Genomic DNA, 72,089 nt, shown 5'->3' on the forward strand with positions numbered 1-72,089 from the left:
TCTATAATCGAAATCTGCATAACTGTTTAATTGATTCAGGGGCTTCATCTAATATTATGCCAGCTTCAGTTTGTTCTAAACTGAACATAGAACCCAGAAGTCCGCAATTCATATTGTACAGTTAGACAGAACCAAAGTGCAGGTTATAGGAGAAATTAATTCCGTGACTATCAGGTTGTCTGCTGATCCCAGAATAGTACAGAGAATAGATATTTTGATTGCTGACATACCTGAATTCTATGGTTTAATTTTGAGCAGAGATTGGTTTGAGAAACTGCATGGATACATTTCCACGGATTGGTCACATATGTGGCTCCCCTATAAGGGTAAGCCAAATCAAATAAGGATCGACCGTGAGAAACACATGACTCACACAGTAACCGATTTCGAACAAGAAAACCAGCCTGTGGCCTTCAACAACAACATTTTGGGAAATTATTCCTCAGAATCATTCTTTGGCAACTTTGTTGCCCAACCTTCCCCTTTTTTAGTTAACCATTGTACATCTCAAGTAGAAAAATTTTTCACAAACCAATTTATCCAAATGCTTCAACGAAAATCAAAAAGATGTAAATATTTTGTTGATTCTCCTTTATTTTGGTCTTTGTATTTTGATGGCTCTAAGTCCAGTGAGGGATCAGGAGCAGGTTGCATCTTGGTTAGTCCGCAAGGCGAAAAAACAATGCTATCCTGTCGATTAGAATTTGAATGCACCAATAACACGGCGAATACGAAGCTCTAGTGCAGGGACTATATAAGGCAATTGACCTTAAAGTCCAATATATAAAAGTATTCGGTGATAGTGAGATCATTGTTAAACAGGTAAGAAATACAATTCATTGCCTTTCAAGCCACCTTAAGCATTATCAATCGCTAGTGCAAGATCTTACTTTGCATTCTCAGCATTCAACATTTCTTCAATTCCAAGATCACAAAACTCGGCAGCTGATTTACTAGCCAACGTAGCTTCCAAACTCCTCCCTTCCGAAGACTACAACCTTGATAGATTTTCTATAGAATTAATTTTTAGACCTTCAGTTCCCGATAACATCACTAACTGGAGGGTTTTCAACCATGACGAGGACATCTTGCAATTCTTAACCTCTGAAAAGTCTTATGACAATCAAATCATTGAAGAGCATGACCATGATTCTCAAATGAAAGAAACATCTCAAGATAACGCGATTCCTAAGCCTGTAGTAAAGCTCGAAGACCTTTATGACATTAAAGATAGGTTCAAACCTGTAATTAATGCAAAACTCCAAAGCTCTACTCTTAGGTTTGAATCAATCAATTTGGGAACAGATCAAGCTCCTCAAAATATCAACTTAGGACTAGGACTTTCTATAGAAGAAAAGGAAGCATTCATCAAACTCTTAAGGAAAAACAAGCAAGTTTTTGCTTGGAAGTATGACGACCTCAAGACATATGATACATCTATCATACAACATACTATTCCTATGCTTCCCGATCAAAAACCTATCCAGCAGAAGTTAAGAAAAATACACCGAATTTGGAGGAGCCAAATAAAGTCGGAACTTAATAAGCTCCTAAAAGCTAAGATTATCTTCCCTGTCCGACACTCAAACTGGGTCTCCAATATGGTCCCAGTCAGGAAGAAAAACGCGACATTCGAATCTGTATTGATTTCAGAAACTTGAATAAGGCAAGCTTGAAAGATAATTTCCCACTGCCTACCATGGAACAAATCCCCAATCGGTAGCAGGATCTGAATTAATGTCCTTTCTCGACGGTTTCTCAGGATATAATCAAGTGTTGGTCCATCCTGATGACCAACTAAAGACTACATTCAGGACAAATGGGGAACTTATGCATATCAAAAGATGCCTTTTGGACTCATAAATGCAGGAGCGACATTCCAAAGAGCCATGGATACAGCCTTTAGAGGGTTAATTAATCGGACAGTAGTCGTCTACCTCGATGATATTACTGTGTATTCTAAAAAGAGATATAACCACTTGCATGATTTAAAACAGATTTTTCAACGATGCAAACATATGGTATCTCTCTCAACCCGAAAAAGTCTTTCTTTGCTCTCAACCAAGGTAAGCTTCTAGGGTTTATTGTATCTAAAGATGGCATTTATGTAGATCCTGATCGAATTAAGGAAATTTCTGAAATTCCTTTTCCGCACAACAAAAAATCGATGCAGTCGTTTCTAGGGCAGATTATTTCGTTTAAACGATTCGTTCCAGATTTTTCACAGATTGTACTACCACTACAAACGATGATTAAAAAGAATTCAACCTTCAGATGGGGAATAGAGGAAAAGCAAGCTTTTAATGATATTAAGCAATCAATAATCAATGTCCCAGCTCTGAATACTCCAAATCTTTCTAATCATTTTATATTATATACCATTGCATCCGACTTATCTTACGCAGCAGTGCTCACCCAGTTGAATGATGACAATTTGGAAGCGCCCATCTCGTTCTTCAGTTCAAACTTTCAAGGCGCCGAATTAAACTATTCCGATATTGAGAAACAAGCTTTTGCTGTCTTTAAAGCAGTCAAACATTATCGACCCTTTCTTTTAAAAACCCATACTAAAGTGATAGTTCCTTTCTCAGCAGTTAGGCAACTATTAATCCAAAAGGAATTGGGAGAAAAGAGGGCAAATTGGGTCGCAGCTCTCCAAGAATATGATCTAGAAATAAAGCCAGCAAAGTTTGTTAAAGGTCAAGGTTTTTGCAGGATATTAGCAGGAGCATCAAACATTCCGGAATCAAGTGATACAGAGCAAACCCAAGAAGTTAATCAGCTAAGTATTCCTGATTCCGAATCTCAATATGCAGATCTGATCTTTTATTTAAAGAATGGTTATGCACCTACCAATTTGTCCTACAAAAACAAAAGAGCCATTAGATTGAAAGCTAAGAGTTTTTCAATTATTGGCGATGTGCTCTTCAGAAGAAACTATGATTCTGTCCTATTAAGATGCCTTGAGAAACCTGAAGCTCAAAAGGTTTTGCAGGAGCTACACGACGGACCAGCAGGAGGACATTTCGGAGCTGATACAACAGCTCATAAAATCATTCATGCTGGATACTATTGGCCTACTTTGTTTAAGGACGCTCACGAATATGTAAGGAAATGCATCAAATGCCAAACTGCCAGTGGAAGACAACAAAAACCAGCTTTCCCTTTGCAACCAATCAACATTGAACAGCCTTTTGAACAATGGGGATTGGACATCATTGGAGAAATTCATCCTTCTTCTTCCAAGCAGCACAAATATATTCTTACAGCAACTGATTACTTTACAAAGTGGGTAGAAGCAGTTCCGTTAAAAACAACAAACTCTGAGGCGATCATTGAATTTATAGATCAGTTCATCATTACCAGGTTTGGTGTTCCAAACGCTCTCGTCTTTGATAATGCTTCTTACTTCTCAGGTAATGCAATGATTGATTTCGCTATCAAAAGGGGATTTAAATTAAAGTATTCTGCTAATTACTATCCTCAGGGTAATGGCCTAGCAGAATCAACTAATAAAAACCTAATCAAAATCATTAAGCGAACAATCGAAGAGAATCATAAGAATTGGCATAAATCCTTGGTATTTGCATTATGGGCTGATAGGATAACACAGAAAGCTTCCATAGGGACCTCTCCGTTTAATCTTGTCTATGGAAAAGAAGCAATCGTACCAACCAATCTTCTTTTTCCATCTCTAGCCCTAGTGCAATTTATTGACGAAACTCCTTCTTCCTCTATCCAGTTTAGATATGATCAAATTCTTAAACTTGAAGAAGAAAGGGAAAAAGCCAAGGTTACACACGCTAAACATCAGCAAGTCATTAAAGCAGCTTTTGATCTGGCCTCATCTAGTCCTAAACAATTCCAAGTCGGAGATCTAGTCCTGAAATGGGACAAAGCCCATGAAGACAAAGGTAAACATTCCAAATTTCAAAAAATGTGGCTCGACCATTTCAGATCTGTGAAAAAGTAGGCCATTCCACTTTTATACTGCAAAATCTATCAGGGGTGAGGGATTCTCTCCCTGTCAATGGTCTGATCTTGAAGAAATTTTTTAATTGAGGAGGTAACCCCTTCTCTATGTAGTTTGATAGTTTTTATATAGTTTGTAGGATTTGTAGAAATAAGGATGTGGGACATCTTCCATTGACCTTTCGCTGTAATTAAAAGTTGTCTCGCCACTACACTATTAATATTTACTTTTAGATAATAGCGTCTTAAACTAAGAAAGATCATTTCTAGGAAATTAGACATCTTTTTATTCTGAACATCACAGTCTAACTTTTGTAAACTTCACTCTGAACGAAGTTCTATGAGTCATCTTGAGTTTTCAAAATAAGTCTCCAAAGGTTATCTATATTAAAAGAGGGCTAATCCATCTTCAGCATCTTTAACTCTTAAACCTGTCATCCGTTTACTCTTAAGAAGATAGTTGTTCATCCCATTCACTAAAAGTTTATGATTTCTCAGAGTGTAATTCTAAAATATAAAAGATCAAAGATAAGAGGTCTTATTACAAGCCTGCTTACCATGTTCATAGGAAAATAATTTAACTGACATTACCAAAACTGCATACCAAACAGGGTAATGGCTTGAAATTTCAAGACAAGGGGTCTCATCACGAGCCAGCTTGTTCAGTTTGATTACTACCCGTGAATGGCATTGTCGTTATCTGGCCACCAAACCAGGACAATGGCTTTTATCTTAAGCAAAGAAGAAAGTGAAATTCAAAAAATACAAAAATATCTTTTGAATTCATTCTGTTTAGTCACACTCTTAAGTGAATGGAACAATGGACAATGACATGGTTAAAAGGTAACCCTGCCGAGACTATGAATGTTTGCTGGCAGCAGAGGCTCTACCTGTGACAGAGGAGTTTATTTTAAAAAGCTGATATGGAGAAGTTTTCTATTTTACTTTTATGAACCAATAAGGACTTGTTTCAAAACTCAAAGTGTGTTTATAAAAAGAGGAAGTCAAATGAAGAAACCTGTTTTATTCAGAATCAATAGACATCTAGTTATATTAGAAATTTCCTTTCTTTATAAAGATTCTATTTGAAAAGGTGTAAGTATATTTATTAGTCCAGAGATAACTGGTTCTACCAGCGAATCGCCAATTGTTGTGCCCTACAACAACCCCCCATTTCATAACATTTTTATCACAAACAATTAACATATGAAATGGGTCCTTTTTAAAAATTTTAATTGGCATTAATGAATTTGTTCGAAAAAGGTATGATAATCAAATGAATTTGTTAACAAAAGCCTTTTTGAACAAATAATAAGCAATTTTTGGTTAAGTCCGAAAAGGCAATCGCAAGACCGTTTGCTACCTTGGTTCTTTCCGATGCGATATCGCTATCGGCCATCGGCGATAGCCAATGCACACACAGAAAAAGCACACATCTTTTCCCCGATGCGATATCGCTATCGGTAGTCGGCAGAATCCCATACATCTTCATAAGACGTTCAGATCTTTTTCCCGATGCGATGTGATATCGCTATCGGTAGTCGGTAAATCAATTGATATGCATTTAGGGATTATGTTCGCACGCTAATATGATACAATGTCGCAATCGGCATTCGCCAAGATCTCTCCCAAATGATAATGTCACTCACACTCCCGATGCGATGCGATGACGCTTAATGATGACCAGAACTCCTAAAAAAAAAAGGGTGATTATTTCAAAGCATTAAAGTTATATTTAAATCCGATTTGACAAAAGCACAAATTTCAAAATGCCGTTAAGTAAAGGGATAAGGTAATGCATGCGTATTTAAAGCTTTGCCCCTTCGAATTAACGAGCAATTACGATTAGACCTTTGAAGAAATCTATTGCACGCTTTAAGGGGTCATTCGGTTTAATAACTTAAGTAATGGTCATTTATGGAGCTGCAGGCCGTAAAATCACCATCATTGCATCTGCGGTGCCCTCTCAAATCATTAGATCCGCAGCCACTTTTAGAATTAATCTCACCACGCTTCAAGTTATATATCTATCCCGTTATGGATCGTCATTGTTATTTCTTTGTTACGATTTCTCTTGCATTTGTGTAGAATTCAACCGAGAGAAGTCTGAATATGATGGGAAAGAAGTTCAAAAAGGTGGCAGGTTCTACTCCGACACCTGTCTCAGGCCAAGCTGCTATGGTTTCAAAGAAAGGCTTAATCTCAGATACTACATGCACTGGTCTTCCTGGTACTACATGGCAAGGTACATACAATTTGCTAGAAGCAGAACAACCAGAAAAGACAGTAACGGAGGCTAGTGTGGATGAACTAAGAAAGTCTGAGGCAACTCTTAAAGATTTGGCTGACTCCTTTCTGCACAGAATAGCAGCCAGAGAACAAGTCTTGCCTTATACTGATGTGGTACGTTGGGCAATTGAAGAAATTACTCTCACTGATAGAACCTTCCATACTAAGGATGGAAGGATTTTCGGTTCCTTCAAGCCTGATGACTTGAGACGGATGTATCATTTGCCTCAACCCGAGCTAGTCTATAATAGAGCCTTTTTGGAGAAATTCGCGAAGGAGAATGAATCGCCATCCGAACCTCTCCGAGAGTGGAGGCAGAATCCAACTAAACACAAGCATGATATGTCGGGTAAGTACTCCAATGCTTCTTTGGCTTCACCTTATTGCTACGCCGGGATTATGATGTGTAGATTGTGGGGATTTCATGACTCTGCAAATATTCATATTGATATGGTTCCTTTAATGGAAGCGGCCGTCAATAGTATAATCATGGATTGGGCCACTATTTTGTCTGATAAATTGGTCATAGCTATTCGTGAGTTTAGGGCCAAAACCAGAGTCACTGAGAGAAAAATCCCACCCTTCTATTACTCTGCTTACATTATGGATACCCTTTGTTTTAATTCTGAGTTTCCTGTCCTTGGTTGGAGATGGACAACCCATGACCCAACACCCATTCACTTGTACCATCGGAAATTGTGGAAACCCTCCCACAAAGACCATCTGTATCAAATTTGCAATGTTTTTATGGTTCCCGTTCACTATTCTATTTTTGACAGACCTATCCCTAGAATTTCCTATGAAGCTTCTTTTGATCTCCCAGCCGTAGCCCATTGGTTCGGCGCGAAGAGCATTTTACCTATATTAGAGTTTTTGGAAGCAAGGCTAGGCCACATGTCCTCCCCCTGTACGTCCCAGATAAACTGTTAGCCCGGGAAATCTCCTACCAGATTATGTCTGAGAGTGTCACACAAACTCTCAAGGAGGAGAAGAAGAGAGGATGGCCCTCTTTTCCTTTAAGAATTGGAGTTTATACGCTGCTGAATTATAAACATGCAGAAAAGGAAGCAGCAAAACTCCAATTGATATCCCTGGCTTCTATTCCAAACAGACTTTATGATCCAAAAAAGACTGCTTTCATTGCCTTGGAACAGGCCAAGCTGTCAAAGGTTGTTCATCAAGAAGACCAGTTTGACGACCTGTTCATGAGTGCCGATTCAATAAGCCAAGTCAGACAACTCGCTTCACTGAGATATGAAGATGTGGAGTTAACTGAATTTAATAAACTTAGAAAGCAAAGGTTGCAAACTTTGCCTCTAGATTTATTATCCACAACCCCAACATCTTCCTCAAGCGAGTCTGGTCAGCAGCAAATACACCTATCTCCTGTTACAACTAAAGAATATGATAGACAACAGGAGGAAAGGCAACAACAAGCTGCAAAAAGAGAAGAGAGAGAAAGCAAAGAAAGAAATGGAAGATAGGCAGAAAAGGGAAGAGGAGAACAGAAAGAAGAAGGAAAAGGAGGAACAGCAGCAAAGAGCACAGGAGGAGCAACAGCGGAAGGCATTGGAGGAACAGCAGAGGATTGAACGGGAGAAAGAACAAAGTAAAGCTCAAACAGAACAAAGTGAGCAAATCTCTACTGATCCTGAATTAAAGAATGGAACCAATTCGATTCCATCATAAGTGGTAAGGAAGCCTCCAAAGACTCAGACGCCTCTAAGACTCCCAATACTACTTCTTCTCCGGTTCTAGAGGGAACCAGCGGCTCACCCATGGTACAGAATGTAGAGGTAATCACTCAAGACCCATCCGATCAAATTGATCTTCAGGTGGAGGAAATTCCTCCTCTAGACATTTTCTACAGCCCAAAGCATAGAGCCGTTGTAAGGCGCTCGAGGAAAAGGCGAAGGCTTGATCAACCTTCTATTTTGCCTGAGCAAACAATCACGGGCAATGTGGTCTGGAAGGGAGAATTGGATCCCTCTGAAGATCTGACAAAGCTATCGCAATTTGCGGGAGCTTATTCAGCGGCAACTATTGACAAAGCATCCGAAGTAAGTCTTCTTTTGAAGACTAAAGAGCATGAGATATACGCATTACAAGCAGAAGTGATAGAGGCAAGGAATAAGGCAGCACAGGCAGAGGAACAATTGCTGGCCCAACAACAAGAGAATCATTTGTTAACCCAGCAAATTGAACAACTGAGGATAGACCAAAGTGACATTCAGAAAGCAAAAGAATTGTCAGAGGCATTATCCCAGTTGAAGGCATCGAATGAGCTGATGATACAAGCTAAAGACGAGCAAATAATTCAGCTATCAGCTCAGCTTGAAGGTATTAAGAGCGCCAAGAGTATCAATGATTTCAGAGCAGAGGCAACTCGAATAAACAGCGCACTGATATCTCAAATCAGGATCTTATGCCAACAACTTGTTGAAGCTGAATCACTGTGTGAAACATCTACAGCAGTGTGTGAACAAATCGAGAAAGCCAGAAGTAAGTTGGATCAGGCTGAAGACGATATAACAGAGTATATTGAATGGCAAGACACTCCAGAAGGGCAAGCCGCAAATTTCTCCCGAATCTGTGTAACATACAAGGACATACTCTTCATGGAATGGAACACACAGATGATGAAAGCAGAAAGAGCAGCCTCCAGATGCAAAATGATTGCCAGTAACATGATCAATCTAGTCAATGATACATTGTATCTGGCAAACATGATTTCACAATGCACACCTGGAAACATAACAACGGCAAATATGCTGGAGCTCAGGAATTACCCTGATCTGGAGAAACAAGGGCGGTTAATTACTGGAGTAAATACCTTGACCGCCGATGCATACTGGCTTTTCCTGATTAAACCACATTCTCAAAGGTCGGCTCTTAATTGTCTAACAGATGCTCTCCGATACCTGATTGCCGATATTCGAGATGCCACATATGATGCACAGCTGACTTCACGCCTCAATACTCCACCAGAAGTAGAGCCAATGCTGGCGATATGTCAGCAAAGGAGTAAAGGCAAAGAGACCTCTGACTGAAACATCGCCGCCGACTGCCGAATCACCAAAATACAAAATGATATTTGTTAATGCCGATTTAGTTGTTTTTCAGTTTTAGATATTTAGATATTTTAGATTAGCATAGTATTTATAGACCCTTTCATTGTTTTGGAAAGGGTCGTAAAATTTTGTAAAAGACTTAAAGGCTGAAGTTTGCACTATTGTGCTTCAGTCTATATTCTTTTTGAAACTCGACCACTGGTTCTTAATTTTACTTGGAAGGCTGTTTTAAGTAAATTGTGCACTATTGTCGTTTGCTTGGAATGCTTTCTGGTCTGAAGGAAGAACCGCGACATAGCGATTAATATATTGGATTGATCAAACAGCTTGCATGGTACTATTATCTGTATCTGTTCTCTTTTCTATTATATGAATTGCTGTGTTATTACTTTTGCTATTGTTGATTACATGTATGCAATATAACAGCAAGTCTGCATTTCATATCACTATTGAATGTTTTGTGATTTGTTATCTCTTTTAATCATGCGCGTAACAATGATATAAATGACTGAGTACAGTAATTCGCTATTATCGCTCTGCATAACTACTTATGCAGAGCAATCTTAAATGATTTAAACATTTATGCTTATTGTTAGTGTCATCTATATGCCTGCCAGTAAGCCTAAATTATCAAACGCTGTATTCAAATGAATCGATAAGTCCCGGGATTAGCTTATAGTTATTATATTTCTTTTGTAGTTTAGTTATTTATTTATTATCACCTTACATCGTAAATCATTCATCCATCCCGTTTACTTATAATCTTTGGGAAACTGGTCCCATTATCCCCAGTCGGAGCCACTATTCCAAACGGAAAAGGAGCTGCACTAAGTTCCGGACCGGGTGGTTTCCCCGATGTTGTTGCAACGAATTTCGGGGCATCAACATTTTTGGCGCTAGAAGGAGGGCCATCGACTGTGAATGGCAAGTAGGTCCAAATCTGCAAACCATTCTAAGAGTAATTCTCCCTCCAAATCCTCTTCCCCTTCTCAATCACATGCTGGTTCTCCGGCACACAATCGAGAAAAAGAGGAATCAACCACCACTGCTCATACCCATCATATTTCAGAACATTTAAGTCTTGAATCCCCTGAAGTTCAGTCTCTTATCCATAAACTTCAGAGCTTCTCGATTTCACCTCAGAAATCTGAAGTATCACAAAGCAGTGTGACCTCGCAGTTAAACTTATCCCATCCACTTACCAGACTTCAGAGCGAAAAACTCGGTATCGAACCTACTGAGTTCCCTTTACCGAAAAGGAAAAAGGCTAAGAAGATTACTGAAGTATCTGATAGTGAAGATCTTTCTTCCATATCTTCCATCTCAATTCCTCCTCTGCGAAGTCAACCATCCACTCCTCCGTTACACATTGTTGTTCATCAGGGAATAAGTACTACAGCATCTCAAGCTACTCTCTCTCCAACAACTTCTTCTCCTCAGTCATCTGGAATACCAATAGTAGTAACAACTATTATCGCCAGCATAATGGCAGATCCATGGACTACGCCAGGTGCAGTCAATATGCCCGGACCATTACATGATCTACCTGATGCTCCCGAAAAATGGTTGCCTAAATTTAATCCAGATAACGGAACACAAGCTGAAGAACATATTAACAATTTCATGTTAGCAGTTAACTTAAAAGGAGTGACAGAACAAGATGTTGTTGTCAGACTTTTCCCTTATACCCTGCAAGGATCGGCAGGATCCTGGTACTTCTCTTTACCTTCTGGTTCTATTACCAGCTGGACCACATGCCAAGAGCAGTTCCTTACCAAATATGGAGATGACAGGTCTCTGGCGACTTTAATAAACGACCTCTCCAATTTGAGAATAGAGCATAGGGAACCAATAAAGGAGTTTAATGCTCGATTCAACAAACTCCTAAATAAAATCCCCACCGCTTCGAAACCAAGTGAACAAATTAGGAGCGAATGGTACATTACTGCCCTCCCTTCCAATATAGCTATTTTTGTTGACAGGGCTGGCAAACCTACCTTAGCTGAAAACATGAAGGAAGCACTTGCAGTTGAAAAGCGTATTAATGCTCTAGAGAAGAAAGCTGCCTTGGAGGATAGAAAATCCAAAAAAGTTTCATTTAAAGAAGATTCTAAGAAAAAGACCCCAAAGGACCCATACGACATGGAAGGTTTACAAAAGGTCCTTAAAACATTGTCTAATGAAATGGTTGAAATTAAAAAACAGGTGGCCGAAACTTCGAACAAAAGACCATTTAGAACTTTCAAGAAAACTGAAACAAAGCCACCCAATGTTATATCTAATGCAGACTCTGAACAGGAAGAAGAAGAAGAGGAATCAACCTCTCAAACGGATGATGAAGAAGAAGTAGTTGAGTGTCACGGCATGTGGGATTTCATACTCCCAAATTCTGACACCGAGAATCAAGAAGAAGCTTTTCCTGTTACTACAAGAAGTAAAATCGCTTCTGAACCTACTCAAACAACTACAAAAAAGAGGAGTGCAGGTGCTGCCACACCAAAAGAAAAAGTTCTTCCAAAGAAGTCTCCGGTAGCAGCCCCTCAAAACCAGCCTCCAATTTCTAACTCTCCTTCAACATCCAAGACACTAGTGGTATCTGACTCCATGGAGTATAATATTGTTGATGATATGAAAAAGACTAAGGCAAACATAACCATGTTTGAACTAAGTAAGTTAAAACATCAGCAGAAATTGCTCCTAAGAGAATTTAACGCTGTCCCCTCTTCTCCTCTTCCCAGTTCAAAAGCTGCTAATGATTCAGGACAACCCCCTCCAGATATGGTCGAAGCTACCGATTCGGTTCTGATCGGAGATAGATCCAATTCTCATACCCCACCTTTCTTGCTCACCTATGAAATCTATAATCGAAATCTGCATAACTGTTTAATTGATTCAGGGGCTTCATCTAATATTATGCCAGCTTCAGTTTGTTCTAAACTGAACATAGAACCCCAGAAGTCCGCAATTCATATTGTACAGTTAGACAGAACCAAAGTGCAGGTTATAGGAGAAATTAATTCCGTGACTATCAGGTTGTCTGCTGATCCCAAAATAGTACAGAGAATAGATATTTTGATTGCTGACATACCTGAATTCTATGGTTTAATTTTGAGCAGAGATTGGTTGAGAAACTGCATGGATACATTTCCACGGATTGGTCACATATGTGGCTCCCCTATAAGGGTAAGCCAAATCAAATAAGGATCGACCGTGAGAAACACATGACTCACACAGTAACCGATTTCGAACAAGAAAACCAGCCTGTGGCCTTCAACAACAACATTTTGGGAAATTATTCCTCAGAATCATTCTTTGGCAACTTTGTTGCCCAACCTTCCCCTTTTTTAGTTAACCATTGTACATCTCAAGTAGAAAATTTTTCACAAACCAATTTATCCAAATGCTTCAACGAAAATCAAAAAGATGTAAATATTTTTTGTTGATTCTCCTTTATTTTGGTCTTTGTATTTTGATGGCTCTAAGTCCAGTGAGGGATCAGGAGCAGGTTGCATCTTGGTTAGTCCGCAAGGCGAAAAAACAATGCTATCCTGTCGATTAGAATTTGAATGCACCAATAACACGGCCGAATACGAAGCTCTAGTGCAGGGACTATATAAGGCAATTGACCTTAAAGTCCAATATATAAAAGTATTCGGTGATAGTGAGATCATTGTTAAACAGGTAAGAAATACAATTCATTGCCTTTCAAGCCACCTTAAGCATTATCAATCGCTAGTGCAAGATCTTACTTTGCATTTCTCAGCATTCAACATTTCTTCAATTCCAAGATCACAAAACTCGGCAGCTGATTTACTAACCAACGTAGCTTCCAAACTCCTCCCTTCCGAAGACTACAGCCTTGATAGATTTTCTATAGAATTAATTTTTAGACCTTCAGTTCCCGATAACATCACTAACTGGAGGGTTTTCAACCATGACGAGGACATCTTGCAATTCTTAACCTCTGAAAAGTCTTATGACAATCAAATCATTGAAGAACATGACCATGATTCTCAAATGAAAGAAAAATCTCAAGATAACGCGATTCCTAAGCCTGTAGTAAAGCTCGAAGACCTTTATGACATTAAAGATAGGTTCAAACCTGTAATTAATGCAAAACTCCAAAGCTCTACTCTTAGGTTTGAATCAATCAATTTGGGAACAGATCAAGCTCCTCAAAATATCAACTTAGGACTAGGACTTTCTATAGAAGAAAAGGAAGCATTCATCAAACTCTTAAGGAAAAACAAGCAAGTTTTTGCTTGGAAGTATGACGACCTCAAGACATATGATACATCTATCATACAACATACTATTCCTATGCTTCCCGATCAAAAACCTATCCAGCAGAAGTTAAGAAAAATACACCCGAATTTGGAGGGCCAAATAAAGTCGGAACTTAATAAGCTCCTAAAAGCTAAGATTATCTTCCCTGTCCGACACTCAAACTGGGTCTCCAATATGGTCCCAGTCAGGAAGAAAAACGACGACATTCGAATCTGTATTGATTTCAGAAACTTGAATAAGGCAAGCTTGAAAGATAATTTCCCACTGCCTACCATGGAACAAATCCTCCAATCGGTAGCAGGATCTGAATTAATGTCCTTTCTCGACGGTTTCTCAGGATATAATCAAGTGTTGGTCCATCCTGATGACCAATTAAAGACTACATTCAGGACAAAATGGGGAACTTATGCATATCAAAAGATGCCTTTTGGACTCATAAATGCAGGAGCGACATTCCAAAGAGCCATGGATACAGCCTTTAGAGGGTTAATTAATCGGACAGTAGTCGTCTACCTCGATGATATTACTGTGTATTCTAAAAAGAGATATAACCACTTGCATGATTTAAAACAGATTTTTCAACGATGCAAAACATATGGTATCTCTCTCAACCCGAAAAAGTCTTTCTTTGCTCTCAACCAAGGTAAGCTTCTAGGGTTTATTGTATCTAAAGATGGCATTTATGTAGATCCTGATCGAATTAAGGAAATTTCTGAAATTCCTTTTCCGCACAACAAAAAATCGATGCAGTCGTTTCTAGGGCAGATTAATTTCGTTAAACGATTCGTTCCAGATTTTTCACAGATTGTACTACCACTACAAACGATGATTAAAAAGAATTCAACCTTCAGATGGGGAATAGAGGAAAAGCAAGCTTTTAATGATATTAAGCAATCAATAATCAATGTCCCAGCTCTGAATACTCCAAATCTTTCTAATCATTTTATATTATATACCATTGCATCCGACTTATCTTACGCAGCAGTGCTCACCCAGTTGAATGATGACAATTTGGAAGCGCCCATCTCGTTCTTCAGTTCAAACTTTCAAGGCGCCGAATTAAACTATTCCGATATTGAGAAACAAGCTTTTGCTGTCTTTAAAGCAGTCAAACATTATCGACCCTTTCTTTTAAAAACCCATACTAAAGTGATAGTTCCTTTCTCAGCAGTTAGGCAACTATTAATCCAAAAGGAATTGGGAGAAAAGAGGGCAAATTGGGTCGCAGCTCTCCAAGAATATGATCTAGAAATAAAGCCAGCAAAGTTTGTTAAAGGTCAAGGTTTTTGCAGGATATTAGCAGGAGCATCAAACATTCCGGAATCAAGTGATACAGAGCAAACCCAAGAAGTTAATCAGCTAAGTATTCCTGATTCCGAATCTCAATATGCAGATCTGATCTTTTATTTAAAGAATGGTTATGCACCTACCAATTTGTCCTACAAAAACAAAAGAGCCATTAGATTGAAAGCTAAGAGTTTTTCAATTATTGGCGATGTGCTCTTCAGAAGAAACTATGATTCTGTCCTATTAAGATGCCTTGAGAAACCTGAAGCTCAAAAGGTTTTGCAGGAGCTACACGACGGACCAGCAGGAGGACATTTCGGAGCTGATACAACAGCTCATAAAATCATTCATGCTGGATACTATTGGCCTACTTTGTTTAAGGACGCTCACGAATATGTAAGGAAATGCATCAAATGCCAAACTGCCAGTGGAAGACAACAAAAACCAGCTTTCCCTTTGCAACCAATCAACATTGAACAGCCTTTTGAACAATGGGGATTGGACATCATTGGAGAAATTCATCCTTCTTCTTCCAAGCAGCACAAATATATTCTTACAGCAACTGATTACTTTACAAAGTGGGTAGAAGCAGTTCCGTTAAAAACAACAAACTCTGAGGCGATCATTGAATTTATAGATCAGTTCATCATTACCAGGTTTGGTGTTCCAAACGCTCTCGTCTTTGATAATGCTTCTTACTTCTCAGGTAATGCAATGATTGATTTCGCTATCAAAAGGGGATTTAAATTAAAGTATTCTGCTAATTACTATCCTCAGGGTAATGGCCTAGCAGAATCAACTAATAAAAACCTAATCAAAATCATTAAGCGAACAATCGAAGAGAATCATAAGAATTGGCATAAATCCTTGGTATTTGCATTATGGGCTGATAGGATAACACAGAAAGCTTCCATAGGGACCTCTCCGTTTAATCTTGTCTATGGAAAAGAAGCAATCGTACCAACCAATCTTCTTTTTCCATCTCTAGCCCTAGTGCAATTTATTGACGAAACTCCTTCTTCCTCTATCCAGTTTAGATATGATCAAATTCTTAAACTTGAAGAAGAAAGGGAAAAAGCCAAGGTTACACACGCTAAACATCAGCAAGTCATTAAAGCAGCTTTTGATCTGGCCTCATCTAGTCCTAAACAATTCCAAGTCGGAGATCTAGTCCTGAAATGGGACAAAGCCCATGAAGACAAAGGTAAACATTCCAAATTTCAAAAAATGTGGCTCGAACCATTTCAGATCTGTGAAAAAGTAGGCCATTCCACTTTTATACTGCAAAATCTATCAGGGGTGAGGGATTCTCTCCCTGTCAATGGTCTGATCTTGAAGAAATTTTTTAATTGAGGAGGTAACCCCTTCTCTATGTAGTTTGATAGTTTTTATATAGTTTGTAGGATTTGTAGAAATAAGGATGTGGGACATCTTCCATTAACCTTTCGCTGTAATTAAAATTTGTCTCGCCACTACACTATTAATATTCACTTTTAGATAATAGTGTCTTAAACTAAGAAAGATCATTTCTAGGAAATTAGACATCTTTTTATTCTGAACATCACAGTCTAACTTTTGTAAACTTCACTCTGAACGAAGTTCTATGAGTCATCTTGAGTTTTCAAAATAAGTCTCCAAAGGTTATCTATATTAAAAGAGGGGCTAATCCATCTTCAGCATCTTTAACTCTTAAACCTGTCATCCGTTTACTCTTAAGAAGATAGTTGTTCATCCCATTCACTAAAAGTTTATGATTTCTCAGAGTGTAATTCTAAAATATAAAAGATCAAAGATAAGAGGTCTTATTACAAGCCTGCTTACCATGTTCATAGGAAAATAATTTAACTGACATTACCAAAACTGCATACCAAACAGGGTAATGGCTTGAAATTTCAAGACAAGGGGTCTCATCACGAGCCAGCTTGTTCAGTTTGATTACTACCCGTGAATGGCATTGTCGTTATCTGGCCACCAAACCAGGACAATGGCTTTTATCTTAAGCAAAGAAGAAAGTGAAATTCAAAAAATACAAAAATATCTTTTGAATTCATTCTGTTTAGTCACACTCTTAAGTGAATGGAACAATGGACAATGACATGGTTAAAAGGTAACCCTGCCGAGACTATGAATGTTTGCTGGCAGCAGAGGCTCTACCTGTGACAGAGGAGTTTATTTTAAAAAGCTGATATGGAGAAGTTTTCTATTTTACTTTTATGAACCAATAAGGACTCGTTTCAAAACTCAAAGTGTGTTTATAAAAAGAGGAAGTCAAATGAAGAAACCTGTTTTATTCAGAATCAATAGACATCTAGTTATATTAGAAATTTCCTTTCTTTATAAAGATTCTATTTGAAAAGGTGTAAGTATATTTATTAGTCCAGAGATAACTGGTTCTACCAGCGAATCGCCAATTGTTGTGCCCTACAACAACCCCCCATTTCATAATATTTTTATCACAAACAATTAACATATGAAATGGGTCCCTTTTTTAAATTTTAATTGGCATTAATGAATTTGTTCGAAAAAGGTATGATAATCAAATGAATTTGTTAACAAAAGCCTTTTTGAACAAATAATAAGCAATTTTTGGTTAAGACCGAAAAGGCAATCGCAAGACCGTTTGCTACCTTGGTTCTTTCCGATGCGATATCGCTATCGGCCATCGGCGATAGCCAATGCACACACAGAAAAAGCACACATCTTTTCCCCGATGCGATATCGCTATCGGTAGTCGGCAGAATCCCATACATCTTCATAAGACGTTCAGATCTTTTTCCCGATGCGATGTGATATCGCTATCGGTAGTCGGTAAATCAATTGATATGCATTTAGGGATTATGTTCGCACGCTAATATGATACAATGTCGCAATCGGCATTCGCCAAGATCTCTCCCAAATGATAATGTCACTCACACTCCCGATGCGATGCGATGACGCTTAATGATGACCAGAACTCCTAAAAAAATAAAAGGGTGATTATTTCAAAGCATTAAAGTTATATTTAAATCCGATTTGACAAAAGCACAAATTTCAAAATGCCGTTAAGTAAAGGGATAAGGTAATGCATGCGTATTTAAAGCTTTGCCCCTTCGAATTAACGAGCAATTACGATTAGACCTTTGAAGAAATCTATTGCACGCTTTAAGGGGTCATTCGGTTTAATAACTTAAGTAATGGTCATTTATGGAGCTGCAGGCCGTAAAATCACCATCATTGCATCTGCGGTGCCCTCTCAAATCATTTGATCCATAGCCACTTTTAGAATTAATCTCACCAAGCTTCAAGTTATATATCTATCCCGTTATGGATCGTCATTGTTATTTCTTTGTTACGATTTCTCTTGCATTTGTGTAGAATTCAACCGAGAGAAGTCTGAATATGATGGGAAAGAAGTTCAAAAAGGTGGCAGGTTCTACTCCGACACCTGTCTCAGGCCAAGCTGCTATGGTTTCAAAGAAAGGCTTAATCTCAGATACTACATGCACTGGTCTTCCTGGTACTACATGGCAAGGTACATACAATTTGCTAGAAGCAGAACAACCAGAAAAGACAGTAACGGAGGCTAGTGTGGATGAACTAAGAAAGTCTGAGGCAACTCTTAAAGATTTGGCTGACTCCTTTCTGCACAGAATAGCAGCCAGAGAACAAGTCTTGCCTTATACTGATGTGGTACGTTGGGCAATTGAAGAAATTACTCTCACTGATAGAACCTTCCATACTAAGGATGGAAGGATTTTCGGTTCCTTCAAGCCTGATGACTTGAGACGGATGTATCATTTGCCTCAACCCGAGCTAGTCTATAATAGAGCCTTTTTGGAGAAATTCGCGAAGGAGAATGAATCGCCATCCGAACCTCTCCGAGAGTGGAGACAGAATCCAACTAAACACAAGCATGATATGTCGGGTAAGTACTCCAATGCTTCTTTGGCTTCACCTTATTGCTACGCCGGGATTATGATGTGTAGATTGTGGGGATTTCATGACTCTGCAAATATTCATATTGATATGGTTCCTTTAATGGAAGCGGCCGTCAATAGTATAATCATGGATTGGGCCACTATTTTGTCTGATAAATTGGTCATAGCTATTCGTGAGTTTAGGGCCAAAACCAGAGTCACTGAGAGAAAAATCCCACCCTTCTATTACTCTACTTACATTATGGATACCCTTTGTTTTAATTCTGAGTTTCCTGTCCTTGGTTGGAGATGGACAACCCATGACCCAACACCCATTCACTTGTACCATCGGAAATTGTGGAAACCCTCCCACAAAGACCATCTGTATCAAATTTGCAATGGTTTTATGGTTCCCATTCACTATTCTATTTTTGACAGACCTATCCCTAGAATTTCCTATGAAGCTTCTTTTGATCTCCCAGCCGTAGCCCATTGGTTCGGCGAAGAGCATTTTACCTATATTAGAGTTTTTGGAAGCAAGGCTAGGCCACATGTCCTCCCCCTGTACGTCCCAGATAAACTGTTAGCCCGGGAAATCTCCTACCAGATTATGTCTGAGAGTGTCACACAAACTCTCAAGGAGGAGAAGAAGAGAGGATGGCCCTCTTTTCCTTTAAGAATTGGAGTTTATACGCTGCTGAATTATAAACACGCAGAAAAGGAAGCAGCAAAACTCCAATTGATATCCCTGGCTTCTATTCCAAACAGACTTTATGATCCAAAAAAGACTGCTTTCGTTGCCTTGGAACAAGCCAAGCTGTCAAAGGTTGTTCATCAAGAAGACCAGTTTGACGACCTGTTCATGAGTGCCGATTCAATAAGCCAAGTCAGACAACTCGCTTCACTAAGATATGAAGATGTAGAGTTAACTGAATTTAATAAACTTAGAAAGCAAAGGTTGCAAACTTTGCCTCTAGATTTATTATCTACAACCCCAACATCTTCCTCAAGCGAGTCTGGTCAGCAGCAAATACACCTATCTCCTGTTACAACTAAAGAATATGATAGACAACAAGAGGAAAGGCAAAACAAGCTGCAAAAAGAGAAGAAGAAGAGAAAGCAAAGAAAGAACTGGAAGATAGGCAGAAAAGGGAATTGGAGGAACAACAGCAAAGAGCACAGGAGGAGCAACAGCGGAAGGCATTGGAGGAACAGCAGAGGATTGAACGGGAGAAAGAACAAAGTAAAGCTCAAACAGAACAAAGTGAGCAAGTCTCTACTGTTCCTGAATTAATTAAAGAATGGAACCAATTCGATTCCATCATAAGTGGTAAGGAAGCCTCCAAAGACTCAGACGGCTCTAAGACTCCCAATATTACTTCTTCTCTGGTTCTAGAGGGAACCAGCGGCTCACCCATGGTACAGAATGTAGAGGTAATCACTCAAGACCCATCCGATCAAATTGATCTTCAGGTGGAGGAAATTCCTCCTCTAGACATTTTCTACAGCCCAAAGCATAGAGCCGTTGTAAGGCGCTCGAGGAAAAGGCGAAGGCTTGATCAACCTTCTATTTTGCCTGAGCAAACAATCACGGGCAATGTGGTCTGGAAGGGAGAATTGGATCCCTCTGAAGATCTGACAAAGCTATCGCAATTTGCGGGAGCTTATTCAGCGGCAACTATTGACAAAGCATCCGAAGTAAGTCTTCTTTTGAAGACTAAAGAGCATGAGATATACGCATTACAAGCAGAAGTGATAGAGGCAAGGAATAAGGCAGCACAGGCAGAGGAACAATTGCTGGCCCAACAACAAGAGAATCATTTGTTAACCCAGCAAATTGAACAACTGAGGATAGACCAAAGTGACATTCAGAAAGCAAAAGAATTGTCAGAGGCATTATCCCAGTTGAAGGCATCGAATGAGCTGATGATACAAGCTAAAGACGAGCAAATAATTCAGCTGTCAGCTCAGCTTGAAGGTATTAAGAGCGCCAAGAGTATCAATGATTTCAGAGCAGAGGCAACTCGAATAAACAGCGCACTGATATCTCAAATCAGGATCTTATGCCAACAACTTGTTGAAGCTGAATCACTGTGTGAAACATCTACAGCAGTGTGTGAAGAAATCGAGAAAGCCAGAAGTAAGTTGGATCAGGCTGAAGACGATATAACAGAGTATATTGAATGGCAAGACACTCCAGAAGGGCAAGCCGCAAATTTCTCCCGAATCTGTGTAACATACAAGGACATACTCTTCATCGAATGGAACACACAGAGGATGAAAGCAGAAAGAGCAGCCTCCAGATGCAAAATGATTGCCAGTAACATGATCAATCTAGTCAATGATACATTGTATCTGGCAAACATGATTTCACAATGCACACCTGGAAACATAACAACGGCAAATATGCTGGAGCTCAGGAATTACCCTGATCTGGAGAAACAAGGGCGGTTAATTACTGGAGTAAATACCTTGACCGCCGATGCATACTGGCTTTTCCTGATTAAACCACACTCTCAAAGGTCGGCTCTTAATTGTCTAACAGATGCTCTCCGATACCTGATTGCCGATATTCGAGATGCCACATATGATGCACAGCTGACTTCACGCCTCAATACTCCACCAGAAGTAGAGCCAATGCTGGCGATATGTCAGCAAAGGAGTAAAGGCAAAGAGACCTCTGACTGAAACATCGCCGCCGACTGCCGAATCACCAAAATACAAAATGATATTTGTTAATGCCGATTTAGTTGTTTTTCAGTTTTAGATATTTAGATATTTTAGATTAGCATAGTATTTATAGACCCTTTCATTGTTTTGGAGAGGGTCGTAAAATTTTGTAAAAGACTTAAAGGCTGAAGTTTGCACTATTGTGCTTCAGTCTATATTCTTTTTGAAACTCGACCACTGGTTCTTAATTTTACTTGGAAGGCTGTTTTAAGTAAATTGTGCACTATTGTCGTTTGCTTGGAATGCTTTCTGGTCTGAAGGAAGAACCGCGACATAGCGATTAATATATTGGATTGATCAAACAGCTTGCATGGTACTATTATCTGTATCTGTTCTCTTTTCTATTATATGAATTGCTGTGTTATTACTTTTGCTATTGTTGATTACATGTATGCAATATAACAGCAAGTATGCATTTCATATCACTATTGAATGTTTTGTGATTTGTTATCTCTTTTAATCATGCGCGTAACAATGATATAAATGACTGAGTACAGTAATTCGCTATTATCGCTCTGCATAACTACTTATGCAGAGCAATCTTAAATGATTTAAACATTTATGCTTATTGTTAGTGTCATCTATATGCCTGCCAGTAAGCCTAAATTATCAAACGCTGTATTCAAATGAATCGATAAGTCCCGGGATTAGCTTATAGTTATTATACTTCTTTTGTAGTTTAGTTATTTATTTATTATCACCTCATATCGTAAATCATTCATCCATCCCGTTTACTTATAATCTTTGGGAAACTGGTCCCATTATCCCCAGTTGGAGCCACTATTCCAAACGGAAAAGGAGCTGCACTAAGTTCCGGACCGGGTGGTTTCCCCGATGTTGTTGCAACGAATTTCGGGGCATCAATAGGAACTTACCCTATAAATTCCTACATGGTATCAGAGCTATTTGAGGGCCGCATCCATTGGTGATCCAAATCTAAAGCCAATACAACTGCATCCGACTGTTGTTTCCTAGATCTACTGTTTCTGACTACTTTCGTGCTGAGAGGATTGCTCTGTTGTGTTAGGAGCATTTGTTCCAGTGAGGAACCCCTTTCGTTTCACGCGAAAAGGTTTCTGGTAGCCCTAGCTACGTCATTTTTAAGATCTGGAGGTGTACAATCTTTATCTGCAGTTCTAGCTATTCATCTCTCTGTTTATTTCAGTTTATTTAGCTCTCTGTTTTTTATTACCGGATCTATACCTTTCATTGTTACGTATGCTCTTTGCCCCGTGACTCTGTGCAATCTGGGCAAATCAAAATAGAAAGGAAGGATTTTTCTCATGCGTATGCTCTTTTTCGCCGCGCCTTAGTGTGATCTTGGAAAATCAGAAACATTGAGGAAATATTTAGTTTTCGGCTAAAGCTAACTTCAAGCCGTAAGGATTTTTTTTTTTTTGTATGTCTGTGTTGGATTTTGTGGTTTTTGTTTTGTAGGCAAAAAATAGTTTTTTTAGGTAAGAGCGCACCTCAAAGCTTCAGTGACTTAAAAAAAAAAAAAGCATTCCTCTTTTCCAAAATTTACTAACTTTTTAAACTAGCTCACTTGGTTGAAAGTTACTTTATGAGAATAGAGGTCTTGAGTTCAAATCTTTCTTTTTGTTGAATTATTTTTTCAAAAAACACATGTAACTTATGTTTTAAAGTTACTTTATGTAAAAGTGTTACCACCCATTATAAAAAGTGAGTCACTTATAATACTAAAGTCTCTTTATCTTTTATTTAATTTACAATTTAGTGGGTAGCTCATAAAGTACCATTGTAAAAGTGCCTTTCACTTATTTATAAAAGTGAGTCACATAATTTTTTTTAAGTGAGCTAATTAGATTAAGGTTGGAAAGGGGAGAGATTTTTTTTAAATATAACATTATCATTCATTTCCGCACATTCACGCACTTCATCGGTATCTTCAACAACTTTTCTTCAAAAAGCCATAACTTCTTCATCCTGAAGCCGTTTTTAGAGCCATTTTTTTTGAATCAGCCTAACTTTTCGAGATCTTTCCATTGGAACACTTAGTTTTAGCATCTACAGTTTTAGTTTCTGTTAAAATGGAAAGTCCATGTCAAGTTATTCTTGATAGCACCAACTACTTCCAATGATGGTTCTACATTGTGGATTTACTTAGAAGTAAAGGTCTTTACAGAATAGCCTCAGGCCAAAAGACCAAACCTGAAGATGAAGATAAGGCAGCCAAATGGGAAAATAGGCAAGATCAAGCATGTGGGTTGATAGAGATGTCTATTTCTCCAGACCTTAGATTCCATATCGCAGAACTTGATACTCCTAATGAAGCAATGAAATAACTCAGTAAAGTTTTTGGAATTAAAAATGAAATTAGAGCCCATCAACTCGAAAATGAGTCGCTTACATTGGACCCAATAATTTTTCTTCATTGAAGATTTTTTGTCCAAATTCAAGACCCTTAGACTTCTCTTGGAAGGTGTTAAGGTTAAGAAAGAAGTTGGTAGTCTTATCTATTCCATTCTTACTAAGTTGGGACCAGCTTACTCTGTGTTTGTTTCCACCTTCCATTCTACTAGAGAAGCCTTTATTTCTCAAGGACAAGACTACAAGTCCCCCTCTTTTGATGCCTTTTATGATTCTTTAATAAGAGAACAAGAAAATCTCTTATATCTTGGTCTTCTTAATCTTGGAAACTCTTCTAAGAAAGCCTTAGCCTCCCAACAGCAACCAAATTCAAAGAATACTAAGAAGCAGTATCCTAAAAAGAATGGTCCTAACCCAAACAAGGGTCCTAAGCAATGTTAGTCTCAAAATGAAAAATCATTTCAACAAAATGATAAGGCAAATAAAAACAAAGGGAAGAAGACTGATAAACATTGACACTTTTGTAATCGAGATGGCCACTTAGAATTCAAATTCTTTAAGAAGATGGAAGCTTTGGAAGCAACAATAAAGAAACATAACATCCATTTGGAGCACTCTTCAACTTCAACTTCATCTTTAGGAATAACACTTTTTGCATGTGGTTGTTAAGCATCTCGGTCTGGTTATACACTAAATGTATCTTCTTCTTCTCATCCTCATGAGTGGCTCATTGATTTTGGAGCTTCTTATGATATGGCAAAAAACAAAGCCATGTTTTCTTCTTTAAATGACCGTAACACCAAAAACATATATGTTGGTGATGATAGATCTCTTAGTGTTGTAGGGACTGGAACTGTTCATCTAGACAATGGTCAATTTAATGATGTATTATGTGTTCTAACCTTGTCCTGCAACCTTCTATCTGTATATAAGATAACTCATTTAGGTGAAGGTAAAATCGTTGAATTTTCACCTCACGATGTTGTAATTAAGGACCTAAGAGATCCTAGACAAATTTTAGCTTTTGACATTGCTGATGATTCTATAAGGTTGTATACGCTTAACAACTTTGGGTCATCAAATCTTCCCTTGGTATTTTTTGCTCATAATGATGAAGTGAGTAAACTTTGGCATGAGCGATTTGGTCACTTAAACTATCGCTCCCTTCAGAATATATGTAAAGAAAATATGGTGACAGGTCTTCCAATGGTATCTTGTAGGGATGGTGTTTGTTCCGAATGTGTACTTGGAAAACATCATTGGGATAGATTTGAAAAATGTGCCTCTTGGCACGCCTTAGCCCCTTTACAACTTGTGCATAGTGATTTATGTGGTTCACTTCCAGTTGTTTCATTCTCTGGCTACAAGTATTTCTTAACTTTCATTGATGATTTCTCCAGACGCACTTGGGTATACTTCTTAAAACTCAAGAGTGAAGTATTTAACATGTTCCTGGCCTTTAAGGTCTTTGTTGAAAAACAATCTGGACATCAAATTCTTAAGCCAAGATCTGATAATAGTGTAGAATATGTTAACAATAAATTCATCAACTTTTGCACTGAGAATGGAATTCAAATGCAACATACTATTACATATACTCCACAACAAAATGGTGTAGCTGAAAGGAAGAATCACACCTTAAAAGAAATGGCTAATTGTATGCTTCAATCTAAAGGACTTAGTCTTAATTTTTGGGCAGAAGTAATTAACTGTGCAAATTACATAGTAAATCGCACTCCTACTAAGGTTTTAAAGAATATCACTCCAGAAGAAGCATGGAGCTCAATTAAACTAGATGCAAGTCACTTTCGTGTTTTTGGAAGTGAAGCATGGGCCCATATTCCAAATGAAAAACATAAATATTTAGAACTTAAGAGTGAAAAAGTATTTTTGTTGGATATTCTAAAGATGTTAAAGGATATAGACTTGTTACACTTAAGTCCAAAAATGCTATCATTAGAAGAGATGTAAAGTTTGCTGAAAATATATCGGCCTACGAGCCTAGTTCGGCGGATTTGCCACCTCTCTCTATCCCTTCTACTTCTGAAAATATTTCTTCTTCAGATGATGACAGCAAGGATGACAATCCTCCCCCACCTTCTCAGGATCCTCCTTCAGCTCCTCATCTTCCAAAATGGGTCTGTGCAACTCGCGATGCAGTAGGTGCTCTTGCCGGTGATCCTACAGATCAACGACGTACACGTTCTCAGTTTGATAGAGCCTCTTCTTTACTGGCTCAAGCTTCATCGAATTATGATCCTGACACCTTTGCAGAAGCTTCAGGCCCTCCAGATTGGGATGCATCTATGAATGAATAATATCAGATATCATTTTTTTGGGATTCAACTGCGTTAAGTAAGTCATTCAAACGTATGACCATTTCCATGAGAGGTAGTCGTAACTGACTAATTTCTCATGATTTTTGAATAGTTCACTTAGCACTCATTGCATCGGGTGATGCTCACAGGGGTGAAGAAGTGGGATTGAAACTAGTGAAATGTGGAGAACGAATCACATAGCATCAATCATCACTTCCGGGGCTTGCACCCGGTAACCAGGACTTCCCAGGGGGTCACCCATCCCAGAACTCCTCTGGCTCAAGCGCGCTTAACTGTGGAGTTTTTCCCCACAATCAAGCCCACTTAGCTTGCTACCCCATTTGCAAAACCTTAGCAAGTATTGTGCCTCATGAACCATTCAAGTAGAGATCCCTTGACTCTTTTTGAATTTAAGTATGGGGGATTTACGCAGTGCGTTATATTAGATATCATTTTTTTGGGATTCAACTGCGTTAAGTAAGTCATTCAAACGTATGACCATTTCCATGAGAGGTAGTCGTAACTGACTAATTTCTCATGATTTTTGAATAGTTCACTTAGCACTCATTGCCAATAATGAATAATATCGTTCATTATTGGCAAATGATACATGGGATCTTGTTCCTCTTGCAAAGGGACGAAAACTTGTTAGAAGCAAATGGGTTTACAGAACCAAGTATGGACCAGATGGAAAATTTGATAAACATAAAGCTCGTCTTGTTTCTAAGGGTTTTTCACAAGTTGAAGGCATTGACTATACTTAAACCTTCTCCCCTGTTGCAAAAATGAACTATATCAGCCTTGTTCTTTCCCTTGCTGCCTCTTTCAAATGAGAAGTTGTTATAGACAATTTTGTGCCTTACAGCAACAAGCATGAATTGTCAATAATCCAAGGGATCCAAAGTTCCCTAAACATGATGTTCCTACCCCTAGAGGAACAAGGTCAGCAAACCAACAGCTCTCAGATCAGTTCTCCACCTGAAAACACTCAAAAACAAGCAATCCTGAAATCAAAGCAGGTGCTCCACTAGGCTTCTGCGCTGAAACACAACTCCTCCATGGTGTACCTGCGTTGCAAAGCAGGTAGAACAAAGGCCACCTGCGTTGAGCGAGTTTGGACATGTGGCACACTGAGTCATTGCTCTGGAATCTTCCAAAAATGACACTTGGATCAGGGATTTCGCCTTGTGATGAGTCAGAGGCTCTGTTTCTCCAAGTGGAAGCAATGTTCTCCAAGTGGACTCAAGAACTGAAGATCAACTAAAGATTAACTGAAGAGAGAGAGGACACAAGGCAGCTACACATCAGTTGCAAGCTGACTCATCCTTTCTCAATTCATCTATATATTGAGCTCTCTCCTATGAGCTCAGGAGGCTGGAATTTTGTGCAAAGTAATGATATGCTGTTGGTTTCACTATTGAGTTATTGGGTGATTGTTTGAGAGAGGTGAAGAAGAGAAATTCTTTCTGCTGGGAGGTGTTGCTGGGTTGGAGCCTTCAATGGTTGTAATACTCTCAGAACCTTTACTTCTTCATTAATAAAAGCTATTGAGGTTCTTCTATGTGCTCTTGTTTCAATGATATATTGTGATGATTGCATGTTTGGTTTACACTAATCCATGAACCAGTTATGATTGCATGCCTCTTGTAGTTTCCTTCTTTGTTGTTTTGCAGGATCTCATTGTAGCTGGGCAAGCAAAAGAACAAGGAGCTAGGAGCAAGCGGCCAAAGAGAGGAGTTTGGATTCGACATTAAGCGCAAGGCAACGGTTAGTGCATTTCTCCATTCTCTTTTGCTTTCATAAAGAAGTAAACCTTAAGTAGTTTGTTTTACAGTTGTTGCTAAGGAACTATCACCCTTAGAGTGGGATAGGGTCATCCGAGTCGGATACTTTTCCCTACAACAAATTGGCGAATCCACTGGGGATCGTATCCGTTTGATTGTGTTTGTAGTATTTTGCTATTCATTTCCTGAACAAAAGAGTACCAAATCGAAAAGCTTTTGACTATATCAAAAGCGAAGTAGAGGGCAGCTACTCTAGCTCATTTCTGAGCAAGTTCATGATTTGAAGAGCTGATCTACAAGGATCCTTGTAAGCTCTTATTGATAGCTTTGCACCTTCCTAATCATCCCTTTGAGTGTGCTTGACTGATTGCTTCTGATTTGAGCAAAAACCGTGCATTTTTGAGAAAATTATGACCCGGAAACTGTGAAAACGCAATTCTCGTTTTCCAAAGCAGGTAGTACACAGGCTACCTGCTTTGCAACGCAGGTCCCGAAGGGGCTACCTGCGCTGAGAGCCAGTTTGGCTGTGCAGAGCCTGCGTTGGCCCAAATTTGCCTAGTGCATTTGGGGTTTCCTCCTTTCTCTTGCCTGTTTTCACTTAGTTTTGCTGCTAGGTGTCAGTCTTGTGCCTGTTTTGAAACCAATATTACTTGCCATCATTCTGCCTCTGTTATATAACGAAATTGTACTTGTTCTTTGTATTTCTTACTCATTTACAATTTCCCATAACGAAAAGTAAACTAGTCATGCTTTTGGCCTTTTAGATCTGAACCTGTGTTAGGCATTTTGCTGGTCTAAAGAGTTAGCTTGTTTGCTGTCCATAGCTGATTAGTCATTTTACTTTCGTTAGTATGGTTTGATTTCATGTATTTCCAGTGATTAAGCAAGTGAATCTTAAGGTGTCTTTTGATTTTGGACAAACTTGTTTACTTTCGCTTTAAATCGAAATCAAAGTTATATAACCACTTTCTTTTTGTAATCCATCCACATTAAGAAAGGGAAAAGAAAATACATGCATTGTGCATTTTGCATTTGACTGTGTGCTTGACGATTTAGGAAAGATTTGCATTTTAGTGTGTGCTCTATGATCTGTGTGAAAAGATTTGCCTTTCTTTTCCCTCAGTAGTTAAGGTTTTCAAAGTTGAAAGATTGAAAAGTTTGCTTCTCATCTTAGACTGCATTCAGGAATTTGTTATATACATCTCGTGGTGATCCTTAAAGACAAACTGCTAAGCAAGATCAACATTAAAATAAATCCAATTTACATAACAACGCTTTGTAACATAACGCAAACACATAGAGGTCTAGGTAGAGACGTGTTCTGGCGTCGTTAAACATAGTGACTGTCGATCTCTACGAAGGTGGGTGATTCCTCCTGAGAGTCGGTGGCACTAATACGGACTTGTGCTCCCACGTACCGTCGAGTATATATTGGGAGATCCCTATAGGCAATTATCCTTTATCCATAGGAAGCCGTGTCGGCCGCCCTACTGACCGCGATGCAGTGAACACAGCATTCACGAAGATCGACCACCCGTACCGTAAAACGTATTCTGTGGTTTCGCGAAAAGTTTGGCACACCCTCTGCCTAGAACTCTAGAGCAGTTTCTTTTGGCCTTTTTCAAACTCTATAACTGAAAAAGTCCATCCGAGCATTTGTCACTTCGGGCTCGTTAAAACATCGAAGGCGACTAGAGTCATCTTTAGCTTTTTCTCGACTCTTAAAACATGAAAAAGCAAGTTTGTGTCTAAAAGCGTCGTTAATAAAATTTATTTTAAGCGGAACATAGTCACCTGTTATTCCGACGTTGATCTTTCAGTTGAAAAGTATGGAGCCCACCAACCAAGGAAACAACCTTGGTGGAAGTCCAAATCCCTTCTCCTCTTGGGGAGATGTTGGTGCGCCTCATATGGCAAAATTGTCACTTCCAGGATTGACAATTGGCCTACCTGTATGGCTCTTTTCAACTAATGTAGTCCAGATCGCCACTAATCCTGAGCAGTCGAATCAACAGTCAGAACAGTCTAGAGCTACCCACCAGCCTTCCACTTCTTACAATTCTTCCTCTGATCCTTCATCTTCACAAGGAAGAGCCGGAAAAAGTCAGCCTCCCATGGAGAAGAAGGAAAAGAAGAAGAGAGAAAAGAAGCAGAAGGGGCCTATGGCGAAGGCGACTGGGGGCAAGCAAAAGACAGCTGACAAAAACCCACACACTGCACCGACCGGGCCTAAATCGCCATGTGTCATTTGCAAAGGGGCCCACTTCCATCGTGATTGTCCTTGTATTCCCCGGATACTAAGGGACTGGTCCCCAAGGTTGCACAATCCGGTAGCATCAACCTCTGGTAGTCATGTTGATTGCAGTCCGTCAACTAGCGAGAGTGAAGGACGAAGAGGGAGACCAAGATCACCCTGTATATTGTGTGAAGGCGATCACGCCATCCACAAATGTCCATTCTTAGATGAGGCAAAGAGAGTTTTGGAAGATCGTCCGGTTTCACCGTTACGACTTCCTCCTGGATACCAAAAACTCGCGCCTAATCCCTCGGTAGTTGAAAATCCAGCTGACCCGCTCAAGTGGTCAGCTGAAGTGTCGGTCATTGAAAATGAACCTACTGAATCCAGAACAGACGAAAGTCTAAAGGTCGAAACGGCAGTCGACCCCGTTCTTCCTTCGGAGGTTTCATCCTCCAATGACCCCGTCATTGAAGACCCATCTTCAAATGACACCCTCACTGAAGAGGATAAGGATGACACCGTCCATATTCTTTTCATCAACACAGACTCTGATGAGCATCAGGGCAATGCGCCCATTCCTTTATCGCAGGAAGGAACATCGTCAGGGTCGTATCCGGCCGTATATTCGGTCCCACCACCAAGCAACCTAGTTGTATCCTTTGATTGGAATCAACTAGGCAGACCCCGGTTACCAGCCAGTATCCCATTCAGAATCATAGTCCAAATCTACAGAATGGTGATGGCTGGAACTATCATTGATGAAGGGGCATCTGTGAGTATCCTTTCCTCTGTTGCTTGGAAAGCACTGGGTTGCCCGACGCTTTTACCTGAGATGAGAAATCTATCAGGTTTTGATAAAGGAACCAGTCACCCGTTAGGGATTCTCCCCAATGTTCCAGTTACATTGAAAGGGAAGACAGTTCATATGAACATCATGGTCGTCCAGGGACCCTTGGCATATAACTTACTCCTTGGACGAGACTATATATATTGCATGGAGGCAATAGTGTCCTCACTCTTTAGAGTCATGTGTTTTCCGCACGAAGGAAGAATGGTCCAGCTCGTAGACCAACTTTCATTTCCAGGATCACGCATTGCAAATAGTCAAATACCATCCCTTCACGGTTTATTCACTCAAGGAATGCCACCGCCCCCGGTTCTACTTCCCGATGAATGCGAGTAATTCGAGAAGAAAAGAATGGGGACCCAGGGGGCATGCACCCTGGCCTGCCTCGGGCAGAGAAAACCTTAGGTATAAAGTTAATTTCCGCAGAAGAATGGACTAGTCCGTACCCCGTCCAAAAAAGGAAGAGAGGGTTGTTCTAGGATAAAATTCTTTTGTCAAAGTTATGTTGAAGCGGAAGAATCGCTCCCTTTGTCTAAAGAGGTGGGCTCTCCTAAGGAGGGGATCTATTTGTGGCAGCAAGAAGGCACCATCTTTGAATGTCAAGCCTCACCCATTAAAACAATATGTTTTAAAAGAGAAGTAGGGGCAGTCTTCAAAGAAAGAGAGGAAATTGCTGCAACAAGTAGTCACCATCCTTAGTAACCTAATGATAGACATCGCCGAAAAGAGAGTTTAGTTTGCGGCAGCGAACAAAACCATTTTTCGGATAATAAGTAAGAGGACGAACCTAGAAATTATACTTTATACCTGGGGGCATGCGAACCTTTTGGAATGCAAGCACGGGACGACTATTTATTTTTAAAATTTTTAGGTCCTCCCTTTAAACCTGTAGGTCTAACCCGTTAAACTCGTAGGATTAGCCGTTTCCAGCTTGCATAAAGAAAGGATGTGGGGCAAAAGTCAAAACTTGCCAAATAGGAGCATAGCTTCGTGAGATAAAGCTCCTTAAAAAAAATAGCTATCTCACCTGAGGCATTTCTTGTATTATGACTGGTATAATCGAGCAGTTTTGTACAGAGTTCATGCTCGTTAAAAAATAAACACAAGTTGTGAGCAATCTTTCCCTACAGTTCAAGCTCATCCAGAAAAAATGAACCGGTAAACAACCTTGAGAAATGCAACCTTTGACAGCCATATTAAAAGCCCTTGGTCGTGTTTATATGCCATCACCTCCATCCGTTCATTTGGCCAATCGTTCATCTCCATATGTTTGTTTACCCATTTTGAGGAACAGCTGCGAAGAGTGATTTCACTTAGCCATCCTTGTGACACTGCCGTGATTGGAAAATTCCAACCTGTACCTGGAATCTGCTGCTATCCCTGTTTATCACTCGTTCCTCAAAAGACGAGTCTTCTTTGAGCTCTTTTCACTGACTCATAAAATATGAAAAGTTTGCCGAGTTTTGGCCTTCCAGCTCGTTAAAGCGACCGGAAGAGCTATCCCTCCTCTAGATTTTAATCTTTTTGGACCTGAGGGATTATTGCACAAAAAGATCGAGCGCTTGTTTTGTTCGGCTCGTTAAAGCAATCGAAAATTCATCCCTTCTGTATTGTTTTATACTTTTTCGGACTTAAGGGATTAGATGACGAAAAAGGAATTTTGGAGTTGACTTTATGTACCTTTTCAGACTCTCAAAAAATGAAAAGGACCGAGTTATCCTTGTCGTTAGACTCGTTAAATTCATTAAATAGCGACAAACTTGTCTTTAGACGAGAACGAGTTTCCCTATCGCTAGGCTCGTTAAAACATAGCGATGGGCTTGCCCGAAGGGCAGGTTATAGAACAAGCATATGTTATCCTCCTCAAGCTTGACAAAAATAAAGAGGTACTGGTCAGGAATGACTGGGGAAAAATTGGGAGAACCTCACAGCATTAATGGTAGCAAGTCGCTCTTGAACATGACACTTTGTCCTCCGTATCACATCGGGTTGGGTTGTTTCATTCACCGGTCTCATAACCATGGTCTTCGCCACACCATCCACAATTGGGGTAATGCTACCGATCCATCACATCAGTGTCGTTATATGTTCAAGAGATGTGGTTCTGCAAAGAGTCAACCGTGTCCCATCCACTGCCATACATTATCCTTCATCCACTTCATGACCGCCACCCTGAATCATACATCACAGTTTGTTTTCACCTCATCACAATCACTAGCTCCGTTCCGTGTCACTGATGTGGGATTCATTAAGGCCCTCCTTTGACGGATCGCTCCTTGTCGACATCAGCTCACTATCCAAGGAGTTGATCTAGGAACACCCCCCTCAGTACTTTGAAGCTTGCATGCCTCAATGGCAAGTTTCTCACTTCCGGCGACAGGTATACATCAATGACCTTCGACCAGAAGATTTTGCATGGTGGTCGACGCCAAGTCCTTTATTCCCACCATGTGGATTGTACTGCCGTACCTTGAGGGTCATCATCCTTATCGGTGACTCCTCTCGCGCTTGTTAACGGTTTACATCATTGACCGGTAATCAAGCGATGTCTTTCCATGTTCGACTTCAAGAAATTCTCACATGGATCGACTTGTACATCGAGTGAAGATCGGAAGAGATTGAAGACCCCGGATCTAGTTTCATCCATCCGGGCTGCGATATATATATTCAGGACATAAAGACATTTGATATGTACACCATTACAGCAGATGATCATCCTTCTCAAAGGATGATAATTTCAGCAGAGAATTATCAGTCTACAATCAGACGATCGTCTGTTCTATGTACCAAAATGTATTTATAAAGCTGAGCATGGGAATGCCCGCCTCAGCTAGATCATGAAAAATGTATGAAAAATAATGTATTGTATTGTATCTTATTACAGGACACTTCTCAGCAGATTGAATGAACTTCGGATCCTCTCAATAAAGCATTTCACCCGATAAACGACCTCATACTTTAGGGGGCATCTGTTATAGACAATTTTGTGCCTTACAACAACAAGCATGAATTGTCAATAATCCAAGGGATCCAAAGTTCCCTAAACATGATGTTCCTACCCCTAGAGGAACAAGGTCAGCAAACCAACAGCTCTCAGATCAGTTCTCCACCCGAAAACACTCAAAAACAAGCAATCCTGAAATCAAAGCAGGTGCTCCACTAGGCTTCTGCGCTGAAACACAACTCCTCCATGGTGTACCTGCGTTGCAAAGCAGGTAGAACAAAGGCCACCTGCGTTGAGCGAGTTTGGACATGTGGCACACTGAGTCATTGCTCTGGAATCTTCCAAAAATGACACTTGGATCAGGGATTTCGCCTTGTGATGAGTCAGAGGCTCTGTTTCTCCAAGTGGAAGCAAGGTTCTCCAAGTGGACTCAAGAACTGAAGATCAACTAAAGATTAACTGAAGAGAGAGAGGACACAAGGCAGCTACACATCAGTTGCAAGCTGACTCATCCTTTCTCAATTCATCTATATATTGAGCTCTCTCCTATGAGCTCAGGAGGCTGGAATTTTGTGCAAAGTAATGATATGCTGTTGGTTTCACTATTGAGTTATTGGGTGATTGTTTGAGAGAGGTGAAGAAGAGAAATTCATTCTGCTGGGAGGTGTTGCTGGGTTGGAGCCTTCAATGGTTGTAATACTCTCAGAACCTTTACTTCTTCATTAATAAAAGCTATTGAGGTTCTTCTATGTGCTCTTGTTTCAATGATATATTGTGATGATTGCATGTTTGGTTTACACTAATCCATGAACCAGTTATGATTGCATGCCTCTTGTAGTTTCCTTCTTTGTTGTTTTGCAGGATCTCATTGTAGCTGGGCAAGCAAAAGAACAAGGAGCTAGGAGCAAGCGGCCAAAGAGAGGAGTTTGGATTCGACATTAAGCGCAAGGAAACGGTTAGTGCATTTCTCCATTCTCTTTTGCTTTCATAAAGAAGTAAACCTTAAGTAGTTTGTTTTACAGTTGTTGCTAAGGAACTATCACCCTTAGAGTGGGATAGGGTCATCCGAGTCGGATACTTTTCCCTACAACAGAAGTCCATCAGATGGATGTTAAATCTGCCTTCTTGCATGGGGAATTGCATGAAGAAATCTATATGGAACAACCTACTGGCTTTATACAAACAAACTCCAGCCTTGTATGTCAGCTTAAGAAATCCCTTTATGGTCTCAAGCAAGCCACTTGGGCTTGGTATGCCAAAATGGATAGCTTTCTTTTAGAAACTGGCTTTTCTAGGTGTCATTCTGACAATACTGTCTACACCAAGAAAGTGGGCAAGTCTCTTATCATTATTGTTCTTTATGTTTATGATCTTATCCTTATTGGTAGTGATCCCAACCTTATAAACCATGTGAATTCCAACCTTAAAAAGAAGTTTTAAATGACAGACTTAGGACATTTGCATTATTTTCTTGGTCTTCAAGTCTTGCAATCCAAGGAAGGTATTTTCCTATCCCAGTCCAAGTATGTCTGTGATCTTCTACGCCATTTCCACATGGAAGACTGTAAGCTAGACCCTTCTCCCTTTCTGTCTGGAGCCAAACTTTCAATCACTTGTACTTCCCCTGAAGTTGATGCTACCTTATACCATCAACTTGTAGGAAAACTTTTGTATCTGACTCGTACTCGTCCTGACCTTTCCTTTGTTGTTGGCCTTATTTTTCGGTTTATGCAAAACCCACATGAAAGTCATTGGAAAGCAGTGAAAAGAATACTTCATTATGTTCAAGGTACAATTTAGTTTGGGATTCATTATAGTGCAGAAGCATCTCCTCAATTGGTTTGTTTCACTGATTTTGATTGGGCTGGTGACCCTGATGATCGGAAGTCTACTACAGGTTATTTGTTCACTCTTGGTTCATGACCTATTACATGGGCTTGCAAGAAACAAAGTGCCATTTCTCTTTCTTCAGCAGAAGCAGAGTATCATGGTGTCGTAGAAGCTAGTAAGGAAGCCCCGTGGCTTCATCAGATCCTGTCAGAGTTTGGCTTTCAGCAGCAACATCCGACTACACTTTGGTGAGATAATCAAAGTGTCATTTAACTATGCAAATATCCAGTCCAACATCAATGCATCAAACACGTTGAACTGCACATGCACTTCATCAGAAAGCTCATTCATGACTATATTCTTGAAGTGAAATATTGTTCAATAAATGATCAAATTGCAGACATCTTTACAAAGGCTCTCACAGAGGCGAAGTTTACTAAGCTTCAATTTATGGTTGGAGTTTAGGAAGTTGTCACTAAGGTGGGATAGGCTCTAATGCCCCCTTCCTTCTCCTATTGTGTCATATTTGTACATCCTTCAATCCTATCTCAAGTTGTTCTTAAGGGGGGATGTTAGGATATTCCGACACATAGGAAATAATTAAGTATAACTTGGTCTAGTGTAGAGTTAGGTAAAGCGTGTTTCTTTACCATGTACTTCTGTAACTTACAATCCGACGGTCACGATATGTAGTTATTCGATGGTTCATTCTCTCCTTAGTATTACTGACACTTGATCCGTGGCTTAACGCTCGATTGGTCCATGATATCTATTTAAAGAGCATGGAGGGTCATTTGTAGGGTAACCGTTCATGAGAGAAGCTTATGTAAATTTTCATTCTTTTATTAATAAATTGCCTGAAGTGGTCGCATTGGCTCAGGCCGTGGACTGTTTACCTTTTTGAGGGTTTTAACCATGTCAAGAATACTGGTGTATTGATCTGTGATTTGTTTGTGAGCGATGTCCTTTGGTGTTCTTTATGAGGAACTTACCCTGTAAATTCCTACATGGTTGCTCCATATAAATTTCTTCCTCCAATTCACCATGAAGGAAAGAAATTTTTACATCTAACTTTTGACATTCTAAGTCTAAAGTAGCAATAAGATCAAGAGTGACTTTGATGGATGACATTTTGACAACAGGTGAAAAAATCTCAGTGAAGTCAATACCTTCTTTTTGGGCAAATCCTTTCACCAGCAACCTTTCTTTATACCTCTCCTTCTTTCCGTCACCTTCATGCTTAATTTTGTATACCCATTTGTTTTGTAGAGCCTTTATACCTTTTGGGAGATTTACCAATTCCCAAGTTTTATTTTCCAGCAAAGAGTTCATTTCTTCCTCCATTGCTTTCTTCCATTCTTTACTGTGCTCAACTTTACAAGCCTCTTGAAAACAATTAGGCTCACCTTCGTCAGTCAATAAAATATAGTTTGAAGGAGGATACCTTTATGAAGGATTATGAGGCCTCGATGATCTGCGAACCATTTGTGGTGGTGTGTTATCAGGTTGAATCTCTTGCAAAGGTTCTTGTAAGATTCTTTCTTGGTGTTCATCATTTTCCACTTGTTGTCCTTCATGTTCTTGAATTTGCTATCCATTTTCTTGAATTGGTGGAATGTTTTCATGCTACTCTTCAAACCTATCAATAACTTTCTTGACCTCCAACTCACCTACAAACCTCTTAAGCATTTATGACTCATTAAATATAACATCCCTACTTTTAATAACTTTATATTTAACTGGATCCATAAATGATAACCAAATTCTTCCTCCGCATATCTCATAAATATGCATTTCATAGATTTATCATCTAGATTAGTTCTATTTGATCTGGGAATATGTACAAATGATTCACATCCAAAGATTTTCTAATGAGAATAATTCAACTTCTTACCAATCCAGACTTCTTCAGGAATTCCACCATCGAAGGCTGTAGTAGTAGATCGATTTATAAGATAGCAAGTTGTCCTTACTGCTTTTGACAAAAAATGCTTCACCAAACCAAAAGTTGACAACATACTCCTCACTTTCTCCATAATGGTGTGATTCATCCTTTCTACAACACCATTCTGTTGAGGAGTATGAGGCACAATCTTCTCATGCTTTATGCCAAACCTATTACAATATTCCGTGAATGCATTTGAGCAATATTCTCCACCGTTATCTGTTCTTAGGCACTTGAGAAATTTGTTAGTATCTCTTTCAACAACAACATGGTAATATTTCAAGCACTTCACTTTTACTTTTCGTAGGGTAGGCCCAAACCTTCCTGGATGCATCATCTTTAAATGTTACAAAATATGATGCTCCTCTTAATGACTTAATGTTAACAGGCCCAAACACATCTAAGTGTATCAATTCTAACGAATTTTTATTTCTGTCATTGCCTCCTCTAAGGAATGAAACCCTTCTTTGTCTACCATATATAAAATGCTCACAAAGATCAATATTATAGGATTTCAAACATGACAGTGAATTTTTACCAACAAGGATTTTTAAGCCCTTCTTGCTCATGTGACCTAAGCCCTTATGCCACAGATCTGCTAAATTTCCTTCTTTTGTGACAACAACCAAACTTGATTTTCCTATCATTGCCTTAAATGTATATAATGTTCCTATCTTGGGTCCTCTGGCCACAACTAATTCTCCTTTGCTAATTTTCCAGCCTCCTTTTCCAATGCTTGTGCAATATACTTCATCATCTAGTCATCCCACAGAGATCAAACTCATGCAAATTTCTGGTACATGCCTGATCTATTTCATCAATATATCTTGTCCATCCTTCATATTGATCTAGACATCTCCCACTCCAACAATATTGCAAAAATAATTATTCCCCAAATGCACTCTACCATAATCACCAGGATTATATGCAACAAAACTATCTTTGCATGGGGTTACATGGTGAGATTCCCCAGGGTGAAGGATCTAATCAAAGTTACTTCTAGATGTATATAAACATGCATCCTCTACTAAAATAGTAAATAACACATCACCATCTGTGACTACAACAATAGTCTCACCTTCATTTGTGCTGGATGACTTGTGATTTGTACTGGTCGGTTTCTGATCCTTTTGTTTGTTCTTCCAGACTCGACATTCTTTCTTCATGTCCCCCGGTTTACCACAATGAAATCAAATGAGTCTTCCCCTCCTTGATTTTGATCAACCTCTTGATCTTGAACATCCTTGTCAGCCTCGATGAATTCTCCTACCATGATCAACTATAGCTAGAGTTTCTCCTCCCTGGTTTTAATTGACTTATGTCACAACTCATCATTCATTAAACTGCTGCTAACATCATCAAACTTCAGGGTTCCCGCAAGTGCTGAAGTGCTCATAGCTACAATTAAATTTTCCCAGATATCTAGCATAAAAAAACATTATCAAAATAGCTTTAGTTTCATCATCTAGAATGATTTTAACAAAGGCAAGCTTACTAGTAATAATACTGAATTCATTCAAGTGCTCAACAACTAAAGCACCCTCCTTCATCTTGAGATTATAAAGCTTCTTCATCAAGAACACTTTGTTTGATGATGTGTTCTTGTCATATGATGTAGGAGCATCTAGACTTAGCCAACAATGTGATTGTATGTTCACATGTTGTGGCTAACATGAGATGAATTTCATTTACCTGAGTGGTCAAAATCAATTCTTAGGAGAGAGGGTTGGATCTCTCGAATTGAACTTTACTTCAATTATTGTAACAATTAAATCATTGTATTATTTTTAGGATAGGAGATAAGTTGTTAGGATAGGAGTGCATCAGAGCTTGAGAATAGGGATTTAATAGTTGAGCTAATAAAAATAGAGATTGAGTTGTCAATGTTGTTAGGATAAGATTCGATCCATAAAAAAATGGAAAGAATGTAATGATAGAGGGAATGGAATAAGAGAGTGAGTAAGCGAGCGATTGAGAGAGAGATAGGGTTTGCAAGTGAAACAGAGGTCAAACAAATTGTTGTAATCGAGCAGAGAGAGCCAAGACTCTGTAATTTCTATTTTATTGAAATAATTTTTTAAGTGTGGCGTTGCATATTATTCCTGGGGTGAAATTTTCTCGAATCTGTATATCAGCGTTCTGGGACCAAATCGGGTATTATTTTCTATTTATGCATTTTATTGATAAGTCACAGTTGGTTAGCATTAAGGGTTATTCCAGGCTTAAGCGCTAAACCTTTGTTAAAACATATTTATTAAAAGCGCGTATTAAGCACGTGAGAAATATTCCCAAGTGGTAAGCGGTATCTCGCGTGCTTAAAGAATGGTAAATGGTATTTCTCAAATTCACGCGATTAACCTAAGCTGGTGACACATAGCATGGGAAAACCACTTTTCTCGTGCGTTCTCAACCTGATATCGATCGTGCTAGACAGCGCGCGATATTGCATAGTATCCATTGGATCGGATGAGATAGATCGAGGGTGGAGATTGGCTGGGCTAGTTGGCGCATGATATGTCGCGATATCCCTAGGATTGGGTAAACAAATCAATGGTGTAGATTGAGGCGCTCGGGAGTGGAAAAGTCAAAGTGGGACTGACAATGATTGGTTAGCTTGGTGGGAACCTCGGGAGGAAATACACGTACAAATTATGTTTAACGCGTAGTTGATTGGTTTTTGAGTGAACCATTAGTCTAACTATAAGACTACCACATCAATTTTGGTAACCATCCACATCATTTGGTATCGGAGCCCAAGGATTAAGTCTGCTACAGTCAACATGCCACCTAGGAGAGGAGCTGGCATAGGTCGGGGAAGACCTATAGCGAATGCAATTCTGCTGGAAGAGTTTCAAAACTTGCGCACAAGGATGGAGACAATGGAAACTGCTCAAAGGAGAGCACCTGATGAAGGAGATGCTAATGCTGCAAAAGAATATTCTGAAGAAGAAGAAGAGGATGAAAGCGAAGCTACCAAAGTTCTCAAAATGTTAGCCAAGGTAAGTGGAGACCAAAGGTGGAAATACCTTTGTATGACGGGAATCTCAATATAGAGGAGTTGATGGACTGGATTAGTTCATTGGACAAGTATTTCGACTATGAGGAGGTTGATGACAAAAAGAAGGTGAAATTTGCAGTTTCCAGATTTAAGGGGCATGCAACTATCTAGTGGGATGAACTACAAACATCCAGAGCAAGAAAGGGGAAGCCCAAGATCAAAACGTGGGATAAAATGATGAGTAGGTTGAAAGGTAAATTCATGCCAAAAGATTATCAGTTAAATCTTTTCAGACAGTTACATAATTTGAGACAAAAGGGAATGATTGTCAAAGAATATACAGAAGAATTTTATAAGTTAAGCATTAGAGCAGGCCATGTAGAGGATGACGTAGAAAAGGTAGCCTGATACATCAATGGCTTGAGATATGACATACAGGATGAAATCAGCTAGCCGAGTCTGAAGACAATTGAAGATGCCTATCAAGTAGCTTTGAAAGCAGAGGAGAAGATGTTAAGGAAACAAAATCAGAGGAATAGAGGAAAAAGTTCAGCAAGATGTAGAGGAATTACCAGATCAAGATTTCAGCACCCTCGGGGTGAAGGAGGAGGTTCAAGTAGTAGACCACCACAGAGAGGAGACTTTAATAGAGGAAGATTTGCATCTTGAGGAAGAGGCTGAGGAAGAGAAATTTAGTGTTATACATGTGGAGAATGGGGACATGGATCATGGGACTATCCTCATAATAAAGCAAAAGATCATCGGAATGTGAATGTGGCTGAAGCAAAGGAAGAAAAACCTCAAATTGCAAATAACAAAGAATCACCCGAAGTAGGAGAATCTTTGTTATTGAAAAGGGTATTTCTTAAAGCAGAGAAAGAGACAGGAGAACTAGCTTAGAGAAGGAGTTTATTTAGGACTACATGCAAGTCCAAAGGAAAATGATGTAAAGTGATAATTGACAGTGGAAGCACTGATAACCTGGTTTCTATAGAAATGGTGGACAATTTAGGATTAATGAAAACAATAGACCCTACTCCTTACAAAGTATCATGGCTGCAAAAAGGACATCAGCTTATTGTGACAGAACAATGCAAAGTAGAAATCCAAATTGGTACTTATAAGGATGTGGTATTATGTGATGTAATGCCAATGGATGTATGCCATGTATTGCTAGGAAGACCTTGGCAGTTTGATCGGAAAGCTATACATGATGGGAGAAGAAACACTTATACTCTAGAGAAGGATGGGAATAAACATACACTACTTCCATTGAAGAATGAAGCAGACAAAGAAGCATTTGGAAACAGTGTTATGTTGATAAGTGGGAAAGAATTGCTGCAAGAAGTCAAGAAGGATGAACAGATACATTTTGTTGTCATAAGGAGACCTAAGGTAATTTTGACTTCCACAAACTTAGATGATTTATCTGAATAAATCAAAACTCTATTGAATGATTTTGCTGATATTATTGTGGATGAGTTGCCAAATGCATTTCCACCAATCAGGAGTATTAGTCATCACATTGACCTGATACCTGGAGCAAGTTTTCCAAACAAAGCAACATACAGATTAACTCCTTAGGAGAATGCAGAAGTTGGGAGACAAGTGCAGGAGTTGTTGGACAAGGGATTGATCAAAGAGAGTCTTAGTCCATGTGCTGTGCCAACAATGCTGAGCCCAAAGAAAGGTGGTGGGTGGCACATGCGCACAGAGTCCAGATCCATCAACAAAATCACAATCAGGTATCATTTTCCTTTACCACGCCTGGATGATTTGATTGATTGTTTAAGTGGGTCAAAGTATTTTACTAAGATAGATATGAAGAGTGGATACCATCAAATAAGGATTAGAGAAGGAGATGAATGGAAGATTGCATTTAAAACGAACAGTGGGTTGTATGAGTGGTTAGTTATGCCTTTTGGACTCACTAATTCACCCAGCACATTCATGAGATTGATGAATGAAGTCTTGAAGGAATATGCAGGCAAGTTTGTCATTGTTTATCTTGATGATATTCTAGTTTTCAGTAGAAGCAAAGAAGAACATCTGGAGCATCTTAAGTTGGTTCTAAGAACTCTGCAGAAAGAGAAACTGCTGATAAATCTGAAGAAATGTAGTTTCATGAAAGAAGAATTAATCTATTTGGGGTTTGTAGTTTCTAAAGAAGGTCTGAAAATGGATCCAGAGAAAGTCCAAGCAATTTGGAACTGGCCTATTCCAAGAAACATATTTGAGGTAAGAAGCTTTCATGGTCTTGCAAGTTTTTATAGAAAATTTATCAGAAGTTTTAGTTAGATTTGTGCACCAATTATTGAAAAAATCAAAGAGACTAATCAACCATTCAAGTGGACAGAAGCAGCAGACCGAAATTTTAAGTTGCTGAAGAAGAAAATTACAGAAAAACCAATTTTAGCTTTGCCTGATTTTGGAAAAGTTTTTCAAGTTGAAACTGATGCTAGTGGAGTTGCAATTGGAGCAGTTTTAAGTCAGGAACAAAGACCAATAGCATACTTTAGTGAGAAACTAAATGAAGCTAAGAAGAAATATTCTTCTTATGATAAAGAATTTTATGCTATTGTGCAAGCTTTAAAAAAATGGAGACATTATTTACTACCAAAAGAGTTTGTATTGTATTCTGATAATCATGCATTACAATTCATAAACAACCAACCAAAATTAAACCAGAAGCATGCCAAGTGGGTAGAGTTTTTACAGAGTTTCACTTTCGTGATAAAACATACAAGTGGTAAGTTGAACAAAGTCACTGATGCGCTAAGTAGGGTAAATTTCACTGTGCAATAATTAAGAGTTGGTGTTGTAGGATTTGAAGAAATGGTTGATATGTATAAAGATGATGCAAAATTTAAAGATATTTATGCAGTTGTACAAAATCCAGCAGTTCATAATAGAAGCTAGTGGTTAGATTATCTTATCCAAGGAGGTTTACTATTTAAAGGTAACAAACTGTGCATTCCCAAATGTTCTATGAGGGAAAACATAATCAAGGAGAAACATAGTGGAGGGTTATCTGGACACTTTGGACAAGACAAAACCTTTGCTCAGGTAAATGCTTTTTACTACTGGCCAAAGATGCAAACTGATGTTAAGAAATTTGTTGAGAAATGCAGGATATGTCAGCATGCTAAGGGGAGAAGCCAAAATACAGGATTGTACCAGCCATTACCAATACCAGACCGACCATGGGATGCAGTTAGTATGGATTTTGTTTTGGGATTACCTAGAACCCAAAGATGAAATGATTCCATTTATGTTGTGGTAGATAGATTTTCTAAAATGGCACATTGCATGTAAAAAGACTAGTGACGCAACACATATTGCTAATCTATTTTTTTTTCCAGAAGTTGTAAGGTTACATGGATTTCCTATAAGTATTGTGTCTGATAGGGTGTTGTGCCCTACAACAACCCCCCATTTCATATCATTCTTATTTAAAAAAATTAACATATGGAATGGGTCCCTTTTAAAAATTTTGGCATCAATGCTTGTATGTTCAAAAAAGGCCGAATAATCAAATGAGTTTTCATGTATTTAAGCCTTTTTGGGATATTAATGTTACAAATAATAAATAATCTTTTGTTATTGCGATAAAGCGATCGCAAGATCGCATATCGCAATAACATGAGACATGCATTCAAATGGCATTTTGGTCCCCGCCGATGCGATATCGCTATCGGCGATCGGCAATGTTACATGCACACCAAGTAACTGCACATAACTCATGCCCCGACGCGACGCGATATCGGCGATCGGCTATCGGCGATACCTCATGTGGAACCGCTTTATGTTATAAACCCCGACCCGATGCGATATCGCTATCGACCGTCGGCAGAATTTCATGCACTTCAGTAAGGCACCCGGTTCCTACCCCCGATGCGATGCGATATCGCACTCGGTAACCCCCAAACCACTTTATGTGTACCTAGCTTTGTTTCCATGCACTAGCCTGATGCGATATCGCTTATCGGCTGTCGGCAGGATCTTTTGGTGATAATTGTGCAGCACTTATTCCCCCGAAGCGATGCGATATCGCTCATTGGTGATCAGCATGCTTAAAAGCCATTATTTAAAGCTTTAATTTTATATTCATATCCGGTTGACAAAGCGCGAATCCCAAAATGCCGTTAAATGCAAGGGATAAGGTAATGCGTGTGTATTTAAAAGATTTTGCCCCTTCGATTAACGAACACCAGCGCTTAACCGCCAGAATATCTGTTGCACGCTTAAGGGAGTCATTCACCCGGACAACGGTGTAATCATCAAATTTAATGGGTAGCAGGCCTCAAATCACCATTAATGCATCTGCAATATCCTCTCAGCGATTGGATCTGCAGCCACTTTTGAAAATTAATCTTAGCACGCTTCAAATGATATATCTATCCCGCTGTGAAGTGTCATTGTTATTATGTTGTTACGATTTCTCTTGCAATTGTGTAGAATTCGTCTTTTGAGAGAAGCCTGAGCATGATGGGGAAAAGATCCAAGAGGACTACGGGCTCTGTTGTTACACCTGTAGCAGGGCAAGCTGCCACAGATAAGAAGAAAGGCCTCATTTTAGACACTACGTGCACTGGTCTCAATAGGACTTCATGGTAGGGCACATATAACCTATTAGAAGCTGAGCAACCTCAAGTGACAGTGACAACGACTACTGCGGACTCACTCAAAAAGTCTGATGCAACTCTCAAAGAGTTGGCCGATTCCTTTCTTCACAGAATAGCGGCCAGAGAGCAAGTCCTTCCCTACACTGATGTAGTGCGATGGGCAATCGAGGAAATTCCAATCATTGACAGAACATTCCACACAAGAGACGGACGGATTTTCGGGTCGTTTAAGCCAGAACACCTAAGGCAAATGTATCATTTGCCTGAGCCAGAGAAAATCTACAACAAAGACTTCGTGGAGAAGTTTGCAGCTGAAAATGAAGTGCCATCCGAGCCCATTCGGGATTGGAGGCAGAACCCGGCCAAACACAAGCACGAAAGCTCGGGTAAGTACTCCGTTGATTCTTTGGCTTCTCCCTATTGCTATGCGGGAATTATGATGTGTAGGCTATGGGGATTACATGATTCTGCCAATTTTGATATAGAAATGGTTCCCCTGATGGAGGCTGCTGTTAATAGTATAATCATGGATTGGGCCACCATTCTTTCTGATAAGTTGACTGTAGCTGTTCGGGATTTTAGAGCTAAATCTGTAGTCACCGAAAGGAAAATCCCCCCATTTTATTATAGTGCCTACATTATGGACACATTGTGTTTTAACTCGGAGTTTCCCATCCTCGGTTGGAGATGGACCACCCAAGACCCTTCGCCCATTCATTTGTATCATCAGAAACTGTGGAAATCCTCTTACAAGGACCATTTGCATCAAATTTGCAATGGTTTTATGGTTCCCATTCATTATTCCATTTTTGATCGGCCCATTCCCAAAATCTCCTATCTGGCTTCCTTCGACTTACCTGCTGTCGCAAGTTGGTTTGGAGATGAGCATTTCACCTATATTAGAGTTTATGGAAGCCAAGCCAAGCCGCATGTTCTCCCTCTATATGTTCCAGACAAACTGTTAGCCCGAGAGATCTCCTACCAAATTATGGCCGAGAGTGTAACCCAAACTCTCAAGAAAGAGAAGAAGAGGGGCTGGCCCCCTTTTCCCTTGAGGATGGGTGTTTTTACTCTGCATAATCTTCAGCATGCAGAAAAGGAGGCTATAAAGATGCAAGCTTTATCCCTGCCCACTATGCCAGCCAGACTCTATGATCCAAGGAAGACTGCTTTCATTGCCCTAGAACAGGCCAAACTGACAAAGATTGACCATCAAGAGGATGAGTTTGATGACCTGTTCGCAGCTGCCGATACAATAAGCCAAACCAAACAGCTTGCCAGGATGAAATACAATGATGAGAATTTAACTGAGTTCAATAAACTTAGAGAGCAGAGGTTGCAAACTCTGCCTCTAGATTTATTTTCATTAACCTCAGCGTCCTCCTCAAGTGAGCCTGGTCAGAAACAGACAAGCCAACCTCCTGTTATAACTAAGGAACAAAAGAAACAACAGGAGGAAAGGCAAAAGAAGCAGCAGGCAGAGAAGTAGAGGAAGGAGCAAATAGAAAAGCAGCAGAAAGAGCAGAAGGAACAAGAACAGAGAAAGCAGAAGCAGATGGAGGAACAGCGGAAGAAGGAAGAAGAAGAAAAACAAAAGAAAGGACTGGCAGATAGGCAGAAAAAGGAGTTAGAGGAGCAGCAACGGAAAGAGCTGGAGGAGCAAAAGAGGTTGGAACAAGAAAAGGAGAAGAGTAAATCCCAGACGGAGCAACACAAACAGACCTCCATAGATCCTGAATTGCTTAAACAATGGGATCAATTCGATTCCATTATCAGTGGAAAGGAAGGCTCCAAAGACACAGACACCTATAAGACAAGCGACGCACCAGACACCACTTCTTCTCAGGTTCTAAGCGGAACCAGCGGCCCACCCACTTCAAAGGATGTCGAGGTAATCACCAAAGACCCTTCCGATCAGATTGTGCTCCAGGTGGAAGATATTCCTCCCCTGGACGTTTTCTACAGCCCTAGGCACAAAGCAGTTGTTAAGCGCTCAAGGAAGAGACGAAGGCTTGATCAACCTTCCATCTTTCCTGAGCAAACAATCACGGGGAATGTAGTCTGGAAGGAGGAATTGGACCCCTCCGATGATCTGACAAAGCTGTCGCAGTATGCGGGAGCTTATTCTGCAGCAACTATTGATAAAGCATCGGAGGTAAGTCTTTTGTTAAAGACTAAGGACCAGGAGATTTGTGCATTGCAAGCAGAAGTAGCAGAGGCGCGAAACAAGGCAGCACAGTTAGAAGAGCAGTTGCTGACACAACAGCAAGCAAACAATATATTGACCCAGCAACTGCAAACTGAAAAACAGAGGATTGACCAGAGCTCAATCCAGAAGCAGAAAGAATTAACGGAGGCATTGACACAATTGAGAGCGGAAAACGAGCTAATGACGAAGTCAAAGGATGAGCAAATCGCTCAACTGTTAGCACAGCTCGAAGATATCAAAGGCACCAAGAAAGTCGAAGATTTCAGAGCAGAGGCAGCTCAAATAAATAGTGCATTAATATCTCTGGTTAGACTCCTATGCCGACAACTCACCGAGGTTGAGCCATTATGTGAAGTATCTATAGCAGTATGTCAGCAGATAGAAAAAGCCAGAAATGAGCTAGATCAGGCCGAAGAAACCATAGCCTCATATCTTGATTGGCAAGATACTGATGTGGGGAAAGCAGCGAATTTCCCTAGGATCTATGAGCCATTCAAGGACATACTCTTCACGGAATGGAACACTCAGATGATGAAAGCGGAGAGGGCAGCTTCAAGGTGTAAATTGATTACTAGCAATATTGTTGATTTAGTCAACAATACACTCTATTTGGCCAACATGATCTCTCAGTGCACACCTGGAAGCATAACCACAGCGAACATGATTGAACAAACAAGTTATCATGAACTGGAGGAGAAGAGAAAGTTAATCGCTGGAGTAAATACTTTAACCTCCGACGCATATTGGCTCTTTCTAATCAAGCCGCACACTCAAAGGTCGGCTCTTAAGTGTTTAACAGATGCTCTCGGATGCCTAATCCCCGACATTCAGGATGCCACATATGATGCCCAGCTCACGTCGCGTCTCAACACTCCACCGGAAGTAGAGCCAATGCTGGCGATATGTCAGCTGAGTGTTAAAGGAAAAGAGCCCACTGAATGAAGCATTGCTACCGACTACCAGATCGCCAAAAAAGATGGAAAATACTTATTGATGCCAATTTAATAGCTTTTCAGTTTTTTTTTAGATATTTAGATTAGATTAGTATTTATACACCCTTTCATTGTTTTGGAAAGGGTCGTAAAATTTTGTAATAGACTTAAAGGCTGAAGTTTGCACTACTGTGCTTCAGCCTATATTCTTTTGTGAAACTCGACCGATAGTCCTTAATTTGATAAGAAGGCTGTTTTATGCAATTGCGCACTATTGTCTCTTGTTTGGAATGCTTTCTGGTTTGAAGGAAGGACTGCGACATAGCGATTAATACATCGGATTGTTAAACAGCTTACATGGTACTTTTATCTGCATCTGTTTTCTTTCCTCTTATATGAATTGCTGTGTTATTATTTTTGCTATTGTTGAATACATGTATGCGCTGTAACAGCAAATCTTCATTTCATTCCACTATTGGATGTTTTGTGATATGCCCTTTCTTTTAATCATGCATGTAGCAATGATATGAATGACAATGTGTAGTAATTCGCTATTATCACTCTGCATAACTAATTATGCAGAGCAATCTTAAATGGTTTAAACATCTATGCTTTAGTGTTAGAGTCATCTATATGCCTGCCTTAAAGCACAGATTATCAAACGCTACGCTTTGAAAGATTGATAAATCCCGGGATTAGATTAGAGTTAATATATTTCGCCGATAGTTTTAGTTGTTCGCTTATCACCATCATACATCATAAGTTACTCATCCATCCCACTTTTATCCATTATTGGGAAACTGGTCCCATTACCCCCAGTCGGAGCCACTATTCCAAACGGAAAAGGAGCTGTACTAAGGTCCGGACCGGGTGGTTTCCCCTTTGTTGTGGCAGCGATTTTCGAGGCCTCAACAAAATTGGCGCTAGAAGGAGGGCATCAACTGTGAATGGCACATAAGTCCAAACCTATAAGCCATTCCAAGAGTATATCCCCCTCCGAATCCCCTCGACCTTCTTATTTGCATACTGGTTCGCCGGTATCCAAACAAGGAGAAGGGGAATCAACTACCACTGCTCAAACCCATCATACCACAGAACAATTAGCTCTTGAATCACCTGAAGTCCAGTCTCTTATCCATAAACTTCAGAGCTTCTCGATATCACCATAGAAATCTGAGGTATCAGAAAGCAGTACGACTTCACAATTTAACCTCACTCACCCTCTCACCAGACTTCAGAGCGAAAAACTCGATATTGAACCCACTGAGTTTCCTTTACCTAAAAGGAAAAAGGCAAAGAAAATTACTGAAGGATCTGATAGTGAAGAGCTTTCATCCACGTCCTCCATTGCATTTTCTCCTCTGCGAGGTCAACCATCCACTCCCCCATTACAAATTGTCGTTCATCAGGGATCAGAAGCCTCAATATCCCAACCTATCCACTCCTCATCTTTAATCCCTTCCCATTCATCTGGAATCCCAACAGTAGTCTCAACCACTGTCGCTATCATAATGGCAGATCCATGGACTAGACCAGGAGTAGTCAACATGCCTGGACCATTGCATGATCTACCCGATGCTCCCGAAAAATGGCTGCCTAAATTCAATCCAGATGACGGGACCCAGGCTGAAGAACACATCAACAACTTTATGTTAGCAGTTAACCTAAAAGGAGTGACAGAACAAGATGTTGTGGTAAGACTCTTCCCTTACACTTTACAAGGATCAGCAGGATCCTGGTATTTTTCATTACCTTCTGGTTCAATTACCAGTTGGAACACATGCCAAGAGCAGTTTCTCACCAAATATGGAGATGACAGGTCCTTAGCTACTTTAATAAACGACCTCTCCAATCTGAGAATAGAGCATAGGGAACCGATAAAGGAGTTTAATGCTAGATTTAATAAACTCCTGAATAAAATCCCTACCGCTTCTAAACCAAGTGAACAAATACGAAGCGAATGGTATATTACAGCCCTACCTGCCAACATAGCTATTTTTGTAGACAGGGCTGGGAAACCTACCTTAGCTGAAAACATGAGAGAGGCACTTGCTGTTGAAAAGCGCATCAATGCTTTAGAAAAGAAAGCTGCTTTGGAAGATAGAAAAGTCAAAAAAGTCTCGTTTAAAGAAGATTCCAAGAAGAAAACCCCGAAGGACCCGTATGACATGGAAGGTTTACAAAAGGTCCTTAAAACATTGTCTAACGAAATGGTTGAGATAAAGAAGCAGGTGGCCGAAACTTCAAACAAAAGACCATTTAGAACTTATAAGAAAACTGAATCAAAGCCGCCCAATGTTATATCTAACGCAGATTCAGACCAAGAAGAAGAGGAAGAAGAAACGACTTCACAAACCGATGATGAAGAAGAAGTAGCTGAATGCCACGGAATGTGGGATTTTATACTCCCAAATTCTGATACCGAGAATGAAGAAGAAGCCTTTCCGGTTACTACAAGAAGTAAAAGCACTCCTGAACCCGCCCAGGCAACTTCAAAGAAGAGGAGCGTAGGTGCTACTACAGCAAAGGAAAAAGTTCCCCCAAAGAAGTCACCTATAGTGGTTCCCCAAAACCAGCCTTCAACTTCTAGTTCTCCTTCAACATCCAAGACACTAGTGGTATCCGATTCAATGGAATATAACATTGTTGATGACATGAAGAAAACTAAGGCAAATATAACCATGTTTGAACTTAGCAAACTAAAGCACCAACAAAAGTTACTTCTTAAAGAATTAAATGCTGTTCCCTCTACTCCCCTTCCCAGTGCAAGAGCTGCCAACGATTCAGGCCAGCCTCCTGCAGGTATGGTTGAAATTACCGATTCAGTTTTAATCGGAGATAAATCAAACTTTCACACTCCACCTTTTCTGCTGACTTATGAGATTTATAATAGAAACCTGCACAACTGTTTAATTGATTCAGGGGCCTCATCTAATATAATGCCAGCTTCAGTTTGCTCTAAGCTGAACATTGAACCCCAGAAGTCTGCCATTCATATTGTACAGTTGGATAGGACTAAGGTGCAGGTTGTGGGAGAAATTAATTCTGTAACCATCAGGTTGTCAGCCGACCCCAGAATTGTTCAGAGGATTGACATCTTAATTGCCGACATACCTGAATTTTACGGTTTGATTTTAAGCAGAGATTGGTCCGAAAAACTGCATGGGTATATTTCCACAGATTGGTCACATATGTGGCTTCCCTACAAGGGAAAGCCGAATCAGATAAGGATCGATCGGGAGAAGCATATGACCCACACAGTTACTGAATTTGAGCAAGAAAACCAACCTGTGGCATTCAACAACAACATTTTGGGGAACTATTCGTCAGAATCATTCTTTGGCAACTTTGTTGCCCAACCATCTCCTTTTTCAGTCAATCATTTTACATCTCAGATTGAAATTTTTTCACAAATAGATAAGTCCAGATGTTTTAATGATGCTGAGAATAATGTAGATATTTTTGTTAATACTCCTTTATTTTGGTCTTTATATTTTGATGGCTCTAAGTCCAGCGAAGGCTCAGGAGCAGGTTGCATTTTGGTTAGCCCGCAAGGAGAAAAGACAATGCTGTCTTGTAGGTTAGAATTTGAGTGTACCAACAACACAGCCGAATATGAAGCTTTAGTCCAAGGTTTATATAAAGCGATCGGCCTTGAAGTGCGATATCTAAAAGTGTTCGGCGATTCGGAAATAATTGTCAAACAGGTGAGAAATGCAATTCACTGTCTTTCAAGTCACCTCAAGCATTATCAATCGCTAGTACAGGATCTTACCTCACACTTTTCAGCCTTCAACATTTCTTCCATACCTAGGTCACAAAATTCAGCAGCCGACCTACTAGCCAATGTAGCTTCTAAGCTTCTACCTTCTGAAGACTATAGCCTTGATAGATTTTCTATAGAATTACTTTTTAGGCCTTCAATTCCTGACAATGTCACCAATTGGAGAGTATTTAACCATGACGAAGATATCTTGCAGTTTTTAACTTCGGAAAAATCCTATGACAATCAAGTCATTGAGGAGGATGATCACGATCTGCAGATGAAACAAGCGCCTCAAGAAAATTCAATTCCCAAACCCGTGGTGAAGCTTGAAGACCTTTTTGATATCAAAGACAGGTTTAAACCTGTAATTAATACAAAGCTTCAAAGTTCCACCCTTAAGTTTGAATTAATAAATCTAGGCACTGACGATGCTCCTCAAAACATCAACTTAGGAATAGGACTTTCCCAGGAAGAAAAGGAAGCATTTATTAAACTATTGAGAAAAAACAAACAGGTCTTTGCTTGGAAATATGATGACTTAAAGACATATGGTACATCTATTATCTAGCATACCATTCCTATGCTTCCTGATCAGAAACCGATTCAGCAAAAGTTAAGAAAAATACATCCAAATTTGGAGGGCCAGATAAAGTAGGAGCTTAATAAGCTCTTGAAAGCCAAAATTATTTTTCCGGTCCGACATTCAAACTGGGTCTCTAATATGGTGCCAGTCAAAAAGAAAAATGGCGACATTCGAATCTGTATTGATTTCAGGAAACTGAATAAAGCCAGCTTGAAAGATAACTTCCCATTACCTACTATGGAGCAAATCCTCCAATCAGTAGCAGGCTCTGAATTGATGTCCTTTCTTGATGGATTCTCCGGATATAACCAAGTTTTGGTTCATCCTGATGACCAACTTAAAACCACATTCAGAACAAAATGGGGAACTTATGCATATCAGAAAATGCCTTTTGGACTCATAAATGCGGGAGCGACATTCCAGAGAGCCATGGATATAGCCTTCAAAGGGTTGATTAATCGATCAGTAGTCGTCTATCTAGACGATATTACTGTATATTCAAAAAAGAGATATAATCATCTGCATGACTTAAATCAAATCTTTCAGCGATGCAAAAGATATGGTATTTCTCTAAACCCAAAGAAGTCTTTCTTTGCTCTTGACCAAGGAAAACTCTTAGGCTTTATAGTATCCAAAGATGGCATTTATATTGATCCTGATCGGATTAAGGAAATTTCTGAAATCCCTTTCCCACACAATAAAAAATCGATGCAGTCATTTTTGGGTCAGATTAATTTTTTCAAACGATTTGTTCCAGATTTCTCTCAAATTGTATTACCACTTCAGAAAATGATCAAGAAGAATTCAGTCTTCAAGTGGGGATCAGAAGAAAAGCAAGCTTTTGATGTTATCAAGCAATCAATAATCAATGCCCCAGCCTTGAATACTCCCAATTTTTCTAATCATTTTACATTGTATACCGTTGCGTCCGATGTATCCTATGCTGCAGTTCTCACGCAGCCAAATGCTCACAACTTGGAAGCACCCATTTCATTTTTTAGCTCAAATCTTCAGGGTGCCGAACTAAATTATTCCGATGTGGAGAAACAAGCCTTTGCTGTGTTCAAAGCAGTCAAACATTACAGGCCCTTTCTTTTGAAAACTCACACGAAAGTTATAGTCCCTTTCCCAGCGGTAAGGCAACTATTAATTCAAAGAGAACTGGGTGAAAGAAGGGCCAATTGGGTCACAGCGCTTCAAGAATATGACTTAGAAATAAAGCCAGCAAAGATTGTTAGGGGCCAAGGTTTTTGCAGGATATTGGCAGGAGCATCAAACATTCCTGAATCAAGCGATATGGATCAGACTGAATCAATCAATCAGATAAGTGTCATTGATTCCGAATCTCAATATGCAGATTTAATATTTTATTTAAAGAACGGTTATGCTCCTCCAAATTTATCTTACAAAAATAAAAGGGCCATTAGGTTAAAAGCGAAGAATTTTACTCTCATTGATGATGTGCTTTTTAGACAAAATTATGATTCTATCCTGTTAAGATGTCTTGAGAAACCTGAAGCTCAAAAGGTTTTACAGGAGCTACATGATGGGCCAGCGGGAGGACATTTTGGAGCAGACGCAACAGCCCACAAAGTTATTCATGCTGGATATTATTGGCCTACACTGTTTAGAGATGCTCATGAATACGTAAGAAAATGCTTCAATTGCCAAACTTCTAGTGGGAGACAACGGAAATCAGCTTTCCCTCTGCAACCTGTCAACATTGAACAGCCATTTGAACAATGGGGATTAGATATCATCGGGGAAATTACTCCTCCATCTTCCAAACAACATAGGTATATCCTCACTGCTACCGACTATTTTACCAAATGGGTAGAGGCTATTCCTTTGAAGGTAGCAAATTCAGAGGCAATCATCGAGTTCATAGACCAATTCATCATTACCAGGTTTGGTGTCCCAAACGCTCTCGTATTTGATAATGCTTCCTATTTCTCAGGAAATGCTATATATGATTTCGCTATTAAGAGGGGGTTTAAACTGAAATACTCTGCTAATTATTATCCCCAAGGAAATGGTTTAGCAGAATCTACTAATAAGAATCTCATCAAAATTATTAAGCGAACTGTTGAACAGAATCATAGAAACTGGCACAAATCTTTAGTGTTTGCATTATGGGCTGATAGGATTACACAAAAGGCTTCTATAGGTTCCTCCCCATTTAATCTGGTATATGGAAAAGAAGCAGTATTGCCTACAAATCTTGTTTTACCCTCTCTATCCCTAGTACAGTACATTGAAGAGACTCCTTCTTCCTCTATCCAACTTAGACATGACCAAATTCTCAAATTAGAAGAAGAAAGGGAAAAAGCCAGAATCACTCATGCCAAACATCAGCAAATCATCAAAGCATCCTTTGATTTAACCTCGTCCGGTTCCAAACACTTTCAAGTTGGTGACTTAGTTCTCAAATGGGACAAGGCCCATGAAGATAAAGGTAAGCATACCAAATTTCAGAAAATGTGGCTTGGACCATTTCAGATCTGTGAGAAGATAGGCCATTCGACCTTTTTATTGCAAGACTTATCAGGGGCGAGAGATTCTCTCCCTGTTAATGGCCTGATCTTGAAGAAATTCTTCAATTGAGAAGGTAATCCCTTCTCCTCTTTGTAGATTTGTCTAGTTTGTAGGATCAGTAGGAAATAAAATTGTAGAGTATCCCCATTGACCTTTTGCTTGGTTTGAAGAAGCTGTCTCATAAAATAATATGAATATTTGCTTTTAGATAGTAGAACCCTCAACCAAAAGGAATAATTTCTAGGAAACTAGATATCTGTGTGTTCTGAAATCACAACCTAACGTTTTGGAAACTCTTCTCAAGAGGTAAAAGTTCTGTGAATCATTTTCGGTTTTCAAAACTGGTCTCAAGAGGTTATCCATTTTGAGATAGAAGCTGACCCATTTTCAGTATCTTCAACTCTTCACCTGTCATCCATCTGCTCTTAAGGAGAAAATTGTTCACCCCATTCACTAAAGTTTATAGTTACTCAGAGTGTAATTCTAAAATATAAAAAGATTAAAGATAAGAGGTCTTATTACAAGCCTGCTTACCATGTTCATAGGAAAGTAGTTTGACTGACATTACCAATACTGCCTACCACAACAGGGTAATGGCTTGAAATTTCAAGACAAGAGGTCTCATCACGAGCCAGCTTGTTCAGTTAAATTATTACCAGTGAATGGCATTGTCAACAGCTGGCCACCAAACCAGGACAATGGCTTTTTATCTTATCAATAACAAAGAAGAAAAAACAGGTGAAAAATAAAATATGGGAACATGTTTTAGATTCATTCTGTTAACTACACTCTTATGTGAATGGAGAAGCGAACAATACTATGGTTAAAAGGTATCCCTGTCGAGACTATAAACGTTTGCTGGCAACAGAGGCTCTACCTATGACAGAGGAGTTAATTATAAAAGCTGATTTGGGAAAGTTTTTGTTTTATCATTATAAACCAATAAAAGGCCTATTTTAAAGACTTAGGATGTATTTATTTTTCTTGAAGCCAAAAGGAAAGAAGTTAACAGAATAAGTTCGCTTGGTTCAGAACGCGAGAATATCCAGTTAAATTAGAAGTTTTCCCTTCTGATTGAGTTTCTATTTTCAAAAAGTTTAAGTGTTTATTTTAATTTTAGAGATAACTGGTTCTTCCAGCGAATCGCCAATTGTTGTGCCCTACAACAACCCCCCATTTCATATCATTCTTATTTACAAAAATTAACATATGGAATGGGTCCCTTTTAAAAATTTTGGCATCAATGCTTGTATGTTCAAAAAAGGCCGGATAATCAAATGAGTTTTCATGTATTTAAGCCTTTTTGGGATATTAATGTTTCAAATAATAAATAATCTTTTGTTATTGCGATAAAGCGATCGCAAGATCGCATATCGCAATAACATGAGACATGCATTCAAATGGCATTTTGGTCTCCGCCGATGCGATATCGCTATCGGCGATCGGCAATGTTACATGCACACCAAGTAACGGCACATAACTCATGCCCCGACGCGACGCGATATCGGCGATACCTCATGTGGAACCGCTTTATGTTATAAACCCCGACCCGATGCGATATCACTATCGGCCGTCAGCAGAATTTCATGCACTTCAGTAAGGCACCCGGTTCCTACCCCCGATGTGATGCGATATCACACTCGGTAACCCCCAAACCACTTTATGTGTACCTAGCTCTGTTTCCATGCGCTAGCCCGATGCGATATCGCTTATCGGCTGTCGGCAGGATCTTTTGGTAATAATTGTGCAGCACTTATTCCCCCGAAGCGATGCGATATCGCTCATCGGTGATCAACATGCTTAAAAGCCATTATTTAAAGCTTTAATTTTATATTCATATCCGGTTGACAAAGCGCGAATCCCAAAATGCCGTTAAATGCAAGGGATAAGGTAATGCGTGTGTATTTAAAAGATTTTGCCCCTTCGATTAACGAACACCAGCGCTTAACCGCCAGAATATCTGTTGCACGCTTAAGGGAGTCATTCACCCGGATAACAGTGTAATCATCACATTTAATGGGTAGCAGGCCTCAAATCACCATTAATGCATCTGCAATATCCTCTCAGCGATTGGATCCGCAGCCACTTTTGAAAATTAATCTTAGCACGCTTCAAATGATATATCTATCCCGCTGTGAAGTGTCATTGTTATTATGTTGTTACGATTTCTCTTGCAATTGTGTAGAATTCGTCTTTTGAGAGAAGCCTGAGCATGATGGGGAAAAGATCCAAGAGGACTACGGGCTCTGCTGTTACACCTGTAGCAGGGCAAGCTGCCACAGATAAGAAGAAAGGCCTCATTTCAGACACTACGTGCACTGGTCTCAATAGGACTTCATGGCAGGGCACATATAACCTATTAGAAGCTGAGCAACCTCAATTGACAGTGACAACGGCTACTGCAGACTCACTCAAAAAGTCTGATGCAACTCTCAAAGAGTTGGCCGATTCCTTTCTTCACAGAATAGCGGCCAGAGAGCAAGTCCTTCCCTACACTGATGTAGTGCGATGGGCAATCGAGGAAATTCCAATCATTGACAGAACATTCCACACAAGAGACGGACGGATTTTCGGGTCGTTTAAGCCAGAACACCTAAGGCAAATGTATCATTTGCCTGAGCCAGAGAAAATCTACAACAAAGACTTCGTGGAGAAGTTTGCAGCTGAAAATGAAGTGCCATCCGAGCCCATTCGGGATTGGAGGCAGAACCCGGCCAAACACAAGGACGAAAGCTCGGGTAAGTACTCCGTTGATTCTTTGGCTTCTCCCTATTGCTATGCGGGAATTATGATGTGTAGGCTATGGGGATTACATGATTCTGCCAATTTTGATATAGAAATGGTTCCCCTGATGGAGGCCGTTGTTAATAGTATAATCATGGATTGGGCCACCATTCTTTCTGATAAGTTGACTGTAGCTGTTCGGGATTTTAGAGCTAAATCTGTAGTCACCGAAAGGAAAATCCCCCCATTTTATTATAGTGCCTACATTATGGACACATTGTGTTTTAACTCGGAGTTTCCCATCCTCGGTTGGAGATGGACCACCCAAGACCCTTCGCCCATTCATTTGTATCATCAGAAACTGTGGAAATCCTCTTACAAGGACCATTTGCATCAAATTTGCAATGGTTTTATGGTTCCCATTCATTATTCCATTTTTGATCGGCCCATTCCCAAAATCTCCTATCTGGCTTCCTTCGACTTACCTGCTGTCGCAAGTTGGTTTGGAGAGGAGCATTTCACCTATATTAGAGTTTATGGAAGCCAAGCCAAGCCGCATGTTCTCCCTCTATATGTTCCAGACAAATTGTTAACCCGAGAGATCTCCTACCAAATTATGGCCGAGAGTGTAACCCAAACTCTCAAGAAAGAGAAGAAGAGGGGCTGGCCCCCTTTTCCCTTGAGGATGGGTGTTTTTACTCTGCATAATCTTCAGCATGCAGAAAAGGAGGCTATAAAGATGCAAGCTTTATCCCTGCCCACTATGCCAGCCAGACTCTATGATCCAAGGAAGACTGCTTTCATTGCCCTAGAACAGGCCAAACTGACAAAGATTGACCATCAAGAGGATGAGTTTGATGACCTGTTCGCAGCTGCCGATACAATAAGCCAAACCAAACAGCTTGCCAGGATGAAATACAATGATGAGAATTTAACTGAGTTCAATAAACTTAGAGAGCAGAGGTTGCAAACTCTGCCTCTAGATTTATTGTCATTAACCTCAGCGTCCTCCTCAAGTGAGCCTGGTCAGAAACAGACAAGCCAACCTCCTGTTATAACTAAGGAACAAAAGAAACAACAGGAGGAAAGGCAAAAGAAGCAGCAGGCAGAGAAGCAGAGGAAGGAGCAAATAGAAAAGCAGCAGAAAGAGCAGAAGGAACAAGAACAGAGAAAGCAGAAGCAGATGGAGGAACAGCGGAAGAAGGAAGAAGAAGAAAAACAAAAGAAAGAACTGGCAGATAGGTAGAAAAAGGAGTTAGAGGAGCAGCAACGGAAAGAGCTGGAGGAGCAAAAGAGGTTGGAACAAGAAAAGGAGAAGAGTAAATCCCAGACGGAGCAACACAAACAGACCTCCATAGATCCTGAATTGCTTAAACAATGGGATCAATTCGATTCCATTATCAGTGGAAAGGAAGGCTCCAAAGACACAGACACCTCTAAGACAAGCGACGCACCAGACACCACTTCTTCTCAGGTTCTAAGCGGAACCAGCGGCCCACCCACTTCAAAGGATGTCGAGGTAATCACCAAAGACCCTTTCGATCAGATTGTGCTCCAGGTGGAAGATATTCCTCCCCTGGACGTTTTCTACAGCCCTAGGCACAAAGCAGTTGTTAAGCGCTCAAGGAAGAGACGAAGGCTTGATCAACCTTCCATCTTTCCTGAGCAAACAATCACGGGGAATGTAGTCTGGAAGGAGGAATTGGACCCCTCCGATGATCTGACAAAGCTGTCGCAGTATGCGGGAGCTTATTCTGCAGCAACTATTGATAAAGCATCGGAGGTAAGTCTTTTGTTAAAGACTAAGGACCAGGAGATTTGTGCATTGCAAGCAGAAGTAGCAGAGGCGCGAAACAAGGCAGCACAGTTAGAAGAGCAGTTACTGACACTACAGCAAGCAAACAATACATTGACCCAGCAACTGCAAACTGAAAAACAGAGGATTGACCAGAGCTCAATCCAGAAGCAGAAAGAATTAACGGAGGCATTGACACAATTGAGAGCGGCAAACGAGCTAATGACGAAGTCAAAGGATGAGCAAATCGCTCAACTGTTAGCACAACTCGAAGATATCAAAGGCACCAAGAAAGTCGAAGATTTCAGAGCAGAGGCAGCTCAAATAAATAGTGCATTAATATCTCTGGTTAGACTCCTATGCTGACAACTCACCGAGGTTGAGCCATTATGTGAAGTATCTACAGCAGTATGTCAGCAGATAGAAAAAGCCAGAAATGAGCTAGATCAGGCCGAAGAAACCATAGCCTCATATCTTGATTGGCAAGATACTGATGTGGGGAAAGCAGCGAATTTGCCTAGGATCTATGAGCCATTCAAGGACATACTCTTCACGGAATGGAACACTCAGATGATGAAAGCGGAGAGGGCAGCTTCAAGGTGTAAATTGATTACTAGCAATATTGTTGATTTAGTCAACAATACACTCTATTTGGCCAACATGATCTCTCAGTGCACACCTGGAAGCATAACCACGACGAACATGATTGAACAAACAAGTTATCATGAACTGGAGGAAAAGAGAAAGTTAATCGCTGGAGTAAATACTTTAACCTCCGACGCATATTGGCTCTTTCTAATCAAGCCGCACACTCAAAGGTCGGCTCTTAAGTGTTTAACAGATGCTCTCGGATGCCTAATCCCCGACATTCAGGATGCCACATATGATGCCCAGCTCACGTCGCGTCTCAACACTCCACCGGAAGTAGAGCCAATGCTGGCGATATGTCAGCTGAGTGTTAAAGGCAAAGAGCCCACCGAATGAAGCATTGCTGCCGACTGCCAGATCGCCAAAAAAGATGGAAAATATTTATTGATGCCAATTTAATAGCTTTTCAGTTTTTTTTTAGATATTTAGATTAGATTAGTATTTATAGACCCTTTCATTGTTTTGGAAAGGGTCGTAAAATTTTGTAATAGACTTAAAGGCTGAAGTTTGCACTACTGTGCTTCAGCCTATATTCTTTTGTGAAACTCGATCGATAGTCCTTAATTTGATAAGAAGGCTGTTTTATGCAATTGCGCACTATTGTCTTTTGTTTGGAATGCTTTCTGGTTTGAAGGAAGGACTGCGACATAGCGATTAATACATTGGATTGTTAAACAGCTTACATGGTACTTTTATCTGCATCTGTTTTCTTTCCTCTTATATGAATTGCTGTGTTATTATTTTTGCTATTGTTGAATACATGTATGCGCTGTAACAACAAATCTTCATTACATTCCACTATTGGATGTTTTGTGATATGCCCTTTCTTTTAATCATGCATGTAGCAATGATATGAATGACAATGTGTAGTAATTCGCTATTATCACTCTGCATAACTAATTATGCAGAGCAATCTTAAATGGTTTAAACATCTATGCTTTAGTGTTAGAGTCATCTATATGCCTGCCTTAAAGCACAGATTATCAAACGCTACGCTTTGAAAGATTGATAAATCCCGGGATTAGATTAGAGTTAATATATTTCGCCGATAGTTTTAGTTGTTCGCTTATCACCATCATACATCATAAGTTACTCATCCATCCCACTTTTATCCATTATTGGGAAACTGGTCCCATTACCCCCAGTCGGAGCCACTATTCCAAACGGAAAAGGAGCTGTACTAAGGTCCGGACCGGGTGGTTTCCCCTTTGTTGTGGCAGCGATTTTCGAGGCCTCAACATAGGGATACAAAGTTTGTTGGGCATTTCTGGAGAACTCTTTGGAAGAAACTAGGTGCCAACCTTAGTTTCAGTTCAACATATCACCCTCAAATAGATGGACAGACCGAAGTGGTAAACAGAAGCGTGGGAAACATCTTTAGAAGTTTAGTGTATCAAAATCCTAAGTTGTGGGATTTAGCTCTTGCTCAAGCTGAGTTTGCTTATAATGACACTCCAAAATGAAGTACTGGGATGATTCCATTTTAGATTATTTTGGGAATGAATCCAAGAGGTGTGTATGAGCTCAGAAATTTGGGCAAACAGAAGACAAGAAGTGCAAAGGCTGAAGAGTTTGCAAAGCAGATGTAGAGGCTATAAGAAGATCTCAAAGACAGATTGCAAGAAAGCAGTGGCAAGTACAAGCAAAGAGCTGATATGAAGAGGAGAGAATAAGAATTCCAAGTGGGAGGTCTAGTGATGGTGTACTTGAGGAAAGAAATATTTCCTGTTGGGACTTATAACAAACTGAAACTGAAAAAGATAGGGCCATGTAGAATTGTGAGAAAATTTTCAACCAATGCTTATGAAATTAAGTTGCCAGAAGGGATTGGAATCTCGCCTATCTTTAATGTTGCATATTTGTACCCATACAAGGAGACAGAGTCAGAGATACAAGATGAACCTGCAGAAGATGAAGAACAGATTGTACATTGGGAAGAACAAATGCCTAAAACAGTCAAGAAAGAGGTGGAAGTTGTTATGGAGAAAAGAGTAACTAAAAGAACCAGAGGACATGTTTATTTTAAGTATTTAGTCAAATGGAAGGGACAGCCAATAGAGGATGCCAGTTGGTTGACAACAGTAGAGTTGTAGAAGTATGGAGTAAACCCTGAAAGTCTGATGGATGATTCTTTTCTTCCCCGGGAGTCTGATGCAGGAGCATCCAGACTTAGCCAGCAATGTGATTGTATGTTCACATGTTGTGGCTAACATGAGATGAATTTCATTGACCTGAGTGGTCAAAATCAATTCTTAGGAGAGAGGGTTGGATCTCTCGAATTGAACTTTACTTCAATTATTGTAACAATTAAATCATTGTATTATTTTTAGAATAGGGGATAAGTTGTTAGGATAGGAGTGTATCAGAGCTTGAGAATAGGGATTTAATAGTTGAGCTGATAAAAATAGAGATTGAGTTTTCAATGTTGTTAGGATAAGATTCAATCCATAAAAAAGGGAAAGAATGTAATGATAGAGGAAATGGAATAGGAGAGTGAGTAAGCGAGAGATTGAGAGATAGATAGGGTTTGCGAGTGAAACAGAGGTCAGACAAATTGTTGTAATCAAGCCAAGAGGGCCAAGACTCTATAATTTCTATTTTATTGAAATAATTGTTTAAGTGTGGCGTTGCGTATTATTCCTGGGGTGAAATTCTCTCGAATCTGTATATCGGCGTTCTGGCCCCAAATCAGGTATTATTTTATGTTTATGCATTTTATTGATAAGTCACAGTCGGTTAGCATTAAGGGTTATTCCAGGCTTAAGCGCTAAACCTTTGTTAAAACGTATTTATTAAAAGCGCGTATTAAGCACGTGAGAAATATTCCCAAGTGGTAAGTGGTATCTTGTGTGCTTAAAGAATGGTAAATGGTATTTCTCAAATTCACGTGATTAACCTAAGCTGGTGACACGTAGCACGGGAAAACCACTTTTCTCGCGCATTCTCAACCTGATATCGATCGTTCTAGACAGCGCGCGATATTGCGCAGTAGCCGTTGGATCGGACGAGATAGATCAATGGTGGAGATCGACCGGGGTAGTTGGCGCACGCTATGTCGCGATATTCGTAGGATTGGGTAAAAAAATCAACAGTGTAGATTGAGGCGCTCGAGAGTGGAAAAGTCAAAGTGGGACCGACGGTGATTGGTTTGCTTGGCGGGACCCTCGGGAAGCAATACACGTACAAATTATGTTTAACGCGCAGATGATTGGGTTTTGAGTGAACCATTAGTTTAATTGTAAGACGACCACATCAATTTTGGTAACCATCCACATCATCATATAGATCATGGAGCTTCTTCCATAATCCTTTTGCCGTCTTTTCTCCAGACACATTGAAATACACATTATTTGCTAGATATTGGCTGATTGTTGCAATTGCCTTTCTATCTAGCTTATTCCATTCTTCATCCATCATCAATGAGGGTTTCTTTGCCATACCCTTAATCGGAAAAGACTAATCTTTCAAAATCAATATATCCTCCATCTCTGATTTCCAGAGGGCAAAAACATCCCCCCTCAACTTCTCCATGTCAGTTAATGTTGTTGTCTCCATTCTCAATAAAATTCACCCAAAAATCAAGCTCCACATACAAAATAAGGCTTTAATTATTACATTGTTTAAAAAAATATAAAGCCAAAATCCATCTCCTTTAATAAAAAATATTATTTTAAACAATGACGACCTTACAATAATATACGAGTTGACCAAAATAAATCCCCTTTAATAAAAAATTATATAAGCTTTTCCCTTGATTTGAACAAGGCCGCATAGCTAGCGTTCCTGCCACTTAGTTTAATTATTGAACTTTGAAAGGTATGAACCAATTGCCACATTTGAACAAGGGCTACATTGTAGATACTCTCACTTAGTTTAAATATAGTTAAATTAGGGTAAAAAACAAAACTTTCATTGAGGGTGATTGAGAGAGATGTAATCATAATAATAGACAAAGTACAAGCTTTAGTTTTAAATTTTATGTATGAAAAGCTTTGAGTTTGATTGTATTAACCTTCAGTTAATCATATTTTTCAAGTTCGTTGTTTCATAGTTAATATTCTTTTGACCAAATATACAAATTCGTAGATTGTACAAGTACATACAGTCATCATATTACATGTTAGTATCGAGGATTTAAGCAAGTGGCATTATAATAGAAAATGTGATATTATATATAATTAAATAACAATATTAAAAAAAATTGCTTACATACATATCATATATTGAATTAAATTAACAATAATAACGCTAAAATAAAATAAAATTATAAAAAAATCGAGCATGATTTAAAAATGGAGTTAATCTAATTTTTTCTTATACTAAATAAAGTTTTTATTAAATTAATAAAAAATGATATTTAATAAGAGTTGTAATTGAGACCTAATAATTATTTTATTATTAAAATAAATATTATTTAAAAAATATGTTTTTTTAGTGTGGGTTCATGCCTTGCCATATGACTAAAATTCCTTAATAATTACATATTGGCATATTCCACAAAAAAATTCAAACAATCATTGCAGAAATCAAAAATAGATTCTTCATCGAATGACACTTTAATACATTCCTTGAACTCTATAGAGAGCGGTCTTTTGTCTTCAATTATGATAATGCCATGTGGAACACGCAAATAGGTTCAAGCAATCATTGCAGAAATCAAAAGTATATTTTTCATCTGCTTACACTTTAATACATTCATTGAACTCTATAGAGAGCGGTGTTTTGTCTTCAATTATGATAATGCCATGTGGAACACGCAAATCATCATAAACTTTCATGTATGATGTCCCTTAAGGTAGAGAATGGCTTCACAAAACAATTTTGAAAAGCACAAATGTTGCCCAAAGACCATGATGAACAATAAGCCTTATGGAAAATGAGTATTAAATAATATTAATTATTCTTCAGAAAAAATTAATATGAAAACCACACTTTAATTCATGTGATCTAAAATGGTAAATAAAATAACTTATCATGTATAGAAAATTAATACAGTTGAGATAGCTTTATTAGCAATAACATTTTCACGTAATAGTTCTTAACTAATAAATCTCTTTATATAAATAATTTCAATAAATATATAAATAAAAATAATTTTAATATGGAGGAACACAAATCAACCAGAAACAATAGATATACAAAAAGTTTAAACCCACCCATTCCCAAATTCTGCTACTCCCTACTATTATAACACACTAATGCTTCTGGGTGCTTGGAAATGCAGAAATCATTGGGCATTTATACGGGGAGTCTGGCCTGCTTAATAGCTTAATAATATAAAATCATTTAAATTTTTTAAAATTATAATGTTAAACCTTTTAAATTTTAGTTTGTAATAATTTATTCTTAATAATATACAATCAGTTAAATTTTTTTAAATTAAAATGTTAAACCTTTTAAATTTTAGTTGGTAATAACTTATTAAATGATATAACCACAATTATTTTTTAATAAGATTATTTACAAATAAATGAATCACATTTTGAATAAAAAAAATTGGTTCAAAGTTTGAATTATATATCTCAAATAAAATTCCACAGTCATGCAATCAAATTTCCACATTATCATGGAAATGTGTAAAAAGTTTACTTAAAAAATTAGCGCAGAGGTTGCCATGAGGTTTCCAAATAAATCGCTCCATAACGATAACCAAGTGTCTCGTGGGCGGTGGACCACATTATTTTTTGTTTAGTTATGTTCTTTAAGCAACATGTTCCATGAAATGAAATAGATATTCCACTGGCTGGCTGTGTGGGGAGGATGGTTGTGGTAACCGATTTAAATAGGGAGAAGATGGGTAATGAGCATAGAGAAACAGATAGGTATCCCTTTAAAATGACACAATTTAGCGCGATAACTTTCTTATCTCACATTAAGAGCGGAGTGGACATATAGATACTTAATATTCCGTATTGAGAGGCCTTGTTTTCTTTAAATAATTCTTATGGATGGTTGTGAAAGATTGGCATGGTATTTTCAAACCAAAATTCAGGTCGTCTAGTTTGAGTAAACAAAAAAAACATTGACAAATATTACCTGTGCCAAATCCAGTAAGTCTGAAGTGCTTCCAAATGCCAGCTCACAGCTGGTGATCCTAATGCTAGAAAACCCAAACATATAAATTTCCACTAGAATCTTTTACAGAGTTTTTGCCAGAGATTCTGTGATCTTCTTTTCAAGGCCTACCATCTGTAATCCAATACCTTGCACATTAATTGGAATATTTACAAAAATCAACACAATAGTAAATACTAATATTAACTATTTACTATTGTAACATTTATTGTATGACTGTCTACGCAATATTTCCCGTAGAAAAGAATAATGACGCCCTCAAATACTGCATGTCAGGATATTAACCTGCCTTCATGAGAATCCCATTTACCTAATGTCTTAAGGATCGTTCCTTTTTAGAGAGTATTATAACCAATAAAGATCTACACCATTCAAATTGTGCATTTTTGTTTTTCTCCCCATTCCCCGTCGGGCCGCTACTGTCCCCGGGATATGTGTCGATAAGAATAAGATAATATTTGTATTCACTAAAATGTGCCACCCTGTCATTGGCTCATCGAGCATGCTGAGCAGCATCTCATCGACGCTAAGCAACGTCTCATCAACATAGTTAAGAGGAGATGAATATGTAAATGTCGATTAGATGGATGCCCTGCAACAAACACCTTTATCTCCCTTATCTCATGACACGTTGCCGGTTCACATTAATGTTTTGGATATTGTATTATTATACTCTTTGACACTTATCTTTCCATATTTATGTGACCTCATAAATTATCCGTGTCCGCTGACAAACAAAACTATGGAAACAGTGAAACTAGAGCAGAAAAGGCGGAAAATGGCAAGATTTTCGTCAAGCCATCACTAACTTTTACCAGTGAGAGAGTCGGACCCAGGGTTGGAATTTGGGTTTCTCTTTACCCATCATACAATTTTTTTTTGACGTTTTGGGTCTTTAGGCTTCCCGTCAAGAAACGTTATGTTTAAAATTTTGCCCGTCAAGAGAGTGATGTTCTCATAACACAGATTAACCTTTCACTAATAAAGATTTGATTAAAAAATTACCATTCAATAACATAATTATGTTAAAGAATTTCATATATTTATCTCAATGAAAAAACCAAAATTTGAAAAAACTCAATTGTGGAGGTTTCAACAAAAAGTGTTTGAGCATTTGAAATTTTCTTATTAAAACTATATAGTTAGTCTTAAGTAAAATACTTGATTGTTAGCCATTGCATATATTTAATTTATCATTTAAAACCAACAATTTATATCATGCCAATATTTAGATGCCTAATCTTTAAATTATCATTTAAAATCAACAGTTATAATTTAAAATCAACAATTTATATTATGCCAAGAGAATAGTCTTTCGGATTAATTACATTGGAAGGATTGGGTCGACGTTTCAAACCAGCTAATGTGGTTCATCCTCAGGAAGTTTCGAACCAACTAATGTGGTTCATCCACATTAGTTGGTTCGAAACGTCCTGAGGATGAACCACATTAGCTGGTTTGAAACTTCGACCCAATCCTTCCAATGTAATTAATCCGAAAGACTATTAGGATGAACCACATTAGTTGGTTTGAAACGTCAACCCAATGCTTACAATGTGATTAATCTGAAAAAGTATTTTCTACATCCTAGATCACAAAAGTCTTATATATTATATTATGCCACCTGAATATTTAGATACCTAATAAAACCAAGTTCCATTTAGAGATAATTTATGACATTATCTAATATAAAATTTGATACAAAATACCGGGTAGGCAGGCTGTTGACGAATGTAAGCAACATTTTGAGCTTACTTCCCCTCTCATAGGCCAATCCGGCGTGCATCTCCACAACCATGGCGTCAACTAGCTGCCTCCAACGATACAAAGGAGTAGAGCATCCCACGAGACAGTTCCACTTGCCTCGGCTCCTCACCCACCTGGCCACCAGCAAAGAGGCAACCGTGCACGACACCGCAGCGCAAGCCATAGCCAGTCCCAACGCCGCCTTACCCATAACCCCCGCTCCAATACCACCTCCACGGAGATCTACCACAAACAACAGAAATAACCACAAATTCTCGCCATTTACCCCCGTAGCAGCAGAAGGCGTTCACCTACACAATCCATCGCTCAAATAGAACCCAAGAATCCAAATCCAACAGAAACTCGCTTCTCAAAGTTCCTTCCTCTGACCCAGAAGAGTCGAACCAACCAAGCAATCGAATCAAATGTCATACCCTATGAAAATGCATTTCGAGATTCCAAGAATCCCCGGTGCTCTCATATCCTATGAAAATGCATTTCGAGATTACAAGAATCCCCGTTGCTCCCCCACCAAATGAATTCTTCTTCGTCGGTCCTCTCAAGCTGGGCACATATTCCCGAGGACCATACGGGCGCCTGGCTGGCTAGCAGGTCAAATATATCAATTCGATTTCTGAGACGCCAAATGCATCAAAATCCTTCAAACACGAACACCGGGAAAAACGCAAGAAACCGCTGTAAAATCGTCGGCAAAGCGCTCGAATTTGCAGGCAAATTACTTGACGAAATGTTTGCACTACAATGACGAATTTTTATTTTCTACTCTAGGCAACGGAAAGGGAAAAGACAACATGGGCGGTTGAGGGGGCCTTTGGCAGCCATGAATCTGCACCCAGTCTTCATCACATCAATCCCATTCAAACAGAAAAAATACCCAAATAATTTAAAACCCATGTTTTGAAAAAAGAAAGAAAAATAACAACGAAAAGAAACCCTAGGTAGCTTTTGGGGCTTTCTGGAAAGTTACCGTGTTCCTACTCTGAATCCAGATAATGCAAACGTAATTTAATATGCTTATTGGCTGTCGGCGCTGATTAAAATTGAGCATATTTTCAGTGAAAAGAAACTTGCCAAAAAAACACACGGTTAGATGGAAAATAAAGGGGCGTAAGAACGTTTTGGAAAAAGTTCCAAACGTCTAAAATACGTCTTTTACGGTTTCGGGCACGTCAGTAAAAACGGGCATTGACAAATTTCAGCAGTCAAATACGGGAAAATTGCCCTATGACGGGCAAAATGCCCGTCAAATTCCATCCCTGGTCGGACCTGCACACGCTAGAAGCAAGCAAGGCGTATTAAAAAATTCATTAAGTCACAACCCAACTCAAATCAAATCGGCTTCAACATTAAATGCATTCACTGATCTAGGTGGCTCCAGAGACACACAGGACAAAGAGGGCTTATGGAAGCTCGAAAATCAAAGTGATCTGAATGCTTTCGAACCAAGACCAAAGCGTAGATCTCGTCGTCCTGATCACAACGATGTGAATGGTTCGTCAAACCGAGTCCGTATACGAAAGTTAGAAGCAGTCATAGTTCAGGTTGACTTGGGTGACTGGGCAGGCTTAAGGAGGCAACAATTTGGACAAAATCCGGCCACCGAATTCTGCCCAAATTGGGCCAGATTTCGGGCGAATTTGTGGCCGGCCCATGCCCCACCAAACAGTACCATGTATTGACCGAGGGTGGCGGGGCTTGAACCCGCCCGACCGGTGCGGCCGGCCCGCCTCTTGGGCACCCTCACACATAACCAAACCAAACAACACAACGACCCATCCATTCAAAACGACGCCCCAAAAACGACAAACATTAATGCTCCAACGTTCAAACTACACCCGAAATGAATTACGGAGGTAAGGGGAGGGCCGCCCAATGTGGACCCAACCCCCGAAATGACCATATGTGGTTTTTTTAAAAACTGTAATGTGTTAAAATGAGAGGGGCAGGGATTGACCACCCGACCCCTCCTCAAATAATTCCTATTTATCACCTATGAGCCAACCAACCCTCGCTGAAAAATCCGCCACAAAAGTTTATATTAACCTTAATTTCATCAGTGCGCCCAAGCATGGAGGAACCAGGAGCACGAGCGGAAACCGAGGCATGAATTTTTAATTAATTTTTGCAAGTGGAACCATGATCTTGAAAAAGGGCAGGCGAAACCATGATTAAGCAAAATTCTCAGGAGAGTTAAATTTTTGCAGTGTCCAAATTGGACAAATTTTATGTCTATCTTACACCTCTTAGCGACACGAACTCGCTGGCGCATTCAGTTTCCTGATTTGAGCAACAGATTTGCAGAGGACCCGGAGGATGAAATCTTTGAGGAATCTAGGGGGAATCTAAAAGATTCCTTAAGCCCCATATTTCTTTCTCAGAATTCAGAAATTTCACAGTGGATGTTGCACTATTCGATGCCACGAATCTGATGGTGTATTCAGATTTTCCATTTGCTCATTTCATTTTTCGGCCACTTTTCTAAGTGGAGTGCAGGTATCAGCATTCATCTGCGATTAGTCATTTCCATGCGATTCGACGCCGCGAGATCAATGGTACGAGCAGTTTCAGTAGTTTGACATCTTCTTCAGATGGCCCGAGGATGTGAGGTAATGCATGTACTTATTTTTGCTATGAGATGCATTGTGCTGCATAGATCCCTGTTTGATGTTTGATGTGGGATCTTGTTTCTTACTTGTTTTCGTGATTCCTTCTTGATGTGACATGGAATCATTTGTGGGATTTACTTGTTGTCATTATTCGTCATGTTTTGTTTGAGATCCCTTTGTCATTATGTTGATGGAGTACTCATGTGTCACCATGTATGTTTGCATTAAGATCCCTTTTATGCCATGTTGGTGGGATGCTCATTATCATCATGCATGAGTTTTATGTCATACTGATAGGAGTCCTTTTTTTTTGACTGAGAGTTCTTGTAGTAGAACATCTCTTGGCGCCACTCCTGCATGAGGGCATTTTCCTTGTATCATAATGACATCACCTCTTATGTACATCATCACTATTGATAGCATGTGCATCGACCTACACCATCTTGACACCGGGGCCTGGAGAAGTAGTCCCTCTTGGATGAACTCTGTTATCAACGGCTTATGTTTTCATGTGTTGATGATTGTCATGTTCCTCTTCTTTACAACATGAAGATGTATTCATTTATGTTCTTTTTAAAATGCAATTTAACACATTATGAAAGTAAAAGGTCTTGGAAGGGTCCTTTGTCACACTCGGACCTGGATCAAGTAGTATCAGAGCGGTCTTTGCGTGGATGTGAATTGCAAGCGTGAACAATGGAACGTGTAGTGACAAAGGATGAAAAAGCGATGTACCAAACCATGCTTAAAATTTGCAAAAGGGTGGAAATAATGTATGAAGATCTACAAAAAGAGACATAGGAAAAGGAGCGATTGCAGCTTAAGTTGCAAGCCATGGAAGATGCCCTGGAAGAACTAAAGTGCAACAACCAAAATCTTCAAATAGAGAACGCTGAATTGAATATGCTTCTACATGAAGAGAAAGAGGAAAAACAAAGTTTGCTACAACAGATGCAAGCGAAGTACGAGGCCTCGGAAAAGCTGCAGCATGACCCATGTGAGGTAAAAAGTAATTCTCTAAATTCATGTATGTGTCCTAATGAAGACAATGGGGTA

This window comes from Pinus tabuliformis, chromosome 5_2 (genome assembly GCF_031772625.1).
Source record: "Pinus tabuliformis cultivar Carrire ecotype Pingquan chromosome 5_2, CPIR1, whole genome shotgun sequence".
In the NCBI taxonomy this organism is placed as follows: Eukaryota; Viridiplantae; Streptophyta; class Pinopsida; order Pinales; family Pinaceae; genus Pinus; species Pinus tabuliformis.